Source organism: Anastrepha ludens, chromosome 2, assembly GCF_028408465.1.
Source record: "Anastrepha ludens isolate Willacy chromosome 2, idAnaLude1.1, whole genome shotgun sequence".
Lineage (NCBI taxonomy): Eukaryota > Metazoa > Arthropoda > Insecta > Diptera > Tephritidae > Anastrepha > Anastrepha ludens.
The window spans coordinates 183,243,606-183,315,694 of NC_071498.1; the positions used below are offsets into that span (position 1 = coordinate 183,243,606).

The 72,089-nt window shown below is 37.9% G+C and overlaps 3 protein-coding genes and 1 non-coding gene across 6 annotated transcripts; 2 read left to right on the forward strand and 2 right to left on the reverse strand.

Moving 5' to 3' along the window:
* Positions 1–11,181: 11,181 nt before the first annotated feature.
* LOC128856027 (jerky protein homolog-like) lies at positions 11,182–12,242 on the reverse strand. Its single transcript, XM_054091378.1, has 2 exons — positions 11,433–12,242; positions 11,182–11,376 (listed from the first exon to the last, which is right to left on the reverse strand). The coding sequence occupies exons 1-2, from the start codon at positions 12,240–12,242 to the stop codon at positions 11,182–11,184; spliced, it is 1,005 nt and encodes a 334-aa protein (XP_053947353.1).
* Positions 12,243–16,729: 4,487 nt separating this feature from the next.
* LOC128856067 (soma ferritin) lies at positions 16,730–18,592 on the reverse strand. 2 transcript variants are annotated; one of them, XM_054091441.1, is made up of 3 exons: positions 18,404–18,592; positions 17,937–18,073; positions 16,730–17,804 (listed from the first exon to the last, which is right to left on the reverse strand). In XM_054091441.1, exons 2-3 carry the CDS (start codon positions 18,046–18,048, stop codon positions 17,245–17,247), a joined length of 672 nt encoding a protein of 223 aa, XP_053947416.1. In that variant the 5' UTR covers positions 18,049–18,073; positions 18,404–18,592; the 3' UTR covers positions 16,730–17,244. The 2 variants fall into 2 exon arrangements, with proteins under 2 accessions (XP_053947416.1, XP_053947417.1); XM_054091442.1 differs by lacking the exon at positions 18,404–18,592 and adding an exon at positions 18,249–18,355.
* A 2,460-nt stretch (positions 18,593–21,052) lies between these two features.
* On the forward strand, positions 21,053–24,889 carry LOC128856068 (ferritin subunit). Of its 2 annotated transcripts, none has more exons than XM_054091443.1 (4): positions 21,053–21,355; positions 21,556–21,728; positions 23,823–24,109; positions 24,239–24,889. In XM_054091443.1, exons 2-4 carry the CDS (start codon positions 21,668–21,670, stop codon positions 24,503–24,505), a joined length of 615 nt encoding a protein of 204 aa, XP_053947418.1. In that variant the 5' UTR covers positions 21,053–21,355; positions 21,556–21,667; the 3' UTR covers positions 24,506–24,889. The 2 variants fall into 2 exon arrangements, with proteins under 2 accessions (XP_053947418.1, XP_053947419.1); XM_054091444.1 differs by having other exon boundaries at positions 21,053–21,187.
* A 7,482-nt stretch (positions 24,890–32,371) lies between these two features.
* Trnan-guu (transfer RNA asparagine (anticodon GUU)) lies at positions 32,372–32,445 on the forward strand. Its single transcript has one exon. It is a non-coding gene; the product is annotated as a tRNA-Asn (tRNA).
* Positions 32,446–72,089: the final 39,644 nt, after the last annotated feature.

Here is a 72,089-nt window from a genome sequence, read left to right on the forward strand (position 1 = left end):
TTATGAAGGATAAACGAGATCTATTAATTCTATAAACAAATACAGCATAAAATTAGTATGTTTCCTTGCTATGGTGGCAGTGAGTAGACATACCAACGCAAAGGGTTCAGTACCATTTATAAGTAACATATTGTAAAATTATTCTATAAATATTCCTTTTCCAAGTTTTTACTAACTTTTCAGAAAGGTATTCTGCTTTTTTTCTTTACTTCTTGATTGCATAAACTGTACACGAGCTTTTATTATTGAATCATGGGGGTAAACCACTTTAATTTTTTTATTTTTAATTTTATCGCTTTTTTAATTTTAATCTTATTTTCCCTTTCCACATCTCTTATTTCCTTTCATCAACAATGAAGTTGACGAAGTTATTAATAAATTAATATAATTCATATAATAAATATCATAAATTATGACCCACTGCGCTTTGTAGCTGGCCTATTTTTTAACAAGATTTATTTTTAAATAGTTAAGACAATCGAACCTCGGTGTAGGAATCGTTAAACTACAAATAAGCAAGCAAACTTCCAAATTTATAAGCAAGTGTGCATGTATGTGTGCATTTGTATAAGAAGATGATTATCATCGAAAAAACCGTGACTTTTGAAAAGCATGGCCAAACGCCTCTACGAATATTCCGTCGCTATAGTCGTATTTCATCAAACACACCAGCGTGGCCACGTCATTCATTTCTGCAAAAGTCCATTGCACACGGCAGCTCTTACTCCAAATCGTTCACTAGAGCAAGGGGTTGGGTAGCTTGTCAAGTATTTGTTATTTTAAGCCGCCATATTTATTATGGACGTCAATAGCGTAGAAAAATAATACGCAGACTGATAAGTGACGTTTTTATATATGTGTTTCAGACTCTTAAAACTTTTTTCATACATACCTCCTCGCATGAGCACATGCGTTTGTACGTATATATGTATGTGAATAATAGAGTAAAACGTTTGATATTTTCTCGAATGGGACAGGCAAGTCACCTTAGACAAAGTATTAGTAGCCTTTGCAAATCATAAATTTCATTTGAAAATCTAATATGAAGATCAGAACTTCTTATCAGCTTAAAAATGCGAACAGAAACCAATAATTAGACAGCAAATGTATGTAAATATGTAATTTAAGATGGGATATGCTTTTCGGGGTCGACACATTTGAACTTCTACCACCCACCCTACCAGCTGCCGCCTGATAACAGTAATCTACATTTGACTGAAGCTTTCATTCATTTTTACAGTCGGTCCTACGTTATCGGAATGTTAAACCCCACTAATCAATACTACACCCTAAAAAGGGTTAGGGAATGCTTTATATTGTTGCCAAGCATGATTTTCAGACTACTATACATACGTTTTTTTTTTGGCGGTGAGGTTGGGCTAGAAATGCCTTCGCACCATATAGTAACCGTCGCTACTACGTGTGTGGATTCCACTAAAAATATCCCTCCTCTTCTCTTGGATTTTTCCCTCCACCCCGGGACTGCTTCCGCATTGCTTCGAGGTAGAGGGTCAAGACGGCGTCCTAAGAAGGACACTTACTTACTCACCCTGCGTCCAGGGTCGCCTGTTTTGAGAAACCTATGCTCAATGCTCTTCAGCATAGCTTTCCATTTTGCGCTTCTTTTTTCGGATAATATCCTCCACAAAATTTGGGACGGCATTCCATTTTTCTTCGCCTGTCATCATTTTCTCGATAATTTCTTCGGGCGTAAATACACCAGAAGCTCGTTGCAGACCTGTTCTCTCTACGTTCCACCCCTCGCATTTAAAGAAGGTGTGGTCCGCATCATCATACTCAGTATCTCCATATATGCAGTTTGGTTGGCTCACTTTTCCCATTCGCCACAAATACTTGCGAAAGGACCCATGTCCGGACAAAAACTGTGTGAGATAATAGTTAACCTCACCGTGCTTTCTTTCTACCCACTTTTTTAGATCGGGACAGCGAGTCCATCTACGATACCGTTCAGAGTTCCATCTTGCCTGTGTGAGCGTTTGAACTCTAATATCGGAGAAGCGTGGGACTGGGATTCCTGTGTTTTTTGCCTCCCATTTCCGTTTGCGCTCTTGTGCTAGAATATCTATAGGGATGGTTCCGCTGATAACTAACACCGCTGCTTCAGATACTGTTCTGTATGACCAAGCCACTCTGAGAGCACAGGTGCGTTGCACAGATTGCAGAATTTTCCGCCGGCATTGCACCCTTAGCGAATCTGCCCATATTTCGCATCCGTATAAGAGAATCGAGTTCGTCGTGTCCATTAAAAGTTTTCGCTTGTTCTGCGTTGGGCCTCCAAGGTTTGCCATGAGCTTACTTAACATGTCGCTTACCTTGGCAGCTCTTGTAGCAGCGTGGTTTATATGCGCCCAGTAGGTTAGCCTTGTGTCTAATTGCACTCCTTGGTACTTGACCACTCTTTTTGTCGATAAAGTGGCATCAAGTACTTGTACGTCTACTTCTAATGGGATACGTCTGTTCGTTAGAAGGATTATCTCTGTTTTCTTTGTGGCCAGCTTTAATCCATGGTCTTCTAGCCATGCCTGGACTTGGATCATCACCTGATTTAACTTCCTTTTGGCTTCGTCGGTGTTTCGGGCGATTATTACAGGTGCAATGTCATCGGCGGATCCCACTAAATGCACATCCTCAGGCATCTGTATTCCAAAGATTTCATCGTAGCTTATATGCCAGAGTTCAGGTTTGAGTATTGATCCTTGGGCCGCACCTGCTGTTATTTGTTTAGTCTTACACCCTTCTCGCGTTTCGTATAAGAGCACGCGATTGCTGAGATAGCTACGAATAGTCTTCAATAGATTATTCGGGATCTTGAATTTTACCTTTAAGGCTTCAATTACGTCGTCCCAACTTAAACTGTTGAAAGCATTTCTAATATCCAGTGTGGCTAGTAATACTAAGCGTTTGGAGTATCGCTTACCTGCCTGGGCATGTTCTACGCTAGCTATTACATCTTGGATAGCTCCTAAGGTAGATCTGCCACTTCTAAAGCATCCATAACGTACGTTTAGAATTCTATTAATAATATTTTAGTTGTTGTTAAATAAAATTCTACTCCGACAGAAATTGCCGCTTTTCTTGGGCCTTGGGCTCGTTGTTTGAGCGTTCGAAATTAGTCGGGTTCCTGTCATCTGAGTTTTCGCTCACAGTGGCATAGAGGGAAACTGCTGGGCTGATGAGCTGGCTAGGCAAGGGACCCTGGGGACGGTTTCATCGCAAAACGAGGGGATTGGAGTTCTCTTGGGAACCTGTGGTCTACTCCTGGAAAGATGGGTGCCGATTCAACTCAGCGCGCGCTGGGCTAGTGCGCAAACGGGCAAGGTCGCGAGTTCCTGCTGGCCGAGGGGGGCTCGAGCGAACTTCCAAGGCTAACCAAACCGCAACTCTCGACATTTGTGGGTATCCTTACCGGCTATTGTCCGTTAGGTGTCTATGCGGATTGCTTGGGATTGCTTCGAGTGCTTTCTGCAGAAGCTATTTGGAAGATGAGGTGGAATTATCTCAACTGCCCTGCTTTCGTTGGGCAAAGACATCTAGGCTCGCACGTAGAGTTTTGTAGTTTTTTTTGTTAATTTTCTAGTGATAGATTTTATTACAAAAAATGTTTGAACTAAGTTCAGATTAAAAAAGATTAGAAAACAAAATTGTTTAAATTAAAAAAAAAAAAATTGTAAAAAAATTTTAAAATTTAAAAAATAATAATAAAATTCTCAGTTGTAGATTTTTGGCATCCTTTTTTTTGCTTCTTTTGAAAAAAAAAAAACCACCCACAGATTTGTTCTTACATTGTTATTAAATGGGGCTTCTCTGTGCTCTCAAAGCGAAGCTTCGCCTGATAGAGCTGTAGATACCTTTGGAATCCGGTTGGTCAGCGGAGCGCATCAATGGCTAATCTGAACTGCTTGCTTGATAAGAGGGAGATACTTTCCCGAGATGCATAAACGTCTGGGTGCCTGCGACTGTGATCCAACCCCTGTCTCGAAATAAAAAAATATACACGGCAAATAGCCACGTCATTTATTGAATTTCATATTTTAATATAAAATATTTATATATATACATATGTACGTATGTTGTGTGTGTACGTGCTTTTTTGTAAAATTTCACAACGAGCAGTGAGTAATTTACTCATAGCGGAGATTGTTGCACTTCGCACGCAGCAACAAATGAACTTGAAAGCAAAGCAACAAACTGATAATCTTTTCACATTACAAAATTGCGACCAGTGCGCAGTCAAGGAAATACTCGTAACACTTCCATGGAAAATGCAACTAAGTAGAAGAGTTATATATTGGGTGCCCCATGAAAACAATTTTTTTTTAATCTAGAAAAAGCTCTGTTTCTTTGAAATCTTCTATTGCTCGGCTTGCAGGATCACAATAACAAATAATTGACCGATTAATGACCGACTTATAACCATATACAAGGTTTTTCAAGTTCGAGTTCCTTTTTTTAAGTTTCTATATGGGTCTACTTTTGAGTAAGAGGCCATTATATCAATTCTATCAACTTTTCTATTCCAGTCTCTGTTGGACGATTATAACGAACAAAAATACCCACAATTTTGTGAGCGGCAAGATTCTTTTTACAGGGATTCTGTGTGCTAATTGTTTCTTTAGTACCTTCATTGTAAAATAAAAAAAAAATTCTTGTAGTAGCTAGACATGATTTTACCCCATTTCCAGTAGTGTGGTATTTCGTCAATTGAGTACCCGGACATAAGGGCATTGCAGGAAACGAAATTTTAGATGAAATTGCCAAAAGCGCTGTTTACATACAAGGAAAGCAGGGCGTAGGTATACTGATAGGCCGGCGGCCGCCGTGGCCGAATGGGAATTCACAGAGAGAACTAAGGTTCGAATCTCGGTGAAATACCAAAATTAAGAAAACGTTTTTTTTAATAGCGGTCGCCCCTCAACAGGCAATGGCAAACCTCCGAGTGTATTTCTGCCATGAAAAAACTTCTCATAAAAATATCTGCTGTTCGGAGTCGGCTTGAAACTGTGGGTCCCTTCATTTGTGGAACAACATCAACACGCACGCCACAAATATGAGGAGGAGCTTGGACAAACACCCAAAAATGTGTACGCGCTAATATATATAATTTGCCATGAACTAGAAGAGAAGGAAACTCTTGAACACCTTCTATGTTCTTGACCTGCATTAGCTAGAACCCGAATGAAATGCTTAGGAGCTCTACAATATGAGAGATTAGAATGTCTCTCGGGGTTAGAGCTTCAGAGCTTACTTAGATTCGCAAAAGACGCAGGCTTATTACAAGAAGCCTACTACAAGGAAACGTAAGGGTCTAGCTCCATCTGGTACCACTAAGGACCAATAGATCTATGTGATGGCTATCACCCAGCCAGGTCAACCTAACCTAACCTAAGTACCTTGGAGTTGTGCTGAGTGCGCTCAAAGACACATCAATTGACATACAATACACTAAATTTATATAAGCTGCAAATAAATCTTGCTTCGCGCATACGAAACTGATGTCAAAACTGCATACTTTTCACAAACCTGAAACTTCGAATATATTGAACCATTATAAAGCCTACACTCACATACGGTTGCGAAGTCTGGGTGCTGAAATCAAATGAAGTCAGTCAATTGATTTGTTTCGAAAGAATGATTCTCAAAAATATGTGTGGCCCTGACGATGAACTGTAAAAAAGATCTTCGAAACAACTCCACAAGGCGACAGAAGAAGAGGTCGGCCGAGAAAAAGAAAAGCTGAAGGCCGAATGATTTGGAGGCGAATTGTAAGGGAAGCAATGGTTCACCCCGAACTGCGATGCTTCGATGATGATGATTTTTTTTTATTTTTAATTTTCATTGTAACTAATTAATATATGTAACTAACAAACAATTTGTTTAGGGTTTTGCGTTATACAAATGAGTTACGATGCTCTGAACACTCCTTGCAGAGTAGTTGGCTACTGCGGCTTTTTACGCTTCAGTTGTTGTTTTTTTTGTTTGTTTTAACACTATTGAAGCCCCGTCAGTGTAGGGTGTATCACCGGTCGTCTTCGTCTGGCTCATCTAAAGGTAGGCCTCGAAAGCCTGCTGTTTCGACAGGTTGGGTCCAGAGAGAGAAAGGTGTGAGATGAGTAGGTTTTAAAGGGCATGTGAAAAGGTGGTTAGTGTTGTGCGGGCTGCCTTGACATGCCGGACATATGTTTGGTATGTCGGTCTCAATTCTGGATAAGTAGGAGTTTAACCTGCTACAGTATCCAGAACGTAAGTTAAGCTAAACTTACGCTTCATTCTTTCTTTCCACTTATTCCAATCGCAGAGAGTGGATTGGACATCGCTATTAACATGGGGAGAGAGCCTCTACATGTGCGATATGGCATATTTTTGAATTACCATGGCAACTGGCTCAGTACCAATATCTCGTTCGAGATCGCTACTGCGTAAGTAACAACGCTCGTTAACAGCTCATCTCAATACTTTGTGTTGAAACCTTTGTATTTGCAAGTGGTGCTTGAGTAACTCCATAGTTGGACTCCATACGTCCATATTGGTTTGAGCATCTGGTTATATGGCAGTACTTTGTTGTATGTGGATAAAGTAGATCGCCCATAAGCCATATATTGTTTCGGTATTTCATTTCCAATGCTTCTTTTTTCTTTTTAAAATCTTCGTTCCTCTTGAGTTTAGTATCTAAGGTCATACCCAGATATTTAGCGGTGTTGTGATGTGGGGTTTATGCGCTGTTTATGTACAAAGGGAGATATCCGATTTTGTTTTCATTTTATCCGTTATCTTGTTGTCCATTCAGAGATGTTGCCGACGTGACGTTGCGAACAATTTTTTGGATATGAGTTTCCCTTTAATACGGGATGGAGACCCAAGAGTTCCACATTTCGCATTTAAAAGTGCGATTAATTTTGAAAGGTTCCACATAAAAATTAACTGCAAATAAGATTCATATATCAATTAGTAATGGTCATTATGGAAATGTGCTACACTTGCAGATAGGCTATTTCCTATACAGGTACATACATACATACGTAAATTCACATATGCAATCACAATTTGCCACAGCGTGAATAGCCGAAATTATACAAAATGCTACTAAATAATATTTCACGCTTTAATAAGGCCAACAAATGTGCCACAAACACGTGATATTCACGTCAATTTTGGGACAGCAACAAAATGACCTTAAGCCCTGCACTCACTCACATCTCCTTAGTCCTACGTATGTACGTGCATACATACATAAGTGGCGTCGCATACAAATCCGAGTATTAACTGCGTGTGTTGCTGTAATTACAAGCAGAGTATGAATGATAGACCAAGGAGCTCCATATGCCAACTGCTCGTAATGTGGGCAATTTGGTTCGTCATACGCACATACGGATGCAATAAAAATCTGCTTTTAAATGTATCACAAATTGGGTGCAGCGGCAGGTCGGCCGATTCACATCATTTAATTGTCAAAGCTTTTTGAATGGGCCAACACAGATTGCACTGGTCGCTCATTAAATTACTATAATCCACTTAATATTAATTGGCCTGATTTAAACATGTCTCATGGCTCGCAAACTCCCCATGCCACACACATCCTTATGTCCCTTCTACTCCCTATACACATACATACATACAAATATGCAACTTCGGAGGAAATTTTTATTGCAATTATTTTCGAAAGTTCGCCTGTCTCGCACGAATAGTTTCGGTTCATTAAGGTGGCCCAGTCAGACACATTTCCACTAGGCATAATGCGCTCATTATTGGAGCAATGCTGCTTAAAGCACTTAAAGCTTATGAACCCATCGGACTGGGAATTGTGTTGTTCTCCGACTGTCTTACACTTTCCCTGCTGTAAATCGACTGTTTACAGACCAGATCAAAAACTAGTCAAGTTTAAGGAAGGTACGTCAAATGCGTTCAACTACCAGCTGCAATGTAACCAGTAGTGCGATTAACTAATATGTTTCAACGATTTTCGCGTTATCTTTCCTTACCACAATTTGAACGATTTAATTATTCGGTAACCCGTTTCATAACAAAAATCCGTAAGACAATTTCAGCTGTTTTGGTTAACAATTCGATTATCGCAAACTAAACGACAAGAATTGCGGCCGCCATAGCCGAATGGGTTGGTGCGTGATTACCATTCGGAATTCACAGAGAGAACGCCGGTTCGAATCTCGGTGAAACAGAGAGACGCACACCACAAATAGGAGGAGGATCTCGGCCAAACACCCAAAAAAGGTGTACGCGCCAATTATAAAAAAATAAATAAATAAAAATGACAGCCATTTTGGTTAACTCAAACGAGAAAGTAAGAACGACTAATTTTAATTAAAACGATGAAAAATATTTTATCAGAAGGTTATTAATTATTTTGCTGAAATTATCTTGTTTCTAAATCGTTCGTAATGTTGACTTTTATTCCTCAAAAAACACGTAGCTCTTCGTTTTCTGATACCTATACTTTTAAGCCGCTTTTTTATTTGTAAAATATACAAAATTTGATAATTACTTATTCTAGTATTGAGAAAAAAAGTGTTTACAATAATTTAACGACAATGGCATGAGCCATCTACCGATTCATTTTTCGTTTTTATTTACTTTTTCGATTTTTGAAACCAGTTACACTCTTTTATTAAGTAATCTCCGCATCTAATGCATATTTAATAACAAAGCAAAAGTTTATCCCAATGATCATTTTTCCCATTGAGAACCGCAATTAGTTGTGAATCATTTAGGGTAAATTTCAAGGCAATATCAGGCAGCGCGCCAGGAAATTTGCTATGTTTTCAAGCTCGCCGGAATTACACATTGAGCAAATTTTATTTTCTGTCTCAAATCTGTTTTTATTTAAAATTACCAAGTCACTTCTAGCCATCATTATCCCCATGCTTGATTCTAAGTCCTATTTCTTTAAATAGGCCAGACCTTTAGACCAGTCTAATGCTACTACAACAATAACCAGTGTAATTCCTTATATATCCTGCTAGTACTCTAGGCTTTTTGTATGTAGATATTCACCTTGCCTGGTTGTGGTTTGTTAAAAGCAATTTTGCATCTTCTCCCCAGCTGTCTGACTGTACGATATTTTATCTATTCTAATATGCTAAAACAAGTTCTTTAAATCTCTAATCCAGACAACTTCTTTTTTTATAACGATTTTGGACATATAATGTGGCAGCCAATTTTCTCAGTGCATTAATAAAACTCTTTGCATATACTTAAGGAACAGTTCTAAAGTAAATAAATTTCCTGTATACTCGTTCAATCTATATTAATGGGCTAGAGAACTGGAGTCTGTTCAGGGAGCTTTTGTGTGATTTGCTTTGCGCTCGATGGAATTCGTTGATCCCATTCCGTCCTCTTGCTCTCGTTGCTTACTAATAAATCGCATGTCCTGAGAGTCTAGGCGTGTTCTGTTGTCGATGTGTTTTACCTTTGATATTTGCGCGGGCTCAATAGGTTGCCCATATCTACTCAATAAACTCATTTTAATGATGCCTCACGCATTTTCCGTTGTAATGAATGAATTGTTTTTTGTGGGAGTTGCTAAAACTGTTGATTTGATGAATGCTGCTTTTGGAGGGCGCCCCCTCTATTTAATGCTTATTCCCCTTCCTTAAACCCACTTTTAAAGTGTTACCATAAGACTATTGTCATAAGGCCTTTGTTTGTATCTTTCTATCTTATAGTCTGTAGGGTTCCTGTTTGTTGATTAATAGATAAATAAATAAATAATTGTACGTATTCCGTAGAGAGAAACAGAGTCAAGCTTCCTATATACCAAATCAGTGTAAATAGTGATAGGTAAAATTAATTTATCCAGAATATCCTTAAGAGTTCCAATACATTTTGCTAATGAAGAGTTCGCCGGTCATATTTCTACAATAGCCACCCTTTGCATACCTTTCCACCAACTTGCCGAGTGACGCGAAAAAGCACTACTCCTTTCGTAAGTCTCTGCCAATTCTTACTGCGGGGTATATTTAGCGGTCACATGTGTGTCATTGTGGCAGTCATTACCTTATAATTGGTGTTGCCTTCTTACCTACCTTTGTTGTGCAGCAAAGTTTCGACGATATTCGGGTAATTTTTGGGGCGATTAATAAGCAGAAATTATTGTTAGTTTGCTAAATTACGCTCGACATGGCAAAGGGCAGAGGGCGTGCATGTGTGTGTATGTGAATATGTATTCGTGTGTGCACTGATACGCACTTCCCTATTGAAGTGTATCTACATATCCCATCAGTTTGCTACAGTAGACGCTCACAAATTAGAATCACTTTGTTTTTAGGGTGATTCTAATTTCTGAAAAATTCTAATTCCTGGACGTTTTTTTATTTCAATAAAACCTTAAAATTTAAGTCAATTTGCATTGAAAAACTACAATGAAATTTTGTCTTACTAAATTTTATTCATAAAAACGAGAAAACATAAGGTAACAATCCAATATACATATATGTATATATGCGCTAAGTCAAAAAAAGGTCCAAAAAACAAAAACTCCAATTACAGTAAATATATTTTTTTTAATCAAAAATACATAAGAGATCGATAAATATACATTAAAACAGCCAAAAATTAATCAAAAACTTCGTAACTAATTTGCAGGCATGTAGTCTGTTATTGCTGTTTGCTTCTTCCTTTTATTTGTTTCTGCAATAACAATCTCATTGCGAAGAGCTAGCAGATTGCTTGTGTGCTTTGCGGAAAACGATTCACTATAAGTACACCATTTTATTAAATTATTGACGCTTTCAATGGCTGTAGAAGCAGAGACAACTGGTAAGACCTCCCGGTCATCAAATTCGCTGCTACCTGAAGACTCATCATCGCTATTGAGATCATGTGCAGGGTCGTCATCAAGCACATCATTGTTCCATATTTCAATTTCTGGTATGCTAATTGTATTAGTTGGCTCTATTTCTGTTAAAAGTGCTTGAGAGCTCCATTGCAGTCTTGATCTTTTTGCAGTAGCAGTGCTAGTGGCACATCATCGTCATCACTTTCATACTGATCAGAGTCCCAGTTGTTCAACTTTGACCAGGACTTTTTTATTACTCTTTCTGGAACATCTTGCTTTAATAGCATGATTGCATTTCGAATTGAAAAGGATTTCAAGCGAACCTTGAGGTCACCTCCTTCAGCAATTAATTGAGAAAGAAGCATACTTCTCTAGTTTAGCTTGGTTAACTTAATAGGATTCTGATCCATTGGTTGTAAAGTTGCTGTCACATTTGGTCGAACGAAAAATGCAATTATATTTCCATCGTCGCTTTGAAGTTTCTCAATTGGTGCATGAGCAGAGCAGTTGTCAATTAGCAAAATTGCCTTCGGAGGCAAATTATTTTCCTGAGAGAAACGAATCACCTGTGAATTGAAAATATTTTGGAATTACTGAACCTAAAAACAAAGTTTTTTCTTACCTCATGAATAAATATCTTGTGAAACCAATCATGAAAAATCTGAGATGTCATCCAAGCATTTTTTGAAAAGTTGTAATGGAGTGGATTATTGAATCCTTGGAAACTTCTTGGTTTTTTTGCTTTTCCAATTACTAATGGCATTAATTTATGTGATCCATCAGCATTTACACCAAGTAACACTGAAATTCGTTCCTTCTGGATTTTATACCCGGGGGCGGTTTTCTCGAAAAGAGAGAAGTATGTTTTGTCAGGTAAACAACGGTAAAATAATCCGGTTTCATCTACATTATATATTTGTGACTCCTTTAGCCCCATCTCATCGACTTTTGCACGAAATCTGTGAATAAACGGGGTGACTGAAGCAACATCACTAGAAAGAATCTCGCCACAAATTTTTAAAAAACGTATTCCGTGTCGTTTTATAAATTTGCTAAACCATCCATCACTTGCGCTAAATGTACTTTCATCTTTATCGGGATATTCCACTTTGAATATTTGTGTGGCTTTCTCCTTTAGTATTGGCCCAGTTAATGTACACTTTTTTTCGCGTTTATTTAAAAACCACTCATAAAGACTTGCTTCCATTTTTGGATATTCAGCGATATGCAATGATTTTTTGTTAGCCTTATGATAGGTATTAGAAACAGCGCTTAAAATTGATGATTTCATAGATTTGATATAGGTGATTGCAGATGGCGCCACATCAAATTCTAGGGCTAACCGCTTCCCTTGAATACCTTGGTCAAGCTTTTCCAAGATCTGCACTTTGGTTTCCAAAGACAAAGTATTTTTCTTACGTTTATTTGGCATTTCAACGAACGACTTTTACTTTTAAGCAAACAATGCCGAAACACGTGCACGCGAATCGAATTTCAAACAAAAACTGTACAGATAGCGACGAAAATCCAACGACTACCGAGCGTAACATGAATAAATTGGGGATTCCCCTTTTTATATCTATTTTGCAACAAAAAAACAAAATACGCTCTGAAATTAGAATTTTCGATTCTAATTTCAGAGCGTGTAATGTATTCAAAAAGTTGATTCTAATTTCTGGAAATTCTAATTACTAAGAGTTCTAATTTGTGAGCGTCTACTGTATAAAGTAACCCTTGATTCGACGTGTTTTCATGTAAGTGCGTCTGCCTACGAAACCGTTATTGCCTTCTGTTGTTCTTTGCATTTCTTTCATTTTAATTTACATCCTTTTTTTTGTAACAAATCCGCCCTTTGTATGCGAAAATGCTTGTATGTGTCTGCAACAATTAAAGTCTATAGTGACTCTGTCTTTATTTATGCATTTTAATATTAGGCGGCAATTAAAATTTCGACTTCGAAAACTATAAAACTACTAAATTGTGTGTGCAACAGCTGGTGTCTCAGAGGCTGAGGTTTTTGATGTAATGTGAGCAGTTCTTTCGGGTAACATGCGGCCTCAAAACTAAATGCTTGGATCATATGTGTGTGTAAGTATATTTATGTAAAATTGTGCATAAGAAAAATCAAATATGCAAATGTAGAATTCTGAATTTTCATGAAATTTGACCAACACTGAAGACCTGCTTCAATGCAACCAGATAGTTTAAAATCGGCCGGCCTATTGCCTTAAATGTCGATAAATGTTGCTTTGTCTTTGCCCCAAGTGCTGTCGGCAAGCGATTTGAGTACCTTGTTGCAATTTTGGACTTTAGTGGCAGTAGCGCTTGTATGCGCTGAGAAAGAGAGCAAATCGTCGAAGGTAGCTCCCAATATGGCTTTTTGGCGTCGACTTTTACCTTAAGTTGCAGTTTGACCTTTTTTGCTCAGGCGGAGAAGAGGGTCGCCGTGGACTTCATGGGGGAAAGTTGTAGGTTCCTCGCAGTGAAGAAGCGAGTAGTCGTTTACCATCAATGTCATTTCCCGACGCCATTCTCGTGCAGTCGTCAACGTAGAGGACCAGGGAGACTCCCTCTGATGGCTGGGGGAGTTTCGAGACATAGAAGTTAAAAAGCAAGGGTGAAAGGACACCCCCCCTGCGGAACTCCTCGCTTTATTTTTCTCTGTTTTGAGATTTGGTCTTGAAATGGCACCACTCAGGTAGTTCGCGGTCCACCTCTTCAGCCCTGACAAGAGTGTCGACTGTAAAATGTCATCTAGTAGCGGAGCGTGGCGGACTGTAACGAAAGTTTTTTTTTAGATCCAACGCTACTAGGACAGTCCTCTCGCAGGGGCGGTTTTGGTTGAGCACGCATTTTATCTGGGCGTTTATGACGGTGAGTGCTGTGGTGGTACCGTGCACTCTTCGGAAGCCATGCTGGTGTGAGGCTGGGGTTAGATGTTTCGTGTAGAGTAGGAGTAAAAGCGCTTCTAGAGTCTTCACTACTGGAGAAAGGAGAGTTATCGGAAGATAGAACTCCCCTTGGTTGGCGGGTTTCCCAGTAGTGGGACCACTCTCCCTGCTTTCTACTTATCAGGAATGATGAGAGGCCATGGACAATTTGAAGACCTTCTACTCACAATGGACCCAGATTTTTCAGCATCAACATATTTAGTCCGTCAGAGCCAATGACTTTAAAAGATTTCATATGTTTGTTGGCCCTCTGAACCTCATCACTGGATAAAGCAAGTTGTATGTCACTGTTGTATGTCAGTTTGTGCAGCCATCTGGTGGCACTGCGCTTGGATGGAGGATGCAGGGCATCTATTGCCGGCTAATATAGTTCGCGGATATCTTCGGGTCCGACGAAATGCAACCGTTAAAAGTGATAAAAGTGAGCCTTACGGTGGACCAGAGCTTACTCACACCAGAGGTGAAGTTGCAGGACTTCAAGTGCTCTTCCTATTGCTCTTACCCATGTATGACCGCGGAAACAAAGTTCGCAGGTTTCTCGATCGAGATGATAAATGGCAAGTGGTCTGATGCAAGCGATAGGTCGCCAGGTTATGCGTTTTATCAGACTGGCGCTGGCAATTGTGATGTCAGGCGAGCTGCTGCAATTGCCCACTACCCTAGTGGGGGCGTTGTCGTTTACTGTGCTGGACGTCGAGTCGTCTACCTGCTCTGCCAATTGATTCACCCTACAATGATTTGGTAGGCATTGAAGTCACCTACAACAAATCGGTTGTCTCCTCTGATGAGCGCCCCGATATCAGCGTGATAACCTGCCAAGCAGCAGGTGACAGGGGATATATATATGTCTGTATATAAACATATATATATGTATATTAAACATTTCTAGCTCGTCATCGCCTGACCGGACAGCTATACCTTGACATTCTAAGGTGTTGTCCCTGCGGTCGATTCCTTCATCGATGGGACAATACTGCACTGTATGGTGGACTATGAACGCTAGGCCACCACCGTTGTCTCGCTCGCGATCCTTTCTGTGCACGTTGTAGCCATCCCTGGTAATCAGTGAGGAGCTACCGTACAGTTTTGTCTCTCGGACCTCAACTATCTTAATTCCATCACGACTCATGAAGTCGACTATCTCAACTATCTTGCTCATGACGGGCGGCCGCGCCACAGTGGGCGCTTGCGGGTGCAAAACTCTGCAGCAGGGGGCACGAAGTCGCGTGTCCCCTCACGGATGGTGCGCAGGCCAGAGCACCTCCGAAAGTGGCACCAGCCATTGCAAGAATTGCACTTGACTGATGACAGGTTCCGAGGAACCCTTGCCTGACACACGGAACAGACTGTGCGGGAGACCAAGAGCTGCTGGGATAGTAGCAGGAGGGTTGTGGGTCAGAGAGGGGTTTTGCTGCACCAATGGGCCCCTAACCGTTGAGGTTTGATTAGTGCGGTCCAGGGTTGGGTTCGATACCAGCCCTAAAGAGAAGTATTTGGAGCAGACATGCTGCGTAGGACAGCTCCTGTGACGATAGATTGGGGGTGGGGTAGACAGGGCTAGTTTACTGGGGAACTAGTTGTGCCAGCTTTTCTTGCGTTTATCATTTGCACTAAATTTGATTAATCTTGATAACAAAAATTCGTAGTTGTGAAGGAACGAATAATTTCAAATAGGTAATCTCTGCAGCAGCAGTATTGTTCAAGGAAGCAAGGCTGTGTTTGTGCTTCAATAAGTATAGCAGTGTTACTTCTTACAATGCAGCGTCATGTTCTAAGCGAAAATTCCGGTGATATTTGGTGATGTTGACAATCTGCGGCTCATCACTAGCAAAACAAATGAAATAGAAAAATGTTTGCTCCGCAATGGAGATGATGGATGAAAAGTAAGCCAACTTTGTTAAAGGTTATTTGTAAAAGAAATAGATTATTTTAGCCAAAGTAGAGAGTTTACCCCAACAACTCCAAAGAAAATGTAAAAAAATCGAAATATCTTCTTTAGTAAATATATTATTTATGTATGTAGATCAAAATTGCTATATATTTTTGTAATTCTTTTAAACATTACGCTCTATGCAAAAAAAAATCGGTAATATTGTACCAGATTATCAGCTGAGCGTCAGCAATAGAATAAAGCAAGTAACAAGATTGCAAAATTGCGCTATTATTGTGGGGTCGCAGGCCATTGGTGGATTTTCGTAATTAGAAGTTTGTGAAATCTTTAGTTGATACTGATCTGAAAAAAGTGCTCGAAATTATGGGCTTTTTAACAACTCATTTAATACGGGCTCAAATTTTTTTTTGTGTATTGTTGACATTTAGTAGAATAAAAAAAATAGTCAGCTGCGCGGTAAAAGGGAGAAAATACGTCAGCTGAACGCAATGATACATTCTTGCTTCGGCTGACGATCTTCCCACCGCTATAAACGCAGCTGACCATCATTATTATAATTTCATATGTGTCCAAAGTTATGTTAAAAAATTTCAATCGGCATAAAGTAGTTTTACTTTTTAGTTTTTTTTTACAAGTTCACCTGTTCAGCTGACGTGTTTTCCCCCTCTACGGCGCAGCTGACTATTTGTTTTTTATTCTACTAAATGTCAACAATACACAAAAAAAATTTCAGCCGGTATAAATGTAGGTAGGTAGAAATTTTTTTTCGACACGTTTCGTACCCTCCCACAATCACAACCACCGCGGGTGCGCCAGCTGACGTTCACTTTCGTTATTCATGAAAGCTAAATCACAAGTATAGTCAAGAATTTAACGGTATAAAAACGCAGTCCAAAATCGACCCCTGGCTCCCGGACTATGTAAAAAACACTTCCGATGGATTTTTTTTTACCAACACTGAAGATGAAAAAGAATGGTTCAATAACATTGCGCTCATATAAGTCGTGTTAAGAGAACACTCACAGAAATAGAGAGAGAGAGAGAGAGAAAGTAGAGACCAAATGATAGCATAAGTAATTCAGTTTTTTAGTAGCTCGCATGTTTATTCATTTGTTTGTATGTTTGGTATGCTTTTACACTCTTTCTTGTACCAAGTATCACAATTCAGTAGCAGGAAATAAATAAACATGGCCTACGTTTTGTTAAATATAACATTCAATTGTTTAATAGTTATTCATTAGAAAAAATGTCAATTTCATGTGTTTATGTAATAAGAATGAAGAATACAAAATTTATTATAGCACTTGTTTTTAATACTAAATGTTTGAAGATTTTTGAAGAAGCGCCTTTGTGCCATAAGCAGAGGTCTGTTGGAATTCACTGCCAAAAACTATGCAAATGCGCTCAATTGGAATTTATATTTTTCTTTAAATTTATTTACATTGCTGTTTTTTTTTTTGTTTGTATGCTATGACAGAAATACGTATAGTGTCTTAACGAAGGATATATGTGGGCAGGTTTCTCGCACGAACTTCACAACTTCAACTCCAAATATGTGAGCCCCTGCGTGATTTTTACTGCTGCATTACTGTTTACTGCTTCTCCAAGTACTGGTCGAAAAGGTAGATGCCCAAAGAGGGATCGCGTTGGTTCATGATCTTTGACAAGTCGTTAACGTAGCCAGAAACCTTGCGGACGGAGTCAACCTGTCTCTCGAGGAATTTCTCCTCCACAAAGTGAGCGGTTTGAGGATCGTGTGGCCGTCCGTGAGTGGATTCGAAGTGCACATGGTTGGCACCTTCGGTCAAAGTCTTCTCAACGTCCAAAGCGATGCCCAATGAGTGCAATTCATCCTCTTCCAATTTCAGGTTGCTCTGTGCAATCGAGTTGGGGTGTTGGCTAATGGCACGGAAGTCAACTTGACCGCCACGGCGCGTGACATGCTTAATCAGCTCAATGGCATCGTCAAAGGAGCGGTCCGACATTTCTTTGTAGAGCTTCTGGAAGCCAGGACGATCCTTTTGGTAGGAATTGTAGAAGGTGGACATCAGTAGGTATTGGTAGGACTTGTGCAGATTCAAGTTAATGTACGATTGGATGCTGGATTCAATGTTATCAATACCACCATAACGGGAATGGCACACTACCGGATCTAAGTTTTTTAATAAGAGAAAAATTAAAAAAAACACATACAGGAAGTAAATTTACAAAAACAGTCTGCTTATTGGCTGGCAGTGAGAGTGCGAGCAAATATGCGAGAGAATGCAATTGATGCATTACTTACTTGCAATACTGTTGCTGCAGCCAAAAGTTACATTTTTGTGGCAACCGTAATCATCAGCCTTTGCCAAAGCAATTATGCCCGCAAACAGAGCGACCGCAATAAAGGACTTCATTTCTTTCGTTTTTGAGTATTTTACCCTGCAAAGGAAATCACAAATTTGTTTAGTTATACAAATATTCTCCTCGTTATTAACTAATTATAATTTATTTAGACACTTCAAATTTGACAAAATTGGAAAAACATATTTTTGTTTGCATCCAATCAATTTATTGCGTTTCAAGTATTTTTTCCATGTTTTGCTTTGTTTTGTACCTCTTCGCAAATTTGTTCAAGTATCTCTAGAGCGACAACTACCGCGGTTGAGTTTTGTTTCAGAAATAATGTCTCTTTTAAAGTGTAAGGGAAATTTAAAAAGTTCCACTTCTGGTCACCACACAATTATTGTTGATTAACTCCCGTCGACTTACCTAATAATTGACAATGGCTTAGAAAAGATGTCAACTTGTTCAGTATAATTTAGTGCAGTGTTTAGTTTCACTTAATTTCGATTATATGCTCTCTTAGTTTTTACTTTGTTCTGCGTATATATATTAACGCTACAGATGTGTTTCAATGAAACGAAATTTTCCAACTGTCGTTTATAATGCCTGTGTCTGCTTGTTTCTATTCGATCGATAATGCCTCATATACTCATTGCACTCGTCGACTTTACGCTCAGCAGATAACATGGCTCGGGCAACATGGCGGCCACTTAGTGCGCTCTTCGCAGAGTTGTTTTCTATACATGCGTGTGCAAACATACATATAAACGTCAATAAGTTGTGAATCACGCGTGTTTATGTGTATAGAGATTTCGAGATTTTAGGGTTGTCGTCGCCCATCATGAGTTTTACCTGAAAGTCTCTCATATTTGTGTCTTAAGCAATTCTTCAGCTTTCATCTTTGATTGACTTATCTTTAACAACTTAATGTCAGTTAGTATTGTCTTCAAACTGATAAATTTGGAGTTCCCTGCATACAATGTATTCAATTTTGCAAAAGTCACAACTATTTCCTTGTCCATATAAATTAAACTTGGGATTATAATAGTGAAGATATTACTTGTACTCACATATGTTAGTCCCATGCATAGGTTATATCATGAAGCATTGTAACGATGATCTCACCGGGGATCTAGAAAACATAATGTCACATGAGAGTTATACTATAAGTGGTGAAGGGTGTAATCAGAAGAAAATGTTCAAAATTATTTTAATTATAAATTAAGAATCCTCGAATCCTATAGCGCTGACCGTCAAACAGCTATATTATCCATGATCTAAGTTACCATATTTTTAATAAAATATGTATGAAATAAAAATATGTACATTTAATTTATGAATATCTATACTAGAAAGGTGAATGTCTGTTATTAATAAAAAAATATTTTCTATGAAATTATTCTTTGTAATTCTTTCATATATGTACATATCCTAAATCCCTCAAACTACTCCTACGCGAGCGGGGACGCTGGTTAAAGCTAGTTTAATATATAATACACTAAGATTATAGCGCAATAATACATTTGCGCCTTAATAATATAATATTTGAACTTAACCATATTGAAGGCCATAATCTAGACTTGCGTATGCTTCGAAACGTATTCAAAACTTCTTCGGTTAAGATTTGATAATATGTAAGAAATGAGAAGCGAGTTTAACTTTAAAATTCTTAAGATATGAACTCGACAAACACAAAATCAACTTTTATTGATGATAACTATTTTACACTTTATTGCATTCCTTCCCTTAGATTTACTGGAGATTTGCCCTTCTACCTCATGGTATTTTATGCCCTCTACTACTGTGAACTTTTTCGGACCCAGTTCCCTTATTATACTTAAGATAGAGCTGTGTTGGATTGAGCGTATGTGTCCTTCTTCCAGCTGCAAATGGCCAAGATGTCGCAATCTTCTCCGCGAAATAGTGCTTCATTCAAGGAGAAGGTCACAGAAACGACAAGAAGTTGTTGACCATATCCCGACCATGTGCAGATGACTACACAGTCTACAGTGGCCCGTGAGAATGCCCGTGAACATTCTCAGTTTATCCTTGGGGGGAGTTATGAGATTTTTAAACCTCGTTTGGCTGTGCCGCTTAGTAAGGATTTCGCCTGGCGTAGCTCGATGCACTCAAGGACCAGTGAGGACATAATATCAAACGATGACAAAGCCTTGACTGTCGCTCAGCATGGCAATTCGCTCATACCAGAAGTTGATGTCAAAGTTAATCTCTGCACGTAGACAGATAACATACACCTCCGCTTGGAAGATGCTTTGAAAACTACCCATCGACACAGAACGCTTGGTGCCTTCTGGTGTCTTCGAGCCATCTGTGTACCAGTGTAGGGTACGCTCCCGGAGTTGACTTTCAAATGTAGGTGTACTCCAGTTTACCTAGTCGTCCACTTCAATACGAAAATTCCTTTCAAATTTGATCCCGTCTCTTTGGAAATGTATGGCGCCAATACCTATTATACGTAATTTTACTGTCACACCGTCGTGATTATTTGATCTACTGTCACTCACATTGACATAGGACAGCGGACATAGTCTCGAGAGATTAAAAATACCGATATGCAGCTAGCAACAATCTGTTTATGAATCATGCGTATGGCAACTCTGACGGAACTCTCTGCAGATATGTATATGATAGAGAAACCATGTGTAGTGCATCCAACAAAGGAAAACAAAACCAGCTGACTCAGTTCAACGGCAGCCACCATTACGGTCGCCATATTGGATTGCATAATTTGATTGCTCTCTACAGAGTAATGTTTTTCGTTTTTCGATTTCTCCCCTGAGCATGATTTTACAAAAATCACTTATAAAGAAATATGTTTATAGCACAGTGCATTGGAGTCGTGTGTATAACAATGAACTCGTATAGCTATAAAGAGAAAATCAATACCAGCAACGTTACAAATAAACAAGACTGCAAAACCAAATAAAACTTGTGTCCGACATATTGGACAAAATTAAAGATAAGAAACAATACAAAGTGAGTGGCTACAAACAAAATGCGAAGAGCCGTGTGTGCTAGTAGCGAGAGATTAGTGAGGGGACTTTAAAAGTGTTAGGTCCGTCTCGCCAGCCGTCAGTTCATATTCGCATTCAGTATCAACTATCAACGAGTAGAATTTTAGTGCAGCGCTAAAGAAGATTTTCTTTTCAAGTTAAAATCATAATTCAATCAACTTATGATTATTTTATTGTACGAGCTAGAACTCTAGGCGATATAATAACGCATTAACTCATCAAAGGCAACAATTGCTTTCTATACCAGTGTGTATAAAGGCACATAGACGGTTGCAAATCAGATCAGATCGAGAAGTCGTTTGAAGAAATTGTCAACCTCAAAATTCAATCAAAAACATAAAACGTTCGTGCTGTTTTCGCTCACTTTATTATTATTTGTGTAGTAAATCGAATACTTGCTTTTCAAAATTTGTGTAACTAACCGAAATAATCGGCACACAGAGTGAAATTCCATGCAAAAGTTTATATAAAAATCATATCATTTGAAAGATATTTAACTGCCGTGTGTTAATGAAATTTATTCATTTTCTTTTGTGCATTTAGCGAAGAGACACGGAGAGTGAACAGAAGTCCTTAAACTCGCCATTACATTAATTTGAAAACCGGGAATAGCTGTTTTGCTGTGAATTTTAACAAGCAAGAAGACAAAATCAAGATGATGAAATTATTTGCCGCAGTTTTGATATTGGCCGCTGTGGTCAACGCGCAAATGACATGTAAGTACACACATACATACATACGTGCTGACATTCATTTGTAGGGGCTATGCAAAAGTTTTAACTTTTGCTGTAAAATTAAACAAAAGAAAGGAAACAAAAAGTTGTGTTGCTGCGCATTTAGGGAGCATATCCGCTCAGAAAACGAAGAGAGTGCGACATGTATTTAAGTGCTACGAGAGTTTTGAGAGAAGTAAAAATAAACAGCTGCAGGGGTGATTTGTTGGGTTTTTTCCAAGCGCAAAATTATTTTGATATCTTCTTTGTTTTGTCGCGGCGTATAAATGGCTAAATGGCTTTTAGAGACACATTTTGTTTACAAACAATGACAATACAAACGAAATTGACGTTGCCAAAAAACAAATAATCGATACGGCATTTATATTTAAACAAGTGAATATAAAACTTCGTTGCATCAAATTAAAACATTCTTTGTTTTGTTGCGAAAAAAATAACTGCTATGCTTGCTAAGCATACTTGTAATGTGACTCTTTACCCCTCCATGGAATTATAGGAAAGAATAATACTAGCAATTCGCTCCTTTTTTTATTTATTTGTTTACTTGACTTTTCAATTACAGCCTAAGAACTTGAAAAATGGTAAAACAAAGCAATATACATTCATATGTTTACATAAATTTGTCTAACATGGCTAAACCGGTTGTGTTCATAAATATGACTCTTCTCTTATTACTATCAAACCTGACTTTGTGCCGCCATTTCGATGTGTATTATTCTTCTGGATCTTTATGCCTGGTTTAGTTTATTTATGGAACGAATACAACTCTAGTTGACCATCCTATGTACATCATAAGTAGAGTTGCTCGACTCATCATATATTCCAAACTACTCGCTCAAAAATATTATTTATAATTTCACCAAATACATACATACGGGCATATGAGCATATGAATATGAAAATGAAATATTTTGATTAGCTTCTATGAGCGTATAATTTTGGCATCAGAAAAAATTTTATATTTTCTCAAATCCAGTGCCTAGTACGTCGTAAAATTGTAAGTACTCTTATCTACATACATACATATATTTTGTACACGCAAATGCATGCGTATATGTACATATGTACTTTGAACACTTCCATTTCCTTATTTACCTACAAGTTTCCTCTTAAGAGAAATTACTCTTTTACACGCGCTCAATAATTCTATTTAGATTGTTTTTGCATGCATCCGAACATAATTTTACTTTCATTTCCTATTTATTCTCAGTAAAAATAACTTAATTTTCATAACTGTAAAGTCTACCACCAACTGCCTTCAGGTAGAACTACCGAGCAACTCGACAAACATACCAGCTAATAAATACAATGCCTTGATAAGTAACAACAATTTTACTCAACCAAACATACATAATTACGCTCTGAGTACTTTCTGTTTGAGTACTAAACATTCTTACCTACTCGTAGCACAGAGAGATTTTTGCACACGGCACTAGCGGCTAGTAAACAGCAAAACATTGCTTTGTACATCCCCTTGCCCCTTAAACCTTTCTACTTGTTCATACATATGTTTTCTAGAATTAGCGCTGCTGGCCAAGCCATTGTGGGAACGTGTGAATCAATATGTCGAGCAAAGTCGTGGTTTTTGTTATTGTCATGCACATGTTTATAATAATTTTTATATTTACAAGCCTGTCTTTTAAGTGGCCGCTGATTGCTGTGCATTATGCGCAGAATTCATCTGAAATTCCGCAACTAGTAATCGATTTTGTAAGCTTATGTGGTCGGCCGTAGAGGCAGAAGGAGCCGGTTACATTGAAAAGTTGATTATGCCGCCACTTTGCATTCTGTTTAGTGATAAGATTATATAATACATATGTATGTACATATGAGCCTGCTTAAATCATATTTGCATACTATAAACGCAAATATATTGAATGTATGTACATAGTATGTATATTTAAATATTTAAAACATACGACAATGCACGTGTAGTAAAACATAAATGAAATCAAACTGCACAGATTGACATTGGTCCGCACTTATCATCTAGTTTTTTAAAATAATTAATATATATTTTGTTTTTACTGTAACAATTATATTTACATGTATCTGTGTATGTATGTGTTTTTGTAGGCCGCTTGGAGCAACCACGTATGCCAGTTGAATGGGTGGGTCTCAATGACAAAAACGGCCAGTGTTTGGAGGAGATGCGAAAGCAAATCCAGATGGAAATCAATGCTTCCAACATCTATTTGGCCATGGCTGCACACTTCTCACGCGACGTCATCAATCGCCCCGGTTTTGCTGAGCACTTCTTCAAGTCGGCGCGCGAGGAACGCGAGCATGGTTCAAAACTCATTGAGTATCTGTCCATGCGCGGCCAGTTGACGGATGCTGTCACCGACTTGATTCATCTTATTGTAAGTACACAGACATACGCACACTATTAAAAGTAAATTTAACACATTTTTTGTGCCAAAATATCTTTAAAACTTTGTGCGTACTCGTTTTTACATCATATACCGTTTTTGTTTTTCTGATTCTTCCAGGATGTTGACGTTAGAGTCGATAGTGGTGCTGATGCTCTCCGCCAGGCGCTTGAATTAGAAACCAAAGTCACCAAGAGCATTCGCAATGTCATTAAAACTTGCGAGAAGTCACCAAACTGGTACCACTTGGTCGACTGGCTAACTGGTGAATTCTTGGATGAACAAATCACCGGACAACGTGACTTGGCCGGCAAGTTGAGCACTCTTACAAAGATGATGGCAAGCCAAGGCCCTTTGGGCGAATTCTTATTCGACAAGCAATTGTAAATTGCTTCCACAATTCAATTCACCTACCAGTCAAGTGATCATTTATTCAATTCATTGTACCTATATTTGAAATAAAAAGACCAGAACAACAACAACACGGTAAATTACCCACTTCCGAGGCAAATTATTCATGTGAAGACTATACAAAATATTCTATTTTGTGATGGCGTACAAGCGGAGGTGACCAGAAGAAGCACATGAAAAAGAAAGAAAGAAAAGCTTGAAAGCTGGACTTGTCGCTATATCTATAAACTACTGTAGCAACTGAAAAAGTAATGAAATTATTTGTGTATGAATTGAAATTAGTATTCATTTAGCATTTTTGTGTTCTTTATAATAGTCTTAAATACTGTATTAAAAATTGGAAATTAACTTTAACTATAACTATTGTTTTCAACTTGTTTTTCTATACTTTTCAAAACTCCGTTCAACATTCGATATTCTGAAACATATTTTTGAACTGCAAATAAAATTTTGTAGAGCACTACAGATCTTTAGTAAAGTATTTGGATTATTTTTATTCACCATGAGTTGCAGTTACACATACATACATATGTACATATGTGCCATTAAAATAATTTATTTAATACGTTTTATTTGTCTAATTGTGTTATATTCGCACACGAGCACAATCACAACAGCAGTTAAAAGCATAATTAATTAATTGCCTATTGTCAGTAAGGCTGAACGTGAAAGGCTTCTTGATAACTTAGAATTTTTCACACTACATAATGACGTTGTATGCTTGAACAACGGAAAAATGATAAATAAATAAGCAGTTAAGAATAAAAACGAGTTTTACTTATCTTGTACTCGGGAGCTTTTGAAAATATATGGCCGTAAGCGACTTAGCTTTCAATGAAAACCACTGCAGCGGCGATAGTGATTTGTGGTGGTTGTGTAGTTGTTAAAATTTATGAGGGATGGAAGCATACACATTCGGAGATATTAGTGACATTTGTGATATGTAAGTATGTTAGCTTCGGCGAAAGCACTGCGCTGAGACGATGCCCAATTGACTCAGGCTGATCAGACCTTCTAATAATTCATTTCATGTTACCCATGACAAAGCATAGGGAGCACTCCAGTTGGTGGCCAATTCAATACAAAAGGCGCCCTCGAACTTTGACAGTATATAACAACAATCTTGGTAATGCCACGACTGTTGAAGTTGGAGGGAATACTTACTTAGTCCCGACATTTATCCACGCGTTGAATGCCGGGAGCATTGAATTTTTTTTAGAGGAGACGCTCGAGGTACTCACTGACCACTAGATCTCGTGACCTAATGCAACCCGACTATTTTCTATGGAGCTTCGTGAAACCGTTGCTCAATGCAAACAAACCTCGAATGATATACGGAGGTGTCACCCCTCCTGGGATTTGCTTGAGCCCGCGCCACCTCTCAGGCATGTTAGGAGACATCTCTTTAACTACACTGACGATGGTCAGTATACAGACGAACACTAAACGATATTCATCAGGAGACCCTTACCACCTTCCTAAACTCTCGACCCCAGAACGCCGTTATCGGAGTTCAACCGTCACCTATTGCAGACGAAAAACTTGAGCTACCAATCGAGACCCGCTTAACTTGGCCCCTTTGCGCTCTGGATATTGTAGCAGGTGAAATTTCTACCTATCCAGAATCGACCCCGATATACCCAGTATATATCCAGCATGTATGTAAAGGCACACCGCACGACGCTAACCACCTTTTTACATGCCCTATCAAACCTACTCACCTAAAACCCTTCTCGCTCTGGACCCAACCTGTCGAAAAAGCTGGCTTTCGGGGTCTACGGTTAGATGAGTTAGTTGAAGACAACAGGTGACTGCATCGCACAGACAGAGTTTTGTAAGTTGCTACAACAACAACCGCCCTGAGCGCCAACACGAGTTCCCACGGCAGTCGGTTCTACGTAACCGGAACGGCCCGGATTTATACCCGGTCAAGGTCTGTCACCAGCAGCATTCCTCGTATTTGTTTAGGGAATGTTTATACTGCTACAACATCAACAACAACCGCCCTGAGCGCCAACGGAATTCTTCTTCTTCTTAATTGGCGCTATAACCGCTTACGCAATTTTGGCCGAGTTTAACAAAGCGCGCCAGTCGTTTCTTTCTCGTGCTTCACACCAAGTGAAGCCAATTCCTTCTCCACCTGATCTTTCCAACGCAGAGGAGACGTTCCTCTTCCTCTGCTACCACCAGCTGGTACCGCATCGAATACTTTCAGAGACGGAGCGTTTGTATCCATTCGAACGACATGACCCAGCCAACGTATCCGATGGATCTTTATTCGCTGCGCTCTGTCTATGTCGTCGTAAAGCTCATACAGCTCATCGTTCCATCGCCCGCGATATTCGACGTTGCCAACGTGCAAATGTCCAAAAAACTTGCGCAGAATCTTTCTCTCAAACACTCCAAGCGTCGCCTCATCGGATGTTGTCATGGTCCACGCTTCTGCGCCATACGTTAGGACGGGCATGATGAGAGTCTTGTAGAGACTTTACTAATCAATTGCCTACTTAGTCCAAAGTAGCCCTTGTTGGCAAGAGAGATTCTACGTTGGATTTCAAGGCTGAGAGAATTGACGCTCTTCATAAAATTGAGTGCCATTTAATCAAAGATGTAATTTAAAAGTGGTGCACCATGCCCATTTGCAGTCATTTGTCTGAAATTAAAATGCCACACATAATTTTAATCTTGCCAATACCAATCATCCCGTTTTGTTTTTATTTTGTTTCAAAGCTCGATCGCCTTTAATGGATCTCCTTATAGTGAACATACACGTAAAAAATTGACACGAAAAAAACTAGTCCATTGTGACTCGTGACTTGCGTAAAACTAACTGTAAATAGAAAATAAGTATGCATATTCACAGTTTTTGTTGTGATTATAAATTTTGCGTATTCACTTTTTGTAACTTCTACGTATTCTACAGATTGTATTCGGTTAAGGGTGAGCTTGCGGAGAAAATTGGGCGCAAAATGCAAGGAAGTGGTCATATGTCGCTCAATGCCATAGCACCAACTTTAAATTGTCCGAAAAGTACGGTGACTTATGAGCTAAAACAATGTAATGAAATCTTGTCGGCCTGAAACAAAAGCCAAAGAAAGGTATCATTTTTTCGAAAAAAGCTAATATTTCACTTCGAGATGCTGCAAAACAGGCCCGTATGTCGGGTGCTAAAGCACGTGCGCGAAAATTATACAGTCAAGATATTCATAAATATGACTGTGTGGTTTTGTACGCTGAAATATACGTCAAAGCAGACTTCAAGCAGGTTCAGGGCGCTGAGTTTTATGCTGCAACGAAGAGAGGATAATTCACAGGTGCCTTTAACCCTAAAAAATTTTTGGTTTTGCAAGCCATCTGGCAGTGTGGTATGAAATGCATAAAAGTCAAGAAATTTATATGAAAAAGCACTTGCAATAATGTTTGCTGGCATTCATAAAACAACACAAATGCTCTGTTCTGTTCTGGTCCAATCTTGAATCATGTCATCAAAGCCAATTTGGCTGGAACTGGTTGAATATCACAGGGTAAATGTTGTTCACAAGGACCGCAGCCCACCAAACTGTCGACAAATGTGACTCATTGGAAAATATTGGGTAATCGTAGGAAAATAATGCTAAAAATAAAAAAGAAATTTTAAATTAGCAGCAGTTTAAAATGAATTGGCAGAGAGCAGCAGATACCGTAATAAAAACTAATGTCCAAATCTAAATTGCGCCCTTTTTTTACAACAAAGATGGTTGATATGAGTTTTTTGTTTAACAAGGTATGCTTAATAAGGAAGAAAGGAAATAATAACTGTATTTATGTGTATTCATAGGTGTATTTGTATGTGCATTAATTGATTATAGCATGCGTCTGAACGTTGTTTTTTGAATTGAGTTACCAGCAGTTTTATCCTGACTCCGAGAAGTCTTTGCTTGGCAGAAATGCACCTGGTGGTTGGCCATTACCTTGCAATTTCATACAGTGAGCATCGAACCTGTGGCCAATCGAATAATAGCAAAGCACGAACGCACCAAAAAGGCAGCCGCAAAGAAAAAAAGTAAGAAGAATGCAAATATGTACAACAATAACAGCAACAAAGAACTAAAAGGTTACTTTCTTCCGGTCGCTAATCCAGTTTGCCAAGTTGAACGCAATTGAAGACCATTAACCCTTCAATGCCGGTTTTCCTCGCACACAAAAGGAATAATTCATGAGTGAAAGGATTTTCTGACAAATTGCCCCCATCACCCCAAACCCAGCTCGCAACCATGGAGTCACAGGACATGTATTGAATTATGATAACTTGTTACAGCTGTCAATATGCTGTCAATCTGCCGGCCACACCCCTCACACTCACTTGTGAAAAATGTAACTGAAATTAGTTTACAAAGGATTGCGAACAAAGTGAAAGCACTGTCACCCACTCGCCAGCGGCAATACAAATTCGCAAATTGGACACAGAGGGCCGCTTGCCCTTTACCATTTGCCGCCATTCTTCAGTGCGTACGTGCCCACAAATGCTTTTATGATTCGTGTTTTATTTATGTATTTTTAGATTTTTTTTTATTTTGGAAAAAAGGAGTGTGGAAAAAATTATCGCCATGTTTGGCGTGCGGTCACCCTAACGAAATGCTAATACAAATTATGATAAATACGTTTGTGAGTGCATACAAATAAGTTCATATTTACTTGTCTCTAACTGCATATGTATGTGTGAACAATTGACCTTAAAATGCACAGAAATGCACGTGAAGAGTTTAAATAAAATTCACCCGACATTAGCCATTTATTATCGGTAAGTTTGACAGAATGCCATCAATAACAATAAGGACGATTAGGTTTGCACACATGTACAATGTATGTATATATGTGTGTGTGTATTTAATAAAAGCATCCGATTGATGTTACATTCGCTATTTTTGAAATGGTTCTTACCATTCTGCGGGGTTGTCCGAAGTAAATTCATTTGATCTGCTGTTACACATTGCATCCGAATGTAATATGTGGGAGCAAATATGTACAAATGTATGTATGTATACAGGTTGGGCGATAGACTTCTAGAAACCAGAGAATCTACTGAAAGTTCTGAGAATTGGGTTCTACACCATATTGAAGCTTTCACTTACCACTTTTTCAAACATTAATATTTTTGCTCACCCGATTTCAACAACATTTTGAGATATTATAGTGCAATTAAATATTTTTGAGGCCACCTTTCCACCGGGTGGAAAAAATTAGTTGGATATACATTTTCCCAAGCTCGCGCTTAGTCAAGTAGAAAAAACCGCACATTCAGAACTTTGAATTGACTCTTAAAAAATCAAATTTTAATGGGTTGAAGGCACAATTTATTAATAAAGGAGCGAGCCGGATTTCTCATTGATCGTCAACCTTCATTTTTGCACACTTCTTGGGCGTATCCTTCCTACATACGGGCCTGTATTGCAGCATCTCGAAGTGAAAGGATAGCTTTTCTCGAAATAATGGTTCCTTTCTTTGGCTTTTGCTTCAGGCCTTCGTTCAACCGACAAGATTTCATTACATTTTTTTAGCTCATAAATCACGGTACTTTTCGGTCAATTTAGAGTTTTTGCTATGGCATTGAGTGACAGATGACCATTTCCTTGCTTTTTGCGCCCAATTTTCTACGCAAGCTCACCTTAACCGAATATATTTTGAGGAATACGGAGAAGTTACAAAAAGTGAATACGCAAAATTTATAATCACAACAAAAACTGTGAATATGCATACTTATTTTCTATTTACAGTTAGTTTTGCGTAAGTGATCAGTAAACACAACCTAGTTTTCTTCGTGTCCATTCCTTATATACACTGTAAAATATAATGAAATACAAAAAATATAATGAAACGGTTTCAAAAATTTGAATGTGTAAAAAATGGTTAGTGAAGAGTTCAATGCAGGGTAGTACACACAATTTTAAAACAATTTTTAAAGCTATTACCTAGCTTTACATTGGTATGAGAATAAGTTTTCGTCTCTTCTTAGCCAAAGTTACGAATTAGTTAAACAATTAAAAAAAAAAAACATGATATTGTGTGAAGTATCTGCCATTGGAAGCTACAACTTTACTCCATCTTTCCGACAGCATACGGATTCCTCTGACGAAAAACTCGAGTTCTTTTGACTTGAGCCATTCATTGAGCCAGTTTGCGATGCTCTCGTATGAAGTGAACTACTCTCCAATAAGAGCTGACTGCATTGTTCGGAACAGATGGAAATCCGAAGCTGCAATGTCTGGGGAATACGGCGGGTGGGGCAAGATTTCCCAATTCAGTCCCTCTAAATATTTCTTGACCGAATTAGCAACGTGTGGCCTGGCGTTGTCATGCAGCAAAATCAGTTTGCCATGTCTACCGTCCCATTCCGCTCGCTTTTCTTTGAGAGCTCGATTCAATCGCATTAGCTGCAGTCGGTAACGATCGCCAGTGAAGGTTTCAGATGATTTAAGGAGATCATAATAGATGACACCCTTCTGATCCCACCAGATGCACAACATAACCTTTGATTTTCGACGCTTAGCATTATCATAATAGATCCATTTTTCTTCGCCAGTGACGATGCGATGCAGAAAATCTTTTCTGCCGTTCTAGAAGCATCTCACACGCCACCAAACGCCACTCGATATTCCTCTCCTTCAATTGATGTGATACCCAGTTACCTGCTTTCTGCACCATTCCCATCGCGTGCAAACGTTTACCGACGGTTGATCTGTCAACATCCAACTCTTTAGACATATCATCCAATAATTGTTGTAGTTGACTACCTACGAATTTGTTGGTTGCCCCTTCGCGATCTTTATCACTCATGTCGAAATTGCCACTTTGAACGCGTCAAAACCACTCTTTACAAGTTGTATTTGATGGAGCGTGATTACCGTAAATATTGACCAATATACGACACCTTTCAGCTGCACTTTTATTTAAAAGGTAATAATGAAGCATGACTTCCCGCAAAAGCTCTTTTTTCGGGACGAACGAATATATTTATGGCATCAAATAAAAAAAAGATATTTAAGCTTGAAACGAATGTCAACTACTGCGATCGAGACCTCACATATACACCTTCAAATCACCAGTATATTACTAGAGGGAAGACAAAAATAGTATCAGCAGCGACACCTCTTTTACGAGGGCGGAAACTTATTCCCTTACACAATAATTTGACCAAAGTACAGGAAATTCTGAAAACCCCTGCAGATCGTGCTTATCTTGACTTACCCATATAAAAAAATATTATTTTATAAAATTCTCATTAAGTTCTTTTATAATAAAACAGAACCATGTCATACTAGTGCGTCAGAATAGCTCGTTTACAAATTTCAGGCTGCTCTCAGAGGAACAAGCGGTGAATAAGGAATACTACTTAGAAGCCACGGAACAGTTTCTCGAGAATATCCGCCAAAATCATTTCGACTTGTGACCGAGGCAAAAATTATCACTGCTAAAAATATTCGTAAAACCACCAGAGGTCACGAGATAATTCACCGAACGAGTTGTTCAAAAAGCAAACAAAGGCTCTGTGGAGAATTGGCCCAAGAGTTAGTGTTGTATTTGCATTGCACGCGCAGTGACGACGAAATAAATGGTGGCGGATAAATTGTGACTTTTTATATTTTGAAAAGCGATACCAGATTCTTATACACATTTTATATGCATATATTCAGGACCCACTAGTATTATCGGCGATTTGCTTAATATTCGTAACTAAAGAAAATAGCAAAATCCGCATAAATAAATTAATAATAAAATTTAACTTTTTGCTTTCTTGTTGTTGTGCTTGTTTTCCTTGCTCACATAACGCACACAAATATAAATATGCGAACATAAATTTTGAACGCCTCCGTGGCGCAATTGGCTAGCGCGTTCGGCTGTTAACCGAAAGGTTGGTGGTTCGAGCCCACCCGGGGGCGTCGTTTTTTTAGTGTTGTTTTATGAATGCGTAAATAATAACGTCTTTGATTGTTAGCTTATAAGAATGGCTTTTTTAATACCTCGAATTTTAGTTCGAGCTTTGTAAAATTTGAAGATGAAGATTTTTTAACCACGGCTCCAAAGTAAATGGACAATTTGTTACCAAGAATTTCTAAAATGCTCTTTATTGAGTAGAAATATCATATTTTCCAATGAGATCTTAAGCGAGATATGAAGCACAAAAAAAATTACAATTTTAACAAAATAACTTACAAATGAAGCATTTTCACTGCACCAGTTTTTGAATTACTAATGCATCTACCATTAAGGGGGAACACCACTGTGAACGCGTGAAAATTAAGTGATTTTCCTGCATTTTTATTTATAAGTAGGGATGATTATTTGAGGATCGGACAGATTATAATTTATTTAACATATATTCCACTATACTGACACAAATTTTTATTAAAAAATATTCAAAATTACAATTGTTATTAATATTAATGCAATGACGTCATGAAAAACTGATGCACCCTGGTGCAAAAAACCAAAAAAAATCTTAATCTACACATCAATGGCTATCGTCGTACGTGGCGGTTTTTTTGAGAAAATGGTGCAGGTTTGAAAAATGAATTGTGTTTTTATCCTTTTTTTTTGTTTTCGAAAGGCTTGAAAAAATATTAATTTTTGAAATTTTTAAAAACGGCTATGTACGACTGTAGCCAATACATGTATAAAAAAAAAGAAAATTAAATCGATTCATAATCGAGGCCACCGAGTTCAGAAAAGTCGTTTTGAGAAAAAGTTTAAAGTTTTCATTGGCCGTTGTAACTTACTACCTGCACTTATTGCATTGGGTATAACTTCGTAAATTTTCAAGATTTTAAGTTGACTGTTTTTTAAATATTTTTTAATTCATCTACTTTAAAATTATGCAAAAAAAATCGATTTTTTTGAAATATCACAGTGGTGTTCCCCCTTAATATAAGTAAAGCCAACATTTCGCATATAACCCCATATACTCGTATTATGTTATGTTATGGTTCCCTTCTTCTTGAAAAAATTCAAATATGTTAATGAAATGTAAAATGTTTAGATCTGGGCAAAGTGTATTGAACAAAGTGAAATCAATATATGAAATATCTTCTTTCGATACGTTTATTTGACATTGAATTATCCCATTAGTAACTTTAAATTTATGTGTACATACATACATATTAGGTGCGTAACTAAGTTCCCGCTGTTTGTCAACAGATGCCGCCAGCAGTGTGCTAGTCGATTCTAACATAACCTAAACGTCATAAACCAAGCTTAGACATATGGTAAACAAACTGCTTCGACACATTAGTGATTTTGTTTTGGTATCATATACTTTTGGTTTTGTGAAAATGTCTGATTTTGTGCCGAATAATCGTCATTTGCGGGAAGTTTTGATTTTCCTCTTTCATTCGGAAAAAACGGCGGCTGAAGCGCATCGAGAGCTACAAAAGGTTATGGGGATGCTGCTTTAAGTGAAACACCGTGCCGAGATTGGTTCCGCCGTTTCAAAGACGGTGATTTTAATGATGACGACCGTCCGCGTGAAGGAAGACCAAAAACCTTCGAAGGCGCTGAATTGGGCGCATTGCTCAATGAGGATCCATGTCAAACGCAAGAAGAGCTTGCTTCAATATTAGGAGTTACCCGCCAATCCATTTCCAAGCGATTGCATGCTTTGGGAATGATTCAGAAATAGGGGTCTTGGGTTCCTTATGAGTTAAAACCAAGGGATGTTGAACGTCGTTTTTTCACCTGTGAACAAATGCTCCAGCGGCAAAAAAGGAAGGGTTTTCTTTATCGCATCGTGACGGGTGATGAAAAATGGATTCGATACAGCAATCCAAAGAAAAGAAAGTCATGGGAACTGTCCGGTCATGCTTCTACGTCGTCGCCTCGCCCGAATATTCAGGCTGCGAAGGTTATGCTATGTATTTGGTGGGCGAAACCATCACTGGAGATTAGTATCGACTTCAATTGATGCGATTGAGCCGAGCACTGCGCGAGAAGCGGTCGCAATACGCGGAGAGGGATGAAAAAGTCATTATACAGCATGACAACACTCGGCATCACGTTGAGAAATCCGTTAAAACCTACCTGGAAACACTGACATGGGAAATCCTAATCCACCAGCCATATTCTCTAGATATTGCGCCGTCCGATTATCACCTCTTCCGATCGATGGCACATGGTCTAGCTGACCAGCAGTTCCATTCATATGAAGACATCAAAAAATTGCTTGGCCCAGGGATAGCCTCAAAAGATAAACAGTTTTACTGCGACAGTATACGAGGGAAAGAGTAGTAGTCAGCGTTGGGAAATACTTTCAATGATTCACTTGTAACCATTTTTTCAAAATAAAGTTGTATTTTCATCAAAAAAACAGCGAGAACCAACTTCACACTGGTTGTATCTGTAAAAGAGCTCATGACATCAACGTCAAAATTGTTCTATTGACAGTTCAATATACATATTGTTTATAAGCCATCAAAACCATTTGCGTTTCAGTTTTGTTAATTTTTTTTCTGTGATGGAATTCAAACGTAATAGTGTGATTGCATTATATTTGGCTGGAAAATCACAACCAGCCATTGTTCGTGAGCTGAGTCACCTCAAAGTGAATAAAATGTTTGTGTATCGCACTATAAAACGTTACAATGATACTGGTAGCATTGCAAAACGCTATGGAGGTGGACCAAAAAAAACCGCAACAATGCCAGAAATGGTTCGGAAAGTGAACGAAATCCACGTCGAAGTGCAAGAAAAATGGCAAAAGAACTGAAAATATCGCAAGACAGCAGAAAAGCACACGATCTTTCACCCCAGCAAAAAAAAGTTCGGTGCGAAAGAGCAAAGGAGTTGTTGCGCTTGCACGAACTTGGCGAATTTCCTAACATTGTGTTTTCCGATTAAAAAAAAATTCCGAATTGAGCAGTTCATAAACACTCAAAACGATCGTGTTTATTTGACCGAACGCTCATACGAGAATTTGAGCCTACGTATGGCCACTCGAATCAATTTCCCATCGCAAGTAATGGTTTGGGCCGCAGTGACCGCTGATGGACGTTCTCGAATTGTTTTTATCGAGCCTGGTGTCAAAGTGAATGCGACTTATTATCGGCAAAATGTTTTAGAAGCTGCTTTAGAGCCGTGGACATGCAAACATTTCGGTCGTAGACCATGGACGTTCCAACAGGACTCGGCACACCAAGAATGGTTAAAAAATCATGTTCAGCACTTAATTTCGTCCACACAATGGCTTTCGAATTTGCCAGACGCAAATCCGATGGACTATTCCATCTGGCCCATTTTGGAGAGCAAGGTGAGGACTAAAAAATAAGCCAGTATGAATGCGCTGAAGAAAGCGATTTTTTGACCGTTTGAAGGCTATAGTCGAGGCAAAAGGTGGTCATATCGAGCTAAAGTGAATATATGTAAAAATAGTAATCATTTTTGAACAATTTTGTTTTTGAAATCAATAAAAACTACTTTCACACAAAAAAGGTATGGTGTTTGGAATAGATACTTCATATCGTTCAGATGACTAGATCAGGTGTCTAGTTCGCAAGTGCCTAATATGATTAAAGTACGACGCTAACTCCAAAAATTATAAATCTTCCGAAAGGGTAATTCATTTTGCGCCACCTTGTATAGTATCAGTTATTTTGGAAAACTATTAAGATCGGATCAATTTAAAATATAAAGGGTCTTTCAAAAGGCCGGCTTAGATGTTATTTTAAATGAAAACATATAAATTTAGTATTTAAAAATTTAGATTCTTTTAGGTTCCACTATTTTTATTCAATGGCTCTTAAAAGCCCGTCTATAAGTAAAATCCGCCAAACAGACGTAATAGGTGAGAGGATAGTCGTTTGTTTACGCACGTATTCTTATGGTGCCAGCACTCACCGACGTTATCGTAGTCCCTTTCTGTTGCCCGTAGGTTACACAAAAGTGAGCAACACTTGTGCCGTAGAAAACAACTGATTTTCTTGGGTTACATATTTACACAACACATCGGTTTGTGCGTGTTTGTGTTTCGTGGTATAGACACAATGTTGCCATTGATATTTTTGCATACACAGTTTACACAAATCCGCGTTATCAGCACAATTTTTCATTGTTTAATAAACCAAATCAAAAACCAACCAATAGTTCATTTCTCTATAATTAACGTTATTCAACATTGCTTTTAAGTTATTTTAATAAGAATTAACATTTTTCTAAGTTTATTTTGTAAATGATTTCGAAATGTACTGTTTGGCAACACTGTGTGGTGAGAGAGCAATCAGCTGACACGATTCTACGGAACAATCCAAAGTTTTTCATTTACCCACATTAAGGATCTGCGATACTTCGGAACGGAACGGTGCTGATTTTTTATTTACAGGGGCTCTCATTAAGTTCATTGTGCCAGCTGACACGAAACGCACGTTTCCGTCGGTGAGTGTGAGCACCATTACCCTTGACCTATCAGTTATTGTTAGCTATACACCATCGCTCTTAAAAACGTCGATATTTGAACATCAGTGTTTTTCTATTCTAAAAATGACTTCATAATGATACACCGATGCTTTTAATAAATTACTGGAAGTTTGTAAGGAGCGATGTTGCAATTACATCCCTGGACATTGTTCGTAATGCCATGAAGAAACATGAACAGTATCCGGGGGTTTTTTGTTTTTTATTACCAATACAATTCCCAAAAGTTTGGCCTCAGCAATACAATCCCAGTTTCAGTTTTACCGATCTGTTTATTAAACTCACCTCACATTAGATTTTTGTTTTTATTTCATTCGCATCTCGCTCAACCAACTCACCCAGCAACCAAAGCGACTCTTACATTGGTATCCCAACTGGCGAATTTGATTTCTCGTCCAGGTTGGACTTCTCATGAGCAGCCATGTAATCTAACCATGGAGCTAGAAATACAATCGCACACCTCTTAAAAATCTCGCTTTGTGTTTGATGTAAGAGGTAGATAAAGCACACGAATGCTTTAGAGATGACCTTTTGATACAATTCTATTAATTATTTTCTAAAATAATTTTTGAGCTTTTTCTAATTATTTGGCTATGATGAACTCTTACCAGTAAGAAATGCAAGTGCAATCGCTATGAAAAAATGTATATTACCTTTTTTTGGCCAATTACTGCTGATAACCAAATCCATGTCAGCATAAATCTTTCGCCTCACACTCATACCTTCTCCCAACTCTTTTTTCGATTCTCGAGGGCATAAGTAACTGCTGCCTTTTAGAAAGTGCAACAACTCGCACACGCAATGGTAGAAACACCACAAGCAATTGATTGAAATCTCACTATCCCGCATATGGACTGGACATACTGCAGACGCAAGCACGCAACATCCACAAAAGACATTCTTAAGTAACCCTTCCACAAGTCTTTGGTGGGGCCACAAAATCTAAATGTTGAATGGAACATTTAGAAAGCTGGTGTCGATGCGAAGTGTTTGTATGCGTGTATGTGGATTTAGCATATTGACTTATGTACCATTTAATACAAGATTTATGTGCTCGCTCAACATCTACAACAACAACAAGAAAGTTAGGACTCTCGCTGCTGGCTTCACTCTCATCCGACCACCAGTGGCTATCAGAGGCATTTACATGCAATAAATGGATTTGCATATTAGCACTTTCCGGCGCAAATGTGCGTCCCTCGAGCCTTGCATCTCTCAACCACCCGTCTGCACATCTGCTGACCTTAAGACTGTTCATGGGGGAATGCAGACAAGTTTGGGAAATGTAGACATGATTTGCATTCGCCTTCAGCGGTGGACCAAGCTCAGGCAGGTGGCGGAGAGGCAGGCAATTGAAGTTAAGATTTAAGCTGGAAAAAGACGTTTAAATTAGATATAAATCATCGAAAATGCGCCAACTATCGCACATTCACGAGCATAGCCAGCCAGGTCCGACTAAGATGTCCTGGCAGCGAGTTTCGAATTCTTAAGCGAAAGGGTTCTGCGACACTTAAGAATCCCAGACACGCTAACAGAGAATGGCTTTGCAGAATGCGGTGGGTGCGGAGGTAGAGCGACTGATTATGTGACGTTGCATACTCGCACATTCTCGCACATACATGCACATAAGTACACCGTAAGTGTGTAAGTTGGCGTGGCTATTAGAAAGACGCACACATGCTTAAGGCTTATGAGTATGTAATACCCTTTGATTTATCGTGTTTGTAGTGGAATATTGTCATGTTTAATTTAACGACTATATTTATGCGTATTTTCTTACTATTGGGTTTATTTATTTATCCAAGCACCAAAGGCAGCACATCTACCCACAAATATTTATTTATTACCGTTTTTATGTATGTAGATGCGTATCAAGTCCCTGCTTATGGTCAGTCTGGGAGTCGCTCGGGCGGTCGTTCGGTCACTGCCCTGGCGTCAAAGGCCCGCGGCTATTTTATTAAGATTTCTCAGCAAACTTTGGTAATTACGACAACTTTCACTGGCCGGCGCTCAAAAGTCGTGTGTGTCTATTGCTCTCCAGTGCAAAACTTTGAATTATGATGCGCATATGTATCCACCTATGTATATATGTATGTGTGTTTGTATGGCATTGTGGCAAGTGTGCGAGTGTGCATTTTACGAGAATGACATTTTTCCCAGCTGACCGTTGACTACATAAATACTTTTCAAAGTTTCATAAAACTTATCGTATGACATTTTCGCTTTTATCTCGGGCATAAATATGTACATACATATGTACGAACGTATTTATGTGCTCACCTTTTTCTTGGTTGGCAAACTTTTTCCCATCTCTAGTCGTGATTTTATCTTAATTGTTTGAATTCCTAAGATTAGTGCAATACCCGCATAGGTATGTAGATATACGCGCAACGTATATATGTATGTATGAGTGGGTTATGTATGGTCTGTATGTGTTAGGTACAATGCCCCATAATAAATTCATATTGCCTTCTTGTTTTTGCTTTTCTTTCTCGACGTATGTACATACAGACGTGCATATCCGTGAAATCTCATAAAGAGACACTTCTAGTGAAGTAGTGTAGGGAATAGTCAAATTTAGAGTGGCGGCGTTTGCTTTTATTATTTTACTAGATGATTGTGCTTTTGAATGATCTCCAGCTATTCTAAACATAAACTGAAAACCTTGACTACACGACGATGCGATATAACTCTTACTTTAACTACTACTTCTTCTTTACTGAAACATGTCCTCCTCATCTCTACTTCTTTTTCCAAGGCAAATGAGGTCTTCCCTCTCCTTCTGCTACCATCAACAAGGATCACATTGAACACTTTCGTAGAACAGTCGATCGGTTTTTATTCGCTGCACCATATCTAAGTCAGTCTACCGCAGCCGAGAGGGTTTGTGTATGGCTACTATGCGGTAGCTCCGACTTCGAAACTATGTAGGAATATCGAATAGTTCGGAGTAGGAATAAGACTGTGGCCCACTCCATTGGTAGCACAATAAAAGAATTCGCAGAAATCCCCTTAGAAAGCAGAAAATCATGTCCTGGGAAATGAATGTATCAACCAGATCCATGTCAAGACTAATTAGAAATGATCCCCACTTGAAACTCATCCGTCGCTCGTCTGGTCATCTTTTGATGACGAGCTTGAAGAAAATTAGGCTCGACAAATGCAGACAGCTTCTTCGGTGGCACGCAGTCAACGGTCACAAAAGTATTCTTTGCACAGATCAAAATATTGTCATTGTTGAAGAAGTTTCTATTAAGCAAAACGAAACAATCTATGCTACAACTTCTAGAGAGGCAAAATATGTTGTTGGAAGTGTTCAGCGTGGCCCCCATGCAGCCTCCGTTTGGTGGGGAGTGTCTTGTAAAGGTGCTACATCTGTTCATTTCTGCGAAAAAAGGATTAAGGTGGGGCAAAAGTGTACCAGGGGGATGTCTTAGAAGACGTGGTGAAGCAGTTGAGCAGTATTCTCTGCAATGGAGAGCGTTGGATCTTCCAGCAAGATTCCGCTCTAGCCTATAAGCCACAACCCAGTAGTGAATAAACAATATTCCTGGGTTCATTGCCGTAGATTATTGGTCGCCTAAAAGACCAGATCTGAATCTATTGGTCTACAGTTTGTGGTCAAAATTGGAGAACATGGCCTGTCGAATACGTCACCGAAATTTGGACAGTCTCAAACAATATTTGGTTCCAGCAACGACGTCAATATCCATGGAAACCGTGTGTGCTGCAATCGCTGAATGTTCTCCAACTGAAGGCTTGCGTAAAAGCAAATGGTGACCATTTCAAAGGTGGAGGATGGTTCCATGTGTAGAAGTCCACGCAAGTGGGGAAAGTTACTGATCGCCATTCACTTGGGAGTGGCCAGGACGATTCTTCTACATATGGTTCAAGCAGCTCACAACGGCCGGGATTAGCCCACGTATCCTCTGGGTAGCTTCCGAACACCCGTTCGGGAGTGAGCTAAAGTGAGAAGGCGAAACATTCCAGGATAGCTGGTTGTGCGTTGGGTTTGGGACCCGCCACTTAAAAATCGCCCCCAATGAAAACTTTAAAAAAGCCTCGGATGAGACCTCCCTATACTGATGACGACCCCTGCAAACGAACTAAGGAATATGATTTGAGGGCATGCACCTGGAATGTCCGGTCCCTTAATGGGGAGGGTGCCTCTGCCCGGCTGGTTGATGTCCTCGTGAGAGTAAAGGCTGACATCACTGCCATCCAAGAGATGCGATGGACGGGGCAAGGAAAGAAAACCATAGGACCTTGCGACGTCTACTACAGCTGCCATGTAAAGGAGCGCAAATTCGGTGTCGGATTTGTTGTGGGAGACAGACTTCGTCGCCAAGTACTGTCGTTCACTCCGGTGGACGAGCGTCTCGCAACAATCCGCATCAAAGCCCGTTTTTTTTAACATATCGCTAATTTGCGCCCACGCCCCGACGGAAGAGAAGGACGATGCGACCAAAGATTCTTTCTATGAGCGCCTGGAACGTTCCTATGAGCGCTGCCCCCGCCACGACATAAAAATCGTGCTTGGCGACTTCAACGCCAGGGTGGGCAAGGAGGGAATTTTTGGTCCCACAGTCGGAAAATTCAGCCTACACAACGAAACATCCGGTAACGGACAGAGGCTGATCGACTTCGCCGGGGCCCGAAACATGGTAGCCTGCAGCACCAGCTTCCAGCATAAAAAGATACACCAAGCTACCTGGCTGTCCCCTGATCGAAAAACGCGAAACCAGATCGATCATGTTGTGATAGATGGAAGACACGCTTCTAGTGTATTAGATGTACGTACGATCCGAGGACCCAACATTGACTCGGATCACTACCTTGTTGCAGCCAAACTGCGCACGCGCCTCTGTGCAGCAAAAAACGTGCATCTACCTACGCAAAGAATGTTCGACATCGAAAAGCTGCAATCACAACAGACAGCCAGAAGATTCGCCACTCGACTCTCACTCCTGCTCTCAGAGAGTACTGCCCAACAAACTGGCATCCACGAACAATGGAGCAACATTTCTCGTTCTCTACGTACCGCCGCCGAAGAAGAAATCGGATTCCGGCGAGCCCGAAAAAACAATTGGTACGACGAGGAATGTCATGCTGCCGCAGAAAGAAAGGATGCCGCCTATAGAGCCACGCTGCGATCGGGCGCAACGCGAGCCATGTGGGATCGCTACAGAGAGCTGAAAAAGGAAGAGAGACGTATTATCCGACAGAAGAAACGAGAGGCCGAAATACGTGAGTGCGAAGAGCTTGAGATGCTGGCCAACAGGAACAACGCCCGAAAATTCGACCAGAAAGTTCGGCGGCTTACAGAAGGTTTTAAGACCGGGGCGTTTTCCTGTAAGAACAAAGACGGTGAACTGGTGACCGACGTACAGAGCAATCTTAAATTATGGAGGGAACACTTCTCGAACCTATTAAACAGTGACAGCTGCGCATGTCACCGAGAAAGTGAAGATCCCGATACCCCAATCGTTGACGACGGAATTGTCGTTCCGCTACCCGATCATGACGAGGTGAGAATAGCGATAACGCGGCTAAAGAACAACCAAGCCGCGGGCGCCGACGGACTGCCGGCTGAGCTATTCAAACATGGCGGCGAGGAGCTGGTAAGGTGCATGCATCAGCTCCTATGCAAAATATGGTCGGATGAAAGCATGCCTGCCGATTGGAATTTAAGTGTGCTCTGCCCAATCCATAAGAAGGGCGATCCTGCAATTTGTGCCAATTACCGCGGGATTAGTCTTCTAAATATCGCCTATAAGGTTCTAGCGAGCGTATTGTGTGAAAGGCTGAAGCCCACCGTCAACCAACTGATTGGACCTTATCAGTGTGGCTTCAGACCTGGAAAGTCTACCATCGACCAAATATTCTCAATACGCCAAATCTTGGAAAAGACCCATGAAAGGAGAATCGACACACACCATCTTTTCGTCGACTTCAAAGCTGCATTCGACAGTACGGAAAGGAGTTACCTGTATGCCGCGATGTCTGAATTTGGTATCCCCGCAAAACTAATACGGCTATGTAAGATGACGTTGCTCAACACCAACAGCGCCGTCAGAATTGGAAAGGACCTCTCCGAGCCGTTTGATACCAAACGAGGTTTCAGACAGGGTGACTCCCTGTCGTGTGACTTCTTTAACCTGATGTTGGAGAGCATCGTGCGAACCGCAGAACTTAATCGCTCAGGCACAATTTTTTATAAGAGCGTACAATTGCTGGCGTATGCCGATGATATTGACATCATCGGCCTTAACAACCGCGCTGTTAGTTCTGCCTTCTCCAAACTGGATAAAGAGGCAAAGCGAATGGGTCTGGTGGTGAACGAGGACAAAACGAAGTACCTCCTGTCTTCAAACAAACAGTCGGCGCACTCGCGTATCGGCACCCACGTCACTGTTGACAGTTATAATTTTGAGGTTGTAAAAGACTTCGTCTATTTAGGAACCAGCATTAACACCGATAACAATGTCAGCCTTGAAATCCAACGTAGAATCTCTCTTGCCAACAAGTGCTACTTTGGACTAAGTAGGCAATTGAGTAGTAAAGTCCTCTCTCGACGAACAAAACTAACACTCTACAAGACTCTCATCATGCCCGTCCTAACGTATGGCGCAGAAGCTTGGACGATGACAACATCCGATGAAGCGACGCTTGGAGTGTTCGAGAGAAAGATTCTGCGTAAGATTTTTGGACCTTTGCACGTTGGCAATGGCGAATATCGCAGACGATGGAACGATGAGCTGTATGAGCTTTACGACGACATAGACATAGCGCAGCGAATAAAGATCCAGCGGCTACGTTGGCTGGGTCATGTCGTCCGAATGGATACAAACGCTCCGGCTTTGAAAGTATTCGATGCGGTACCAGCTGGTGGTAGCAGAGGAAGAGGGCGGCCTCCTCTGCGTTGGAAAGATCAGGTGGAGAAGGACTTGGCTTCACTTGGTGTGTCCAACTGGCGCCGGTTAGCACGAGAAAGAAACGACTGGCGCGCTTTGTTAAACTCGGCCAAAATCGCGTAAGCGGTTATAGAGCCAATTAAGAAGAAGAGGAGAAGAAGACCATTTCAAATGAAAATTAATTTTTTTTTAATACTTGCATGACTTAATAAAACTAACTTCATTATAAAAGGCATTATATAATATTATAATTGCGTATCTATAGCGGTCTTAACTTGTAACAGAACTTATGGCAGGATTAAGTATATATGTTTAAGGTATTGTAAAGCTCACTGTTCGAAAGCAGCACTTGTTAACAAGTTAGATTCTCCATTAGATGTCAAGTCAGATATTATTATCGGTCTTACGGCTGGTTCTCATAAAAACAAAACACGCTTGGGAGACATCCTGCCTGAAGCCTTGTTTGGTATTAAAGGACGAACGTCCTTCCCAATTCCGAAAGAGCTGCTGGTATTGCTCAATGCCAATTCACACATCTTTATTAGTTTTGCTGGCAGAACAAATACAAAAATCTGGGCTCATAGACAACACCCTTTTGTGCTATCGAATGCGGCTTTGTATGTGTTGTGTGTCAGTCTATTTTAACAGAGATTTTTCCAAGATGAGATGTATTGTGAATATCTGGCTGACTTGATTTACAAGATAATTTACTAGACCTAAAACTTCACTAGTCCAACAAATTCATTGGCGGACTTCAATCTGTCACATGATACACTCGGTTATGATACGATGTTCAGAAGAAAATGCTCTTTGCAATATTGGGCATTCACTCTCTTACCATGGTTTGCTTACCTTGCCCCTTAGTTGCACAGCTCAGCCGCACTTGATTGGATTAACGGGTTTTTTGTTCTTCAGCCACGCGTTTATAGAAGTTCACTAGGCCGTGCCAGTGTGGTGTAGCTACCAATCATCATCACTTAACTCATCTAATGGTAGGCTCGTTAAACGTGATGTTTAGACAGGTTGGGTCCAAAGGAAGAGGTGTGTTAGGTGAGTTGGATTAGGTGGTTACTATTACATTTATTGAGTATGTCGCGGACTCTTATGGATAAGTGGGAGTTTAACCTATCAGTGGTCATACATAAATAATAATTTTATATTTGAAAAAATAACATTGCTAGTCTCTTTCTTCTTAATTGGCGCGATAACCGCTTACGCGATTTTGGCCGATGAGTACACAGCCAGTGACATAGACATACCCTTACAAATATGTAAGCTAACAAACTTAACTTTGAGGAAATTGTAAGGGCAGCGAATGAAAGATGACGTAATGAAACCACATGCAGAATCACCCGATAATTTTGACCCACTTTCAATGCTAAACGCGCAGAATCTCTGCTAAGCCAAAATAACAATTGTGTTAGCACACTGACTTCCGTCATAACGGGCCACTGCCTAATAGACAGACAATCCCGGAGAATAGGCATGGAAACACATGACTTCTGCAGAAGCTATCCAGATGAGAAAAAGGAAGAGATGATCACGCACCTTCTCAGTACTGTGGAAACCAGGTATCTTCTAGAATTTTTGAAAAGTACACACTGGTTTTAGGAGCGGCCAAGGACAAGGACAAGTTCCCTACACGACATCGCAATGGGCCATGAGCCTGAGTGTGCCCCATAGCGGGCAACCGCTTCAACCTCAGCTAACCTAATCTGGTAAAAGACGGAAGTTTATTGAACTAAATTCATTCTTCAGTCCACTTAGACGGTTATTGCTTGTGACGTGGTTCGGAAAGTAAGAACGCTGCATTATACACTTCACGCTTTGAACGTTTTTTAGAGCAAATTGATTTAAGCCCCTACCATCGGTCAATCGCAAGTTGCCTTACAAACAGCCTTTGGTTATAAATTTGAGCACTCGTTGCCAAAATCGTGTTCGGAATATCGGCCAATGGTGCGCGTATTGGCCACTTAGCGTGCAACAAATATCAAAACGTCTACAATTCGCAGTGAAGTCAAAGAGGTTTTGATGGATTTTTACACAAGTAAATGCTTCAAATGCCCGCAATTGTACAGCTCGATTTGTAGCAGAGCGTAACAGTATCCGGTTAATATTTAAGCGAAAAATGAAGTAGAATAATCAAAGCTGTGCAGAATGAATTCCCCAAGCAACTTTACGCTTTACTGTTTCTCTTCGTCTGGACCATTTGCGAGTGGCTGTCGTGCATTTGCAATGCGGGTAAAAGGGTTAATGGTGCGAATTGTACGTAAAAATGCACTGGACGTTTATTGGACAGGCGAAAGTTGATATGTAGTTGGCAACTTTTGTTTTGCTGTTTGATGATGGATTTTGATAAATACCCTTAAGGGATTGATTTTGATGTGGGAGTTAAGCACTACTGGAAAGGTTAGAAATTCGAGGCTGTGAAGGGGACTTTGCGCGTATTGGTGTTATCTGATTGTTTTAGTTGGTTTTATTCGTGTTTTTGTTCAATTTAGTATCTGCGTTTCTTTGCGGTTATTTGTTCTTTTTCATTCCGGTTGACGATTTCTATGATTAACTAAGCTGGTACTTGAGCATTTTAAATTGCGACAAATGGTCACTTTATTGAGGATGAAAGTAAAAGGGGTAAATTTGCAGAGACCAGACATGTATGTATGTGTGTGATGCCCTGCTTGAATTAGGGGGTGCAAATTGTGTTCAGTTGAAGTAGAATTTTAGTAATGAGTAAATATTCGCATTCGTACGTAAGCACACGCATACATAAGCGCATAGGAGAAATAGTATTGAAAATATAGTAGATTAATGGCTACGCTTGAATGCTTGGATCATCAATTTACCGAAGAAGACTTATGACTAATAAATGCGAAACAAGTAAAGACATATCTATGCTTATTACCATTATTCCGTCTACAGTTAATAGAAAAGTGTCCTTGCTTCCACTACCCTTCCGGGCAATAAAATTACACTACTCTCTCTTTCTGAGATTGTTGGCCCCTACTGCCGTTTTAGCATACTTTATGAGGCCATTCGCTCGATTGTCTTCGCAGATGCACAACTGATGAACTGCTTCGTCCAATTGTTTAAAGATTCATATTTACCGTGAAAATAGCTTTTCTTCTATACCCCAAATTTAGTCATTCCTAAAATCAATAGTATCAGAAATCACTTAAAATCCTGACAAATCCATTTTTGAATAATTTTAAAAGAGACGTAGACAACCGTATAGCTCATGCAACCCCACCCAGCTGCACTCAAAGGGCGATTTGCAAAAGGCAAGCGGGCGGAAAAGTCGAACCGAACAAGAAAACTCAATTGCAAATAATGCACTTCTTGCGAATTCTTAAGCTATGCTTTTACAAGTCTCCAATGGCTGGATAACAAGATTCCTTGTTGCACACACACGTGCAGCTATGTGTCGGTGTTTTCTGCCCCGCGAGCACGTGGAACACAGACTAAAAGGACTTTCAAGCAGGAAATGCTAGCGGCTGTTAAACGTTGCGGTAGCGAAACGCACGCACGAAAGGATAACGTTCCTTGTAGGTGCATGTGTGTGTAAGTGCCGCAAAAAGTGCTAGCTGTGCAAAAGAAATTCACAGACACTTTCCCAATTGTTTTCTCAGTGAAAGTTGACAGGGTGTTGCAGCTGCGGCTGCGACTATGGCAACGCGTGGCTGGCGTGGTCGGAATGCTTAAAAATGGCAAATAGCGGAGCAATGAGTGGCTGGAGGTCGCACATATGGTTTTTCTAGGAGTGTAAACATAGATATGCTTGTATTAGGGCGGGTCAAATGTTTCTTCTACTTTGTTTCGGCGAATAAAGTATTCTAAAGGAAATTCTAAACGAAAAAGTCCATTAGTCCCCCAATAAATTTTTTTTTGGTGCTACATTTTTTGGAAGAAATTGTATGTATGACATGTGTGCTTTTTCACTGAATCATAGGATAGGGGCTCCTGACATTGTGCAGGGTGAACAATAAAGTTGCTTCCATTAAATCATTCACTTCTCCCCTTGTGCATATTTTTCATTTTGCTTGTGAAATCAATCAACTCAGCAAATAGAACTCCTCAAAACTGGAATATTGATATACGAGGTGTGTTCAAAAAGCATCGCGAATTGTGAATTTTCGCAGGTTACGTATATTCGAATCTCGATTTTTTTGAGGCGATAGGTTGGTACTCATGTCTCTCACTCGGCCATTTTGAATATCCAGTGTTTCGGCTCGTCTTCGATTTTTACCTATTCAAAAAGATGGATTAAAGAACCTGCATCAAATTTTCTATGAAAAACGAAATTAAGTGCGCGGATGCATTCCGTATGTTGACTCTCATACGGAGAAGCTGAGCTAAGCTTTGGACAAAAGCAACGTTTATTGGTGGTACGAAATGTTCTCAGAAGGCCGAGAAGATGTGAACGACGAAAAGCGTGCCGGCGTACCGGAAGCCCGATCACTTGAATAACAAACGAAAAAATTAATGAAGTGAAGTCGAAAGACCATTAGAGAAGTTGCTGAGGATCCAGACATATCGATTGGCTCGTGCCATTCGATTTTTTTCAATGATTTGGGCACGAGAAGGGTCGCCGCAAAATTCGTACCAAAACTGCTCAATTTCGACCAAAAGCAGCATCGCATGATCACATGGACTCTGTACACGACGACCCAAATTTGTCCAAGAGGATCATAGCTGGTGACGAATCGTAGGTTTATGATTATGACGTGGAAACCGAAGCTCAATCATCTCAATGGATGCTGCCGCACGAACCAAGACCGATAAAAGCGCACCAAGTCCGATCGAATGTGAAAGTTTTGCTTACCGTTATCTTCGATTGCAGGGGCGTTGTGCATCATGAGTTCTTGCCACAGGGTAAAACGGTCAATAAGGAATATTAACCGAAAGTTATGCGCAATTTGCCCCAAGCAATCCGCCAGAAATGCCCTGATTTGTGGAAGAAGAAAAATTGGCTCTTGCATCACGATAACGCCCCTGCTCACACATCGTTGCTTGTGCGCGACTTTTTGGCCAAAAACAACACACTAATGATGCCACAGCCACCGTATTACCCAGATCTGGCCCCCTATGACTTTTTCTTGTTCTCGAAACTGAAGAGGCCCATGAAAGGACGACGCTACGCTACGATTGACGAGATAAAGACGAAATCATAGGAGGAGCTGAACAAGATAAAAAAAAATTATTTTAGGAAGTGCTTCGAAGATTAGAAAAAACGTTGGCACAAGTGCACAATATCTCAAGGGGATTACTTTGAAGGAGACAAAATAGATATAATGAATAAATAAATAATTTTTGAAAAAACACAAAATTCGCGATACTCTCTTAGCACACCTCGTATTGTGTTTAAAAATCGGATAACATCGGCGGTTTTCACACAGATTATAAATAAACAGGTGGACTTTTGCAACTTTTGTTCGACCCAGCCTAATGTAGATAGAGCACACATACATATGTATGTAACCGTTTGTACGAAATTCTTTCTAACATTTCAGCTGTCAGGCTGCAATTGCCCTTGCTTAGCCTTTCTTCTAAGTATATCTACGCTCTTATAATTCGCCCATATCCCCTGCACCCTTTGTTTTTCTTTCATAACAAAGCCAAAATCCTCACAATTTTTCTTCAATTATATAAAACGCAATTTCCTCTCACTCCAACTGATTTCCTGTTCAATGCTACGTGCCTTGTCTTCATCATCTTTGTTTTGTTGGTTGCTGTTTGTCGTCTAACCCGTTGAACATTCATTTCCTATTGGAAATTTAGTTGTATTGAAAAATAATCTCCGTTTATATACTCCTTGAAGCAGATAGGAACAGTCTCCGGTGTGATTCTAGTCATTGTGTGCTGTTGGCGCCCTTGTATTTGTTCGAACTGCGTTGTGGTCAAATCTCATTTAATTACGCCGCAAGCGAGTTTTTATTGTGACATGCGGATTAAACGTTTATTATTGTTCACCGCAGGAATAAAAAGGACGAAGAGAAAAGTGAATCGTCATAGAAGCGTAAATTAGCGTTGGTATTACTTCATCAGAGTTCAAGTAAGTAGATATGTATTGGATTGGGGAATAAGCTCGTAGCGTTTGCACCAAAGACTTTTATTCAAATAAAAAACAGTACAAACATTATATCAATAAGTTAATCAATTATATTCGCTGCTGCTGTTTACAACCTCTTTCCACCTCTCGACCAATTTGTTCATGCCTTTCCGCCAAATATCGCCTGGTCTGGTGTCAAAAAAGTTATTGAGCTAGTTTTGAAGGACCTCTTTGTTATCGAAGGTAACGTCCTTCAGATTTGACAGGGAAGCGGAAAAGATGGCAATCGGTCGGTGAAAGGCCTGGAAAATACGTGGATGCTAAAGGAACTCCCATTCGAGTTCTTGGAGTGCGGTTTTGACGACTTGTGCAACATGGGGCCCGGCGTTGTTGTGAAGGAGTATGGTTTGTCCATGTCGATAAGGTCTTTTCAGTGAAATAGCTTCATTCACGCGCTGTAGCTGGTCAGTGTAGAGCTTCCTGTTGACAGTGGCATTCTTTTCGAGCATTTCCTACTTTTCCATGCTTTCCCACTCCCACGAAACACATTTCATAATCTTCTTTGGATGAAAATCCGGCTTGACTATCGGCTTTAGTGTGTATCCTGGAGCCACCCACTCGCTTCTTTGATTTACCCCTTGCCGTGCTTTAACGAGTCTAACTTGGGATGAAAATTTTCGTCCAAACTCGAATATGACGAACCAGGCTCGTGAATAGATCGTCGGGCCAAACATAAACATTACGAGCCTGGGTCGTCATTGAATGTTAGTTTCTATCTGTACGCCACCAGAGTTAGTCACGAGTTTCGGTAAATTCCATTGAGAATCGTTTTATAATCACAGTTATTTTTTTCCGCCAATTCACGACTGGTTTGGCGACCGTTCTCCTTAAAAAATGATTTGAGGCGGTCGTCATCGAATTCTTCTGAATTCTTCCGCTGCGGGACTTGTCATCGACGTTAAAGTCGCCAGTTTTGAACTTTGCAAACCATTTCCGTGCTGTAGACTCGCCTATGACACCTTCTTAATATACGTCGCAAATGTCCCGTGCTGCTTCGGCACCTTTTTGCCCTCGATGAAAACCAATTCGAAGTCAAAAATATGTGAAAATAATACAAAATTAAGAATCTATTTACTTTTGCTGGATTTGACCATCTTTTGCCTTAGCATTTACCTTGGCGCCAGGCTCGAAGAAAACGATTGAAGAGCGCTCATCTGCGGTTACCGCAGCCCAAATCAATACTTGTGGCGGGTGCTGCCTCCTGACTGAAATTCTCGTCTGAACGGTCGGTCAAATAAACTCTATCGTTTTAGAAGTTTACGAATTGCTCAATTTGAAAAATTTTCTCGTCAGAAAACACAATGTTCGGAAATTGACCGCTTTCGGCCAAGCAAAGCAACTCCTTCGCTCTCTCAAGTCTGACTTGTTGCTGCTTTGGTGTGAGATCATGCGGCTTTTGGATTTTGAAGGGCTACCGTCAGACATTTTCAGTTCTTTCGCCGTTTCATTAGCACTTCGTCGGGGATTTTCGCTCAAGTCGCTTCTTCACTTCTCATGTCGTTCTCACGACAGTCGGTAAGCGGAACAACGCAGATTTACAGGGTGGGCCATATAGCGTTTGCTTCTTGAACCACCTATTTTTTTGAGAATGGTAACACAAATGACATCTCAAATGTGTTCATAATTTACTTAAAGGTTTGACATTTACGAAAGGGACGCTATACGCTTGAACAAATTCGGAAATATTGTCGGATGTGGGGCTCAGGAAATCCACTCGTTACTGTAGAGAAGCAAATGCATCCACAACGAGTCACTGTTTGGTGCGGTTTTTGTTCTGGCGGCATCATCGGGCCATTTTTTTCGAAAATGAGCGAGGAGCCGCGGTTATAGTAAATGGCGAGCGTTACCGTGACATGCTCAACGAGTTGTTTCCAAAAATTGAAGAGGATGACATGGACGACATTTGGTTTCAACAGGACGGTGCAACTTGTCACACTGCCAAAGTTACACTCGAACTTTTGGCTACCGTTTTTGAAAACCGACTAATCAGCCGAAATTCCGATATCAATTGGCCGCCTCGGAGCTGTGATTTAAGCCCGTTGGACTATTTTTTGTGGGGAGCCGTTAAGGACAAATGCTATGCGAACCATCCAAACACGATGGATGCATTAAAACACGAAATCGAAGTTGCCATTTATGAAATTAGAGCCCAAGAATCGAAAATGTGCTTAAAAATTGGGTTGATCGAATGGCTGTCGTAGCAGGCATTTGAACGATATTACTTTTTATTCACAAATGACAATGTTCAATCTTCAAAATAAAAAAAAGGTTGAAAAAATATTGATTAGTTTTTTTTTAAAGCCGATTCAAAAAGCAAATTTTACATGGCCGAGGACTGTCACTTCAGCATCATTCCCCGTAATTGCATGGGGAATGTTTATGCCGCTACAACAACAGCAACAACGTTGCAGTCTATTGATGACCACCCCCATGAGATTTCGCGATGCTACCAGTTCCATTGTAACGAGTAATGGCGCAAAAACTTTATTTACTTGAATGCTAACGAACAATCGCTGGTTGTGATTTTCCAACCAAATATGATGCAATCGCACCTTTGAAATCCATTACTGATGGTCTTTTTTCGCGTTTACTCTCGGCAAAATATATTACTTCCGCGCGCTTGCAAATAATACTCTGGACTATCATTTAACCAACCAACAGACAGCTCAAGTCTGAAGTTGGTTACACTTCGAGCGCCGGGCCCTGAATTATACGGCCTATTTCCCGAAATGGCTTGTTTTCGAAAGCATGAGCTAAAATTTTAGCTTTTTCCATTTCTTAAAGTGGGGTAATACCCAGCATTTTGATATGGGATGGCAAAACGTCTTCAAATATCTACATTTCTGAATAACCGTACTAAACTTTTATAATTTTGCAACAGTTATATTTGAGCCCTTGATTTTGAAAGTGATAAAAGTCATATTTTCCTAGTTTCGAGATATTTAAAGTTTTGCATTTTAAGGGATTAAATTTTGGAATATGATTTTTCGATTGTAAAGCAGTGCCAACAAACAAGTATTTATTATGGTTGTGAAATTTATAACCATTTGTAAAAGGAAATGTCGTTTTGAAAGGCTGAAATAACTTATACATTATATAAACATTTTTATTAGTAATTAACATTTTATTCAAACTCATTTCATTGTAACTAAGTAAATTATTTATTAGTATTTGGGGAAATAAAGTGTTTGTGAAAAATTGGTGGGATATAGGGTAGTAAATCCATCGTATCTTTACGTTTTTCTTCTGTTATTGTTCTAATGGTTGTGTATAATCGAAGCAAATCAATATTTTCGTATATTCCTTTTTTAACTGAGAAGTTTAATACTTTGAATTCGGAATTGTCATCCAAGGAAGTTTTATAAAACATCTTATATGGAGCATTTTTTTAGAAATCTGATCCACTGCATTTTTAGCCAAGACACAGCTTCTCCATTGGTGTTTCTCTTTATATCATTCGTTGATTCCTTTAGTTGTTTTGTCGAAATGAAATCTTTTTGAGCCATTTGTACCACCAAAAACGGTTTTTTCTTTTTACATGCTTCTATTAAATTATAATAAGGCTCAGGTATGTATAAATAATTCGATTTTTTAATTTTAGTTTCTATCAAATCAAAATCGCGATCATTTATGATCAACTGTTTCAACATTATTATCAGATGACTGAACCAAATTAAAGCTATGTTAATGTTACGATTTTGTCCTGAGCAGGCATCATTGCAAGCTATGATATGCTTTTTAGTGGTAATGTCCCGAATATGCTTTAAAATGCAGGACGCAACTTCATGTGACCCTCTTGAGGCGATTGTTTCATCCCATGATTGTATACATACATGTTGCGCTTATAATAAGCTACCGAAACAGAAAGTTTTGGAAAAGAAAGTGCTTTCTGTGGATCAAATGTGAATCCGTAATGTTCACTCGGGTTATCTTTTTCTTTTTGTATGTCATCTGTTACACTTTTTCTAGCCTGTTCGGCATTGTTAAGACGTGAATCATGAATTTACATAAGATGCATTTTCTCGTCTTCATTACTGGATGCTTCAATTTTTAGTTTTAGCGAATCACACTTTTGACACGTGTCCTTAGGAGGAGTATGAAAATTTAAATTGAACTCCGTATTCAATATTTTCCTGTAAGTTGAAAGTATTCTGAATCCCGTACATTTAGATGAAACTTAACACTACATTTTCTCATATATCCTTCGTAATTTCTGGGTCGTCTTTGTTTTATTGACTGTTTTCGAGCCAAAGCATACAGAAACAAATTCTGTTTTTCGAAAATAGCTAATTTCCAAAAAGAATCGAAAATAGCTTACCTGTCTTCATATCCGATTCCATTTATACATTTTTTGGAACAGAGGCAATCTTTATTTTCGAAAAGTTTACCACTCACATGCTTATACTCTTTTGTTTCATATTCCTCTCCACTATTTCTCTTCATTTTTCTTATATTTTGTGCATAATTACGTTGATTTCGTATCATCTTTCTTGATTTCATGTTGCTTTTTTTCCATTTGTAAGGGTTCCGAATTCACTTCTAAAGTATGAACTGATTCATCTGAAGACGATATTAGTATTATTCCTTTCCATTTCTTGGGAGCATTACTTATACTTCTTCGCCGTATAATGTCTACAATTAACTATAAATAGTACTTTTTACATTAAAAGAATTACTTGATCATACCTGAACCGTTATCTGAAGACGTGACAAAATTACCAATTATTTTGTCAAACTTTGTGAGTAGACTGACTTATAGCACTATCAAAAAAACAGTAACCGTATTTTGTTTACCAACCAAAAAATAAACACATTTTATCGAGTTAATTTTCATGGCATTAGGATTTGAGATGAAAATAGCTGATAAACTAGATTTTTCAAATTTTTGACCTATACCACTTTCAAAATCAAGGGCTCATTTGTCTACTCTCTTCTTGCCTAATATAAATGATGTTGTTTTTGGGACTTGTAATGTGAACTCGTATTAAATGTGAAAACGAGCAGTGAGTCTTGCTTTAAATTGCAGAATTGGGGTGCCGGACGCCAAAACTTAAGCTCTGTATGTTAACTAAAGCCACGTTTACCCTTTAGTATGCACGGAGTGTCTATTTTTCGAAAATTCACTAAGATAAAAAGAAAATTAGTATGAAATATTTCGAACTGGTCGGAACTCGCATAATTTTTTGATTTCTTAAATAAACTCACCTTTTGAGCTCTTCCTTGGCATGAAAATGGAATGCATTCTATTGTATAGCAGTGCACGCCAACAATTGTGAAATGAAATATTTTCAAATTTTTTTTCAAAAACGACTCGAGTCGCACTTTATTTGAAATACAATACTTCGGTTTCCATAGAGATTTTCGTAAAAAATTGCATATTTCAATTTTATTTCACATGAAAAAACATTACTTATTATCTTCGCTTACCTCTTCTAGACTTTCTATGATGAAATATTTTCTTAAATATTTAAGACAATGGTGATGTGATATTTATGTATGTATGTATGTATTTCAAATAACGTTTATGGTTAATACAATGCATGATTACAATAGTATACATAGATTATATAATATATCCAATATAATAATAATATTTAAAATTGAATGAGAAATTTATATTTATTATTTACCTTTAATGTTTTGTTATAATTATTATTATTTGTTTATTCTTTCATTTTTTATTTTATGTTTTTACGAGAGTGTTTTAAAGAAGATGAAAGCATTTTAATATTTTCTGTGTATTTGCTTTTTTTTTTGTTTTTGCGGTTGCAAAGTATCGCTTGTAGAAAATGTTTGCCTTAAATAATTTATTTATGCACTTTCATTTTTGCTTCGTTTAAATATTTTATTTTCTGTCGTACGTGCCTGCTTATTCGCTTTGTATATTTTTACTGAGTTTCGGATTTATTTGTATTTCTCTAATTTTTATTGTATCCTTGTTTCTATGAAGCAAATGCATCTACCATATATGTATTAATATATGTCTATATATATTTTTTGTTTTTATTTTTGTTTTTGTTTTTTGCTGCAAAAGAAGTTCTGTATAGGTTTCTATTCTGCTTTTGTTTCTGTTTGACTTTTATAATCACACAAAGATTTAAAAAGCCAAATAATTGCGATAATTTTATGTGTTTTGAATATTTGAATTACATTTGGTAGGAATTTGTTTGAAGCGATTGGGTAAGGGTCTCCAAATTAGCAAATATGTATTGACTTTTGATTTAGTGAGATTGACTTTTGCGGTGATTGCTGATGCTAAGTGATTTGTCTTTTCCGTATTGGCAAGTGATGAGCCCACGAATTTGCTGCATCATTCAAAAATCAAATTGAGTCAAATTGTGACAAGAACTTTCGCGTTAAATTCAGACGTTTTCGCGCTTAAGCCTGGAAATCAGACTTTTCAGAATTGTTTTTTTTAATTTTCAAATCACTCACATCGCACACTCAGAGAAATAATTGTATTTAAGTTCGTAGGTGGAAAATAAATGTAAATGAATGTCAAACTCACATTTTTCAAAAATAAGACTGGCAATAATTTTAATATATTTGTATGTACTTGTTTACTGTTATGTGCAAAGTTGCTGAGGGACGTCAACAACTTTGTTGCTGTTTGGTTCGTCTAATACTTCTTATTTGCTTGGATGTGCCTGTCTTCATTTGTCCTATGATTTTGCTATTAGGGTTGTCCAACTGTACTGCCTCGCCTCGCTAGCCTTTGCTACTGCTTTCATATTTTTTAAATTAAAGTTATTATTCCATTTCTGTTTGACTTTAGGTTTTTTTATTTTACGATTTACTTTCTTTTTCTCAATGTTTATGCCTTCATGCTATTTTAAATTATATTTATTTTCTCAATTTAATCATCCTTTCCAAACACTTGTGCTAGCTCCGATACATTGATCGCCTTCTTTAAAAAATTCTTATTTTCATTTACCATAAAAAACAATTTGTACTCTCGAAAGGGGGGAGGAGAAAGATTTTTTTGTTTTGTGGTTCACTCTATACGTGTTGTTTTTGTAACTTGCATGTGAGGGACTTGAGGGTTACTGAGGTTTGTCTTTTTTGTATCATTGTAGCATTTTTGTCGTCTTTTCTTCATCATAATAATTCATTCCTTATTATTTTCGTTAAATGGTTCTCATGTGTTATAATTTTTGAAAATCGCTTGCGCTTCCAATATTATTTTTTATAAATATGAACTTTCGCTTTTCGTAAACAACAAGAAAACAAGTCGTCACTTTAGATACCTTTCCAAACGTTACAAAAGAAAACAGGACTACATGTTTCGGAAAACCAAATCTTTAAAATATGATTTTTGATAATTTATTTTCTTCATTATTATAAATTTAACTGGCCGCGAACGGGTTAAACTCCCACCAAACGCCTGCTAAGATAAACAAGAAAACACCTCGCTCTTCAATTTTACGCTCCTATGGTCAGTCAGCAGGCCGCACACCTCTCTGCGCACCAGCTTCAACCAACTTTAAAAATACAATCGTGCAAACTCAGTTGAGAAGTTCGCCATCTTTCAACTCACTTGCGTACGCTACGCCGCATTGGTGGCACTGTTAACCCGCTACTCGCACCGTTCAGCCGTTCAACCGAATTCAATTGACGTGCAATTCGTCTTAGTTCATATTTGCTTGTTTGTTATTTGTAAGTTTGTAGGTATAAATATATTAATGCGATCGTTAGATCAGATCGTTCAGGTCCAAATTAAATTTCACTAATTTAAGGAATTAAAGTTTCATCATTGGAAATGAGTCTAAATAAAATTTGTGTTCATCGATCGATTGCTTTCTCATTTAACTCTCATTAATCATTTAATTAATTTTCCAAAGGAGCCAACAACCGGATGAAACAAAACAGAACATAATTTTCTATGGATTTCAACTAAAGTAACGAGCAAACAATTTACATTCCAACTCAAACAGACCAAATCTTCATATTGTTTTATATATTTTATATAAATGTATGTATGTATATCATTTCCAGTTTAAAAAACATCAAACAACTCTTCAAGTTGTGGACAAGTCTTCGAAACTACAGGATACGGCACACGACGCCACCCAAACTCAACCGCTGCGCTTCGGCGCTGCTGTTGCCTGCCATTTTTGCTCCAGTGGGCGTGGATTGTGCTTTACCTGAGTGCAATTTACCTTAAATAGCACAACTCAACGACTCACCGCAGCTTGGCGCACAAGCAACAAAGCACCGGCGGTGGCTGGCGCTCGTATCCCAAACAAGTCTCTAGACTTACGCAGATTTGGGTCAGCGCTTCCACTCTTCACTTTTTCTATGTTAAACGTTTTGTATTTTGTTATAAGAAGGATTGGGCTAATTTGACAATTAATTTTCTTTACTCACTTTAAATATGTGGATATTCTCATCTAGTTTACAAATTGTTTAGTTTATGCTTTGTAAATCGCCTTAGTTATACATTTCATAGTTTTAACATATTGTAACATATCTACCTGATAATAGAACTCCGTGTGTCCGTCGGCCATTGGTCGCACATAATTACGATTAGAGTAATAAAATTGTTATTATTTTGCAATAAATTGTAATAATAAATAGTTATAAGTGTGTGTATCTTTAAAGTAGGTAGATTTTTAATTAATTAATTATTTAGATTATATATAATGAGGTGCACCCTGAATATGCTCTAAGTTGTATTGTTAGTTATTATAGATCAAACATTTGCTTTGTCTTTTAGGAAGTATTTGTAGTTGTGTATGTATGCATGCATGTGTGAGTAAAAGCCCAAAAGTCTTGGCTTATTTTGCTGTGTTTCAATTTTATGCTCAAATGGATTTTAAAATGAAAAAAAAATTCTAATATACAAAAAAGGAGCGTCCTGCTTATTACCACATATGGCTCACACAGTTATGGAAATAAATTGCTTGCAGACTATGCCTCCTGAAAGTATGCTTATATTTTATGAGCTGAAATGCATGTGATGGAAATTTAACTACGCTTTTATCAATAAAAATATTGGATCTTTAAAGTCATTGGGTGTTTATAACTTGGGATTTTGAAAATGTTCGGTTCTGCAGTAAAATCGATGTTCGATCGTTTTTTAGTTATAACAAAATGTGACCACACAGCCTTTTTATATATGTGTGTGTATGTATTACTTACTTATGCATATGTAGCATATGGACAGACTAGTCCGGGCCTAACACATCTAGTGCCAATGTGTTAGGCCCATGTGCTCTTGCACTCACCTCTTTTTTGGTTAGTACCTACCTTTGAAAGACATCTGTTAAAGTCATTAGTTCGTGAGTTATTACGCTAAGAGTGACGCTACTTTTGTTATTTCAAAATAATGGATACGAAAAGATTTCGTGTTTTAATTTTACACTGCTTCTTGATGGGAAACAACAATAAAACGATAGTTTGTGGACCTCAAACGTGGTCGTAGAGACACCAATGATGCACAACCCAGTGGACGTCCAAGTGAGGCGGTAACACCAGAAAACATCAAAAAAATCCACAAATCGTTTTGAATGATTGAAAAGTGAAGTTGTGTGAGTTAGCTGACATCGGAAAGATATCAAAGAACGTTTTGGCTTTGTATTGCATGAGCATTCGACTACGCGAAAGCTCTGTTGCTCACTGTTGTCCAAAAAGCAAGACAACGCACAGTGTCTCAAGTCAATCAGAACAATCGAAACTAAATGAATTCACCTTCGAATTGCTCCACATCCACTGTATTCGCTGGATTTGTAGTCTTAAACATGCTTACTGGTGAGCAGGTGAAGAGGTTATCGCTGAAACAAAGGCCTACTTTGAGGTAAAAGATAAATTGTTCTACAGAAGTGATACTGAAATGTTCGAGCGGCGCTGAGGAATAAAGCTAATTTCGAACAACTTTTCAGCCTCGGGCTCGGAGCTTTTCACCCCAAGTCTTATGTATGAAAAATCCAGTTGGCCACAGCAGAGTTTTGTTTGTAATAGCTTGGAACTATTACCGAATTCTGAATTCAAAGTATCTTACATTCGTTATTTTATCACTGAGAATGATTTAGCGCTCGAAAACATGCAAAAGCGACGCGAAATAAAAATCGTCACTCAAGTAAAATATGTACACCTTTCAAACACTAAAACCTGATAATTGCATACAATTTATTGTTTGTTTGGTCACGTAGAATTTTAGAACGCGGAATTTTCAAAATGTGTAGAATTTGCAGCTCGAAGGCGGAATTTTTGAATGGGATGTATTTTAGAATACGGGATGTATTACTGAACAGACTCATAATAGTTAGATGTGTAGATTTTACATTAGTATTTTACAGTTTGGATAATTGCACGTCTCAGAAAATTGCAAAAAATATCCCAGTATTATAAGATTAGTGTGAAAACCCATACTGGAAAATCTGCATGTGCCTTATCGGCCGCTGAGCGGCATAGCAAAGTTTAGATGAAACATCGAATGGACAAAAACATTTATAAACAGTAAATTCTATAAAAAAATACGTTGAATTCAATTTTCGATGTGTATGAGAGGTTGTGGTGGACACCTGTAACTATTAAGTTTGCAAGACCGAAAGATATAGATTTTTGGGACAGCTCAATACAAATAAAATCAGATTCTTACAATTTATGCAAAAATTGCTATTCCAGTTGCAAGAAAATTAAAGTGCTTCTAATGACTAAAACTAATGGTTTTGCATGTCCCGAAAAACCGAGTCGCTTATAAAGTCTGCTGGCTTCAAAATAACAAAAAATTACATTTCTTTGGATTTATCTCTTGATTTCGTAGGCTACGTTCCGCTGAAAGACATTGACATTGAAAAACCTAAATCTATACACCTGACAACTGGGTATGTCCAACCATCGAAAAAAATTGAAAACTTTTTATGTCGATGAAAGCGATAACGAAAATGCCGAATACCAATTTGAAAACAAGCAAAAATACTTTAAGGTCTTTCAAATTTTAAAATAAAAATAAAAAACTCAATTTACATTTTTTTGTATTTTTAATTTTATGGACTAATGCAAGCAAAATCATTTTCACTGATAACGTCGTTGCGTGTTCGCAAAAACTGCAGATTTTTTTGTTGTCATTTGCGCCTAAACTAATTATATTAATTTAAAAAATTTTCATTCCATTTCAAAATCCTGATATCGCATAAAACGAACAACATCAGTTTTGCACTAAAAAACTGTTGGGCTGCTTTATGGGATGAGATGCGCTGTTAGGCTTTCAAGCTGAGGTTATTATTTTCTACATTCATTTGTTCATTATTTTCTTCCGAAATCTGCATTTCACATATTTTGATATTTTGATATTTTCTTAGTTTTATTATGCGTACTTAAATTGCAAACAATGGAAGTGCCACCATTACTAATCTCAATTCTTTTTGCTTTTGTCTAAATAATACTCAGGCATTTTTATTTATTTTTCTAAATGCTATGTGCATGAGTGTGTATGTGTAATCAACTTACTCCCTGCATTCGCCTCAATTAGACTATCTCAAGATTGACGCAAAACGTGCTCCGTTTGCGAGGCATCTGTCTGCTTTTGACGCCCAAAAAGTTTGGTTAGCATAGTCGATATTCACTTATGTGTATTTACACTGTGCTACTAAACTATAACTATCACGCTCTCGGGCCGTCGCAGTGTGTGCAGTTCAAAACTTTTCTCTCAGACTGAGACTGCCATGAATTTCCTGCAGGGTCTTCTCTAAAACGTTATTTTTGAGTTGTGTATAAAAAATCAATAGCGTTACAATTACTCAAATTACAATTCCGTTTAGTTCAATAATAACGCTTACTTATGAAACTCTACGCCAAAACGGTTACAAAAGACTTCAAAAACTTCTTCGTGAAAAACAACGTTTGGTTAAAAATTTCCTTCTGAGAATTTTTTTTTTAATTTTCATGACTTGTTGTTGCTGCATTTATTGTTATATTTTACAATATTTTGTGTGTGCTTGTATGTAAATAATTTTCTTTTTGGATGGGCATTCTTTTCATAGATTATTTATTGTTATTTTTGCTTGTTGTTCTTACGCTTTTACATTCCATCGATTTAATAAATTCTAAATGCATAGTTCCTTCAATTGTTGGATTTGCAACTGAGCATTTCTTAGTTTATACACATTTTTTGGTTTTTGTGTGATTTTCAATAGTTGTTTTGGGTTTCTTGTAAGAATTTCACTAAAAAAAGTTGAGGTATTTGATCATTTTTGTAATTATTGCAAATAACTTCACTGTCTTATTATTTTCGCATGAATTCTTCTCTACTTTGCTATTTTGCTTCGACTGCTGAATTCTACATTGAATTCTGCTTCGTTCATTATTTTTACACGCACACACACATGCTCGTATGTCGTCTGCAGTCCAACGATTTTGATGAAATTCGACGTCACAATATTTTCAATATGTTTGAGGATTTTAAGGGTACTTATATATGTATTTATGTATTTTTGTCTGATGCGATTTAATTCCTAAGACTAAAAGCAGCAATGGCAGCTTCTTTCTATTTTGTTTAATGATTTTGGAAATTTTATTAATATTAAATATATCAAAAGAGAGTCGATGAGACTCCACATACAAATGCATGCAAATAAATCACTACATTGAGATATTACATTATGTATGTATGTATGTATGTATATAGTATGTGGATACGCTTATGAATATTTATGTCTCACTTCGCTTCGCTCTTTTGCTGCATCTAAGCGCTAAAGTATATGTACACTTACGCATATGCGGTGAGTGCTAGCATAATAACGGACTTAAAAGTTAAAATGTTGTTATTTGTTTTATATGTATATAAGTATGTACATATGTAGCTTATGAGCTAAGTAATTATTGCCACCTCAAAAAATTAGAGTTCTCTTAAAAGCAGCCACAAACAATTTTTGCCAAATAATAATTTGTTTTTGCTTTTCGATTACTTTTTTGCAATTAACAATTTTTCCCAAATTATACTTTTTTCGTTTTTTTTGGTATTTTGCTTACTCTTTTGTTAGCCGATTTTATGCGCTTCTCGCGCGCAACGCTGCAGGTTTTTACAAATAGGCTCCTTGGACAAAATAGCTCTGCAATATTTGGATAATTTAGAATTTCAACTTTATCTCATTTGCACGCTACAACAATAATTGCGCTCGCTAAAATAATCCAAAAATATAAAGTTTTGCAAATTTTATCAAAAACCTGAACGCTTTCGTCTGTGGTGGGATTTCGGGTGCATCAAATAAGTTGCCATAAGCCAGTTAAGCGCCATACTTTAGTAAAGTAAACCATTTGGCCATTTTTGTTGTAGTATGGAAAATCGAATTAAATTTTATACTTACAAGCAAAAATACACATACAAACACAAAAACAATATTTTAAGAATATAGACACCGACTTAAAGCTACGAAAATGTCACAGTTGTGAGTAGTTCATGTCAACACATACATACACATATTTTAGCCATAAAATTATTTATAGGAAAAGTGCTCAACAATTACATTATGATTCCCACCAGAAGTGCAGCTGCTCACAGCAGTCTGTTAGTGTACAGACACTGTCGCTCAAACCAGAGAATGTTAAGGATGATCTCTTTAATATTCTCTGCTCGAACGGCACGAATGCTGGTACGACGAGTGCTACCGCGAGCAGCCGTTCGGGTGGAAGATGATCAAGCAACGTTTTGCGATTGTTGTGCAACGCCAATTCTTGTTTATTGCCACTATTGTTAGTTAGTTAGCCAATAAAATGCAATACTATTTTAATTTCTTACACCATTTCACTTAAGCCAATTTATTTTGTGTGCTAAATTTTAAATTAAATCTATTTTAGTAAATACTTTTTTCTTTATTTTTAATTTCTAAATGAAGTTTTTAAAAAATTTTTTGTGTTTTTAGTTTTTAATTAAACTTATGATGTTTTCAATTTCTTAATCAACTACCTTAAGCCAATTTTTCAATACGATTTTCTTCTATACGCATTCGTATATTGTATGTAAGTATGTATGTATGTTAGTAAGTATGCATGCCTGTGTATATGTGTACAATTTAGAAAATACCACAATTTTGTAATGCTCACAGATTCTTCCCTTTTTAAGCCAATTCATTTTCACAATTTTGACATCTTAAAACTAAGGAACTTATTACACTTATACATATACATATACACATGTATGTGCATGTAAGTTTGTAGTTGTGTAAGTAAACAAAATTTTAAATCCAATCTCACAGTTTCGAGTTCCAATGTATATTTTTGAAAATTAAATTTTAATCAATTTCACTTTTATACGTACGTATATGTGTATGTTTTTGGTGTTTTTGTCCGATTGCTTCTAAGCCAATTTTGGTTTGTATAAAACTAATTTCTCTTGCTAAAAACTAGTACTCGTATATGCCCTTCGCCAATGGGGGAAATGCTAATAGCCAATGAGTTTCTAAAAAAATATCTTTGATTTTTCTTTGCTTATTCAAAATTGCGATTTTCTTAAGCTGCGGTATAATTATTTTTTATAAATATGTATGTATGCATATAAAGGGTATTTAAACAATTTAGTATCACATTTCGGGAGCTCTTTTCTAAACGTTTACTTACTCACGTTTTTCGTTTTCTCATACTCATTTGTGTTGTTGTTATGCTAAATACTTAAATTCCAATAAAGTAGTAAGAATTTTTGGGGCAAAATAATCGTATGTATGTATGTATATTAATGTGTACATAAATATAAGTATGTCGTATATGCAATAAAAGCCAATTACACGGCGTGGATGCGTGGGTAATTCAATAGACAGACACGTTATTGGTAAAATACATACAAACGTAAATTACATATACATGTATGTATGTCTGTGTGCTAGTTTCTACTTACGTATATTAAAATTATGTTAGCTCTTAAATGCAATGTGTAAGTTTGCGAAAAAATGATTGCTTTCTATTCACTCTTGGATGATTGACATACATACATACGCCCGTAGGTGCGTGTGTATGGAAATAAAATATGCGTTCACATTGCCAATTCTTTTGAAAAAAAAAATCTTTTTATTAATCACAATTTCCAATTCTTTTGTGGCTGTCTTAAAATTTATTCAAATATTTACTTTTGTATTATTTTTAGAGTTGAAGCGGAAATACATAGAACCCCAAGCCTAAAGCATGGGTTCTTAGAAAAAAAAACTAACGGTATCATACATGAAAAATTGCATGTTAATAACTTCAATAGCTTGGTTTCACTGAACAAAGCTTAGTCACCAGTCAGAATAAACGCATCTTAGTTTAAACTTAAAGTACTCGTATTATTTACTCTTAATATTTCATATTTTCAAATGTGCTTTCCTTTATACATAGCTGTTTATTTACTTAATAAGTAGATTTTCATCTTTATTACTAGACACTTTTATTTGCTGCTTACCATTAAATGCATATGTAGATATTCCAAAAGAAGAAATATTTGCAGTTTTTCACTTAGATTAAACGCCTTAAAGCGCGATTTTATGTACATGCCACGTGCAACCGTTGCATGTTGCATGCATGTTCTTAGCACGATAGCTGATCCCTAGATACTAAAATATAATTATAACACACGGTTATCTAAATGCTATTCATTCTAATCTACTCTAAACTCTCGAAAACTCAAACTTTTTGAATGACGATGAGTCGGTTTTCTTGAGAATGCTTTTGGTGTTCAATTCTTACAATGACTTTTGCACAGCAGAAATGAGAAAAATATAGTATATATTATATGTTTGTTTTTCGCTATGAGTATGTATGAGTGTATGCTTCATTAAATGTATACGTGGATTGATGTTTCTTAGGTCTACCCAATCGTGGGCCTAATAAAGTTGTAATGATGTGCAGATGAATAAATGACTTGAGGACCAAAATGGCTTCAATTTCTTTGCTAAAGAACTTTTCCGATGCTTTCGAACACTTGTGAGCACTGTCAGTATGACGTGCAGAGCAAATAGTTTGCTAGAAATACTAAAATAGGAATATCGTTAAGCACTTCCTGGAGGGAATATTTAGAAATCGGAAAGCTTCCATAAATACTTTTTACAAGAACTGGTTGCCTGGCCCTTCGGCTTTATGTAAATATTACCCAAAGTTTACATTTGAAGTTAGGAATACTTTAAAATAAGTACTCGAATTCGCCAACAATTTTAACTAAAATGCTGCTGAATAATTTCGGCTCAGAGAAGAGCAGTATTCAAAGGCAGGATTTGCTTACGAATTATGAAGGAAAGCCTTATACTTGTACTCATAAAAATTTCCAGTTCAATCTTATTCAAAAGTAATCATCCAATTCTGTTAAAAAAGGTGGTTTTAAGAAATAGAAATCTTTGTTTTGTGCCTTTACGCGCTACACTGCTTGTCTGTTTGTATACTGCAGATGAAACAGAGCTGCCTAAAATTACATTTGTTTGTGAAAATAATGAGCCTATACCGGTCTTATGAGGCATAACCACTCTCGCTAGAGACGAATCTTGCTCGATAACTTTGTTGGTGCTTTCACATGCAACTTTTCGGCAAGTGAGCAGAGCCTAGAGATAGCTAGCAGAGAAGTGGCGGCGCCTAATAAAGTAAAGGCTTATGCATAAACAGGTGTGTGTTTGTGTTTCCGATTCTGAGCGATGCTGCACACTCTCATGATTTTAAAGAGAAGAGAAGAGAGAAATGTGCAGTGGCCCGCAAAACAGAAAATATAAGCAAAAACATCTTTTTTTTTATTTTGTATTTAATAAGTTTATATTGTTTAAAAACGAGAAATAGCAAAGTAACGATTGGCAAGCAGATTTCGTTTATTTGTCGAAACCTGCGTGCAGCACTCGGGTCGGTGCGTTAGAGATGTCAACCGCATGCGAGCGCTGTTCGTTCAAAATCATGAAGCGTTTAGTGAAAGCATCGGGAATATGGAATTCTCAGCGGGGATGAAAGAGAAAATAGTCTGAGACGAAAAATGTCAAACATAATTGTACATACAAATATTTCTAGGAAAGTTCGAAGTTTACTGCAAATGACTAAAATTTTGGAAATTGTGTGCGAGGTTCAACCAATATTTTTCCAAATAAACATTAAACGTTTCAATGACAGTTTGTGTACGTATGGAATGACTGTTGTTGGATGACTGAGCTGGTTTACAATGCAGATGACGATGAGTTAGAGTCGCAAATTTTTTGCCAAAATTTTTTTTTGTTTTTTTTGACATTTCATATTAGCTGCGAAGTGGTGCATCTAAGCTGGTTTTTCAAGAAATTTTATTCACTTCTCTCTTATTATATATATACATACATATGTATTTATGCAAAAGATGGCAATTTGCAGACACCTCTTGACTTTTTTCGCTACTAATTTTGACACACATCTGGCAGTTTATTGTACAACTTCTTACATTCATTGAAAATGCATTTCGTTACTGGAGATTATTAACTGCGTAATGAGGTAATTGCGGTCTTTACAAACTTAGTGCTGAGGTAGCATCGAGTTTCGCATTTCAGTTTTTTGCTCTGCTGTTAGTCTTCATTTTACGGATTCTCATCAAAAGTATTAACTGTCTTATATTTCTCTCTCACTATCAAACAACCTCGAACAATGTTAAAAAATTAGTAAAATTGTTCACTTAACTTTCTATTTTGCTGTATTTAAAATTTGGGAGTTCAAATTTTTTTATGTTTTAATTCTAATATTTTTTGGGAGTTTGTGCTTGAGTTGAGTCATTTCTTGATTTGATTTTTGTTTTGGCCTTGTGGCCTTACGAAGCTATTCCACTCGAAAAAAAAATTGAAAACATTTGTTTCATCTTAGCCTGTGCATTCTTGTAAACCAGTCTTTTTGAAAACTCTCAACGCAGTCCAAAAACATCACATTTTCGTTAACATCCTACAACCAGTCATTAGTGCCTTTACTTGCGAATTTGTGCAAACTTATAAAAGTTTTCTCAAAAAATACTCGCATGCTCTCGTCCAGCCAAGTGCTCATCTGCTTTCCAAATGTATTTTTTTTTGTTTTTTTTTTTTGAAAAGTTCTAAAATTTCACCTGCCTACATTCAAATATAAAACCAAGTAACAGTAAGCTGTGAAAATATGCTTTTGGATACAGCACTTGATTATAAATTGGCAAACACATACTCGCCCTCTTCACTCTGAAGGACTAACGATTGTTCGACACAAAGATAGTTTATCCACTTTTACAGCTATACCAGTCGCAGCTCATGTACATACATAGGTATAAGTACTTGCTTCTGCTACAGAAGCTTCTAATAGATGGGCTAATAAATGGACAGTGAGGGCAGCGGGCAGAGCTGGTCGCCTCTACTTATTTTTAACTTCTAAAATTAAACGTTATATTGCTTAATCCACACTTTTTTCTATGTGCAAGCTACTAAATGCTACAAATTATCGATAAGACGCAAGCTTTTCATGGTACACGATTACATACGTACAATAAATAAAGTAGGGGCACGCGAATCGTTGGTGATTTTCACGATTTTCAACGTTCGCGCTTTCAAGCTTAGGTGAAAGCTACTTACAAAGCTACTGACATGAAAGCTGTCCAATTTCATCAACTCTCTTGTGAGTCTTGCAACAAAACCGAATATTTTATATGCTTTCTTCAAACTTTTAAAACATTATTTCTTTTTTGCTTTGCTTAAAATTAATTGTACAACTTATGCCAAAAACGTATTTGCTGATGGTACAGAAGCTTCAATTTTTTTTAGTAGTTGTGGGCAAAACTTTCATAGGTTAGTTATTTAGGAAAGGGTTTTGCAGTGAGCTTACATCCACATACAGCAGCGTTGTTGTTTTTATTTTCACAATAACCACAACAGTTTGCTTCAAATACTCGTAGCTCTGTATTTTCAGAATCCAGTTGAGACGCAAAATTCGCACAACTCAATTCATAATTATTTATCTTTTTCCAAAAATTCGTTTCTTGCAAAACCTGTTGACCGGTCACGTTTTCAGGCGTTGCCACGGTATAACTATTTGTTATTTAACTTACAGTAGCTTAACATTTATTTTATGCACTTAAAATTTACAAAAAGACCTTTCATTTCTCTCACTTTTTATTGAACTTACGTACAAACTATGAACTAAACATTTACATAGTTTCTTATGCATATTTTTGTTTTGTTTTGTTTTTCTTTTCTTAACTTTTCATTTGTTTCAAAGTGCAGCCCAATTGAAGATAAAAAAAAGTATCTCAACATTGTTTACAAAAATCTACTCAACGTAACGGCACCAAAACATTTTAAAACACATTAAACTACAAATAAAACACACATATACATATACATAAACACGTATGTACAGTTATCAATAAATATGTATGTATGTAGGTAGGTATTATATTTAAAAGCCATTACTAAACGCTAAACGATTCCTACTACAACTAATAATCTCAATACGATGACATTTATACTTTTATTACTAAACTAACAATGAATAGTTTTTCTCATAAATGTTCACTTTTTACGCTAATTAACATATGAATAAAAAAAGTACTAATCTTAATGATTTTTTAAAACATATTTGTTTATGTAGTAGTGAGTATTACACTATTAGTGTGTGTATGTATTGTAATTAGGTATTTATGTATAATAAAAGCATTTTAAGAGGTAGGAGGTACTCGTTAATAATTGTGTTATTTTGTTTTTGTTTTTTTTGGTTTTGGTTTCTTGTTTTTTGTTTCTCGTTTATATGTACTTTTAACGAATTGCAAAGTGTCATCTCTGTCTTATTTTAAAACACAAACACACAAAAAATGCACTTCGAAGTCGACATTGAAATACAATTAAACTAAAGTGTTAATAAAAACGATCTGGCATCTCTAAGACTACTATGTTTGCTACATAATATTACACACAGGTAATTGCAAATAAATCCAACTAAATTTTAACGCATAAACAATTCAAAATCAGGTAGTGAGTAATCGAATAAGGTCTAAGAATTCTATTAGCAAATTTTTATTTAAGGTTTGTACTTTCGGCAAAGTTTCAAAAGGAGAAAGGCTTTAGAAGCTTCTGCGCTCATACACACATTGTACGTCTACATAAGAACATATGCGTGTGCCAATTCATTTTGCGCAGCTTTGCAATATTGAACTACATGCGATTGTTAATAATAGAGAATAAAGAGATAAAAAGTGTTGCTGTGTGGCGTGGAAGGCATCGCTCAAAATCGTGCTTGGGCCGTGATGCTGAGCTTTAAGTAAACGAACTTTTCGCGAGAAATGCCCAAAGCTGTCACAACAACTGGTTCTCGCAATGATGCAACAAAACATCAAATCTGTTCGAGAGAGTGTGAAGTGTTGCGAGGTGACGTAAATCATGTGCTTTCGCTTACTTCATAAAGATAACGCAGCACTGTGGATCACCGGTGAAGAATGCATAAACGCACCTGTATATATACAGTGAGTCAAAGAAGCGTAGTGAGCTTCTTTTTCTTTCTTAATATTCCCATTGCTTTTCATTCACATTTTTTTCTTAATTTTATGTCGAAGTATAGTTCATACTACAACAAAAGCAACATATTTTAAAATTCCAAACTTCATACGAAGGTCGTTCGAAAAATCCGTGCAAAAATAAAAACTTCTTAATTTCTTGGGTAAACCTTTTTTATTGTGCGACATAGTCTCCCTTTAGGCTTATACACTTCGTCCAGCGCTGTTATAATTTGACGATCCCTTCCGAATACTCGTAATAGGATTTGTCCGAGTCTGAAAAATAGCCATTCGTTGCAGGAATCATCTCGTTTGAACAAAATCTTTTTCCGGCAGCCATTACTTCAAATTCGGGAACAAATAGTAGTCCGAGAGAGAGACACATGTGGAGAATAGGAGGATGTGAAGCGAATTGGAACCCTATTTTCATTGATTTTGCGACGACAACTGCTGAGGCGTGAGCTGGCGCGTGGTCGAGATAGAAAGGGAAAATCACTTGACGCCCTCAATTCAAACGAATGCCAAGCGCAAAGACACAAATATACCGATCGCGGTGTGTTCTTCCAAGCGATGTTACTAACTAAACATAACCTCGATACGCGCCAGTAGTGCCATCTCTGTGACTTTGCACGGACTTTTCAAACGACCCTTGTAACATAAAATAAAATAATTACAACAAAATATCGAACTTTTAACTCAGAGTATTTATCTTTTTTCGGTATGCAGTTTTTTAACTCATTTAGTTCTAGCGCAAGTTTGAAGTTACTGGACACAAAAGTGAAGTTGAAAAGTTATTAGTGTTTTCATTTCAAATAAATTTATGAACTAAAAGCGAGTGTCCATAGACGCTTTGACCTGTTATTGCTTATTATAAAATGTAATGTCGAATTTCACATTCGTATTGCTGGCATAACTTTTTGCAACCACAGAAGACGTCGTGTACGGATTTCCTCCGACTGTCTGTTACTAGCAGCAAATTGCGCAATTATATTAACTATTGTTTCAAATCATAAAAGAAGAACTTTGTTTTCTTATAACATTAACGAACAGAGTCAAGCAGGAAAAACATTGTGAATGTTGTAAAAATATTACTGTCCCAAAACTTTTTGGACTGACTGTATCCACGTAACAAATATAAATGTGGAAATGCTGCATTCCAGTAGACTGTCAGTATAAGATTAAATCCAGTCTTGTGATTTAGAATCAGCGGATTTTTCAAGTAAAGTATTGTGACGCAGAGCCTTTATTTCGTTATTGCATGCACGCACGTGAGTGATCGTGCACATGTGTATGCCATCATATGTATAAAATAAATTTAGCTTAACATTTCATTTTCCTTCCACGCAGCCAACACAATTGCATCAATGTTTTTGAGCAAAAATTTTCATAAAAATAAAAAGTATTTAAAAATTTAACTAAACTTATGCAAAAGGGGGACAGGTCACAATGTATGCGAAACAAACAAAAGTCTATAGGAAATAATAAAACAAATACTACTTTCACTAAAAATAAGAATCTTACAACTAGAGAGGATCGAGTGTGAAACTAGTTAAGGGCTTATACAAATACATATACTCGTACATATACATAAATAAATTTACTATATTCACCTGTTTCGAATTCTCTGACAATTCAAAAACTAACCGAGTGAGAGTTCAGTTGATTACATCTTAAGAGTTTCATAGGAAAAAACTAATTGAGTTTCTA

What these genes read in the sequence shown, in the direction of transcription:
- LOC128856027 (XM_054091378.1), bottom strand. Translation starts at nt 12,242, where the DNA reads ATGCCAAATAAACGTAAGAAAAATACTTTGTCTTTGGAAACCAAAGTG. An exon ending in ACAAGATATTTATTCATGAG is followed by an intron (nt 11,377 to 11,432) that starts GTAAGAAAAAAC and finishes TTCAATTCACAG; the next exon opens with GTGATTCGTTTCTCTCAGGA.
- LOC128856067 (XM_054091441.1), bottom strand. Translation starts at nt 18,048, where the DNA reads ATGAAGTCCTTTATTGCGGTCGCTCTGTTTGCGGGCATAATTGCTTTG. An exon ending in CTGCAGCAACAGTATTGCAA is followed by an intron (nt 17,805 to 17,936) that starts GTAAGTAATGCA and finishes TAAAAAACTTAG; the next exon opens with ATCCGGTAGTGTGCCATTCC.
- LOC128856068 (XM_054091443.1), top strand. Translation starts at nt 21,668, where the DNA reads ATGATGAAATTATTTGCCGCAGTTTTGATATTGGCCGCTGTGGTCAAC. An exon ending in GGTCAACGCGCAAATGACAT is followed by an intron (nt 21,729 to 23,822) that starts GTAAGTACACAC and finishes GTGTTTTTGTAG; the next exon opens with GCCGCTTGGAGCAACCACGT. An exon ending in CCGACTTGATTCATCTTATT is followed by an intron (nt 24,110 to 24,238) that starts GTAAGTACACAG and finishes TGATTCTTCCAG; the next exon opens with GATGTTGACGTTAGAGTCGA.